General features: G+C 46.6%; 1 long non-coding RNA gene and 1 pseudogene across 1 annotated transcript; one reads left to right on the top strand and one right to left on the bottom strand.

Annotated features, from left to right (window-relative positions):
* Positions 1-4,034: 4,034 nt before the first annotated feature.
* LOC139046915 (uncharacterized) lies at positions 4,035-10,288 on the bottom strand. Its single transcript, XR_011506981.1, has 3 exons — positions 10,204-10,288; positions 9,282-9,442; positions 4,035-4,312 (listed from the first exon to the last, which is right to left on the bottom strand). It is a non-coding gene; the product is annotated as an uncharacterized lncRNA (long non-coding RNA).
* A 48,865-nt stretch (positions 10,289-59,153) lies between these two features.
* On the top strand, positions 59,154-59,333 carry LOC139047159 (U2 spliceosomal RNA; annotated as a pseudogene).
* Positions 59,334-63,450: the final 4,117 nt, after the last annotated feature.

Raw genomic sequence — 63,450 nt, 5'->3', positions numbered from 1 at the left:
TAAACACCATGAGAGCAATTTAGTGCGCGACGACGACGAGCGACGGCTTCGAGCGACAAAACGGGTCGTCGCTTGAACACATCGCTCGGTTCTAGAAATCTAGAATTCGTCGCTCGGCTCCCGGAAGTTGTACGAGCGACTAGTCAATAGGGCGGAGCCTGAACTGGAGGTACATCACTCAAATACTACCGATTGTCGCGCGGAAAGAGCAAACGATTGAAATTTTATACGTGCAAGGTTAAAAACCTACTGCGAGGCCTCCGAAAATATTTTATGCTACTTTTTACCGTAAAATACATCAACTTGAATTGCTAAATCACGCGTCATGCTAGTTTCGACGCGTATTTGCAGCTCTCATACCGGCAACACCGGGAAACGTCGCTCAAAATCGTCGCTCGCACGGAGTACGACTAGTAGGCGACGAGCGAAAGGGACAGCGACCTCCACGCATCGCTTGTCGCTGTCGCGCGCAAGATCGCTTATATGGGATTTTTTAATTTATTCTGCATAAAACTGATTTCCAAATGCGCTTTCAGTAAGTTCAAGATGACGCGCTCAACTGACCTCTACTGGCCTCTTGCACCATGCAGCTGAATGGCTGCGGCAAAGTTTTTAACCACTGGCTCTGCACGTAACTTCAGTGGTCGCGATTACCCATTGGCGAAAGATGCCGTCAAGCGCGCGGCTTACTTGTAACGAAAGCATGCCGCCATCAAAATGACGCCTTCTGTTATGTGACTCTTAATGCAACAGCGTTCCGTATGCACTACACTGCCAAACTGAGTACATTCAAACACACAAAACGCACGCTAAGCTCGCTCCGCATAAGTTCGGAATCATGGGTTGGTGAACAAACCGTGTTAAGCGTCCTCTCGCCTAGCGTCTTATTGAACATGCCATGGTTCTGGCAGCGTTTGCGATTTTCAAAGTTCTTACGGACAGCGGCAAGTAATAAAATCACATGCAGTTATCGCGACGACTGACTTTTTCGTTTGATATAGAGAGACACAGCGCACGATGCCTAGTCCGTCGTCAATCGCGTCGGCTAAGCGCCGCGACGACTTCCTGGCGATAGCATCATATACGCAGAATGTGCACCTAACTTAGAATTCAATTACCGTGGAGGATTTGTTATATCCAACGAATGACGAACGACTGTCGTGTTTCCGCTGTGACGCGAGATGGCTGACACACGGCCTCCCTTGGATGGCCTTCATTGCTGCTCGCTGGACCGATCACCTTTCTCCCGTGCTGTGCTGTTCCGCGATGTTGAGCGCGTGCGCAGTGGAGCCACTCCGAGTGAAAAAGTAGAGCGCTCGCTCCGCGTTCCATTCAACTGTGGCTGCCTGTTCTCTTAGGAGCAAAACGGTGTGTTCTTTGCTCGGCGTGCGTGAGTGATACATCGCCATGTTTGTGGCCAGCCTCCTATACAGTTGAAGCAGAAGATTGCGCTACCTTTTGTTCTCTATTGCCGCAAGACTAGAGCGAGCATTCTACTCTCTTTCAGAAGGGCAGAGTGAAAAGCACATTTCGTTCTCTCCTTGGTGACGGAGTGAACAATGAATTTCACTTCACTCGATATTTTGCGAGAGTAAAGCAACGCTTTGAAGAGTAAATCGGCCGCTTCACTCCTGCGATACCCTCCCTGGTTTTTAAAGTGTAGTTGGAATTGGCTGGCGCAGGACAGGGGTAATTGGAGATCTGCTTGTTGGCCTAGTTGGTGCTTGCTAAAAGACAAGATTTTGCCGCAGGTTAAAACACACACAAAAGGGAGACACATAAAGACAACACGGGCGTCCTTATGTGTCTTCCTTTTGTGTGTGTTTTAACTTGCGGCAAAAAACACGTAATCGGAGATCCCCGGGAGAGGCCTTGTCCTGCAGTGGACATAAAATGGGCTAATGATGATAATGCTCAGTGGAGTCAGAATCTCTTCTAATATCCAGGAAAAGTCCACCCATATATAATTTCATCTCGAAATTACTGAAAATTTTTCTTCGTTTATATTAACATGTGCCATTTCAGTAGATCTACGTTCACGGAAGACAGGCTGTTGGAATACAAGAGCGTGCCCTTCATCTACCAAGTTAGTCTGCACTTTAGGAATCGTTCCAGCACTTTCGATAAAAGAGGAAGTATGGATATCGGTCTGTAATTATTTAAATCAGCGTCGCAGCCTCCTCTATGCAATAGAATCACTTTGGCGATCTTCATAGGATCGGAAAAGATGCCATTCGATAAAGCACTGTTACAGACATGGCATAATGGTACACCTTATATATGCCCCCGTTGAGTGCTTCATTGAGTACAGCGAACGAGCATGCACGGTGGTTGGTATCCGAGAAAAAGTGCAATGATTTCCGAAAAAAAAATAATAGAAAGCGTTTTTATTGTGCAACCAATGCGTAGTCAAGTATTCATTGTCACTGTTTTCACGTTCCCCGCCAAGTGCTTACGCGACCGATACCACCGAGAGACGCAAACGGTGTAATGCATAACAAAAAAAATATGGTTGAGCGTGATTAGACTGAAAAATGTTAAGTCACAGGTGCGGGCTCCTAATTATGATTATATATACATATCCCCCATCTTAATTTCTTTATGAGTGTTTAAGATAGTGCAGATGCAACGCACTTGTCGAACTCTCGCAGAAGCGGCAAATTAGACGCTGTACTTATACATGAAATTCGAACAGTTGTGCTGGTTTTCATCCTGTGCAGCATTTATCTCCAGCAATGTTTCCGTTTATGCACCGCAGAGCTCAGAACTTTAATCGGGTGCAACGTTTGTGTTTATGCGCTACGTGCAACCTTTACGAACTTTGGCAAAATGCGAGCCCCATAGCAGGAGGGTGTACGCTGAGATGTCGATGCAGATGTATTTGATGCCTATCGAGGGAATAACGGTGAGAACAGACGCATGGCAGAGCGAAGTACAACACGTGTATGAATACAGTTAAGGGTTCTGTGCCCCCATCTTGGGTCACATGTGCAGTGGCACATAATCAATGGCCCAAAACGTGTAGCCCAATTGTAAGGAGATAGGAGGAGGAGAAGGAAAAGAAGAGAGGAAAGGTAGGGTGGTCAGCCATACGCACCTTCGGTTTGCCACCCTACACAGGGAAAGGGGTTTGAGGAATGAAAAGAAAGGAAAGGAAAGGGGGGAAGATGGTACTCTCAGTGTGGACACATGCAGTTGTCCATCACTTCACGCCTACAATCGGTCACTGAGGCCAGTCGACTTCATGAATCATACCCAATTATAAAAATAACAAGAAAATCAAAGCGTCGCTTTAAAAAAGAAGAAGAAAGATGGAGCTTTGCTTCAAAAGAAAAAAAGAAATTCTGCAAGGCTAGTCAAATCCACGACAAGAAATCTTATAGTCGTAGTCAAGACGACGTTGGACACCGCATCGCTGACCGCGCGAACCGCTGACCATATTTTTTCTTTGTCTGGGCTCTGATAGATTGTTCCTTTTCTCTCTATCTCTTTCATTATCATTGTAATGTTCTTTCCTGCTTTTTTTGGCGAATACCGGTAGTAATCAGCAGTGGAAACAGATTTTATGAAAGACAGGAGCCACTGCTCCGCTAGTACCCCGGAAGACTGCATTCGATCCGGGATGGATTTTGTATAACTACGTTGACGGATGCGACAATACCTACAGGAACGGTAACAATAAAGAAAAATGAAGTTTTCCGTTCTTTTTCTATCCTTGCTTGCGCGGGAAGAGATTATTCACACAAACATTCGCCAGCTCACAATTACTCCGGTACAACTTCCACATTAACATCGCGGACGCACAGGTTAGTCACCCAGTTAGCTGAATGCTGGAGAAATTAAAGTGTTTGCAGGAAACATGTTTTTAGAGCAATCTAAACGACAGAGAAAATTGTTGAATTAAACCTGCCGTTTCGCTTCCCTATACAGCTGAATCGGCCCTGTGTAGTGTGTCAGAATGCAAAGTCACTCATTTAATACAGATCCTCAGGTGTTCCTCCATGAAGCCCAAATAGTCGAGGTCCGCAGCAGCCTTCCCCTTTGGGCTTTTTCAAAGCACCTGCGTTGCTTTCAGTGATTAAACGTCGTCGAGTAAAATTGCAATAAATCAATGGGCTTGGAGGGCGTCGTAAGGCCAGCAATCATAATCCGTTGTCTTCAGACGATGTACCAATAGCTGACACGCGGTTGCGATGATTGTGCAAAGCGCGCTTAGCGACTCAGTCGCCACCTACTGCGCTGGCTGCAAAACGCGGCAAGCGCTTTGTTTTCGCTTTTTGTCGTTAGATGGCGCAAGGTTTCCATTCAGCTCCTGCAAAGACAGGAATGACAGCGTCAGCCACAAAAGTCGCGAGAAGGCGAGTAATCGCGCGAAAAAGAAAAGAAACACGGAGGAAAATATAGATAACGTCGACCACCCTAATCTATATCTTCTGGCAGTATCTTGCACATCACAACATATTCTGTAGTTATGGCATTGTGCGCGGTGTACTGTGGGCTAGAGGGACGGTATGTGCTATAGTATATAATATAGTGTAACATATTATATTATTTAGTATCGTTCGTATTTAGTATACTATAGTGTTTAGCGAAGTGTAGAGTACTATAGGTCACGCCGAATAAACACTTTTAGCACCATTTTGTTGCCGGATAAAGCGTTGTCTTTGCGAGACTCGGCCAAGCCCGGGCCTTATACAATCGGGCTTCGGTCACGCTTGGACTTGCAATCGCCGGCCGATTGCCCCTCCAGCAGATGTCGGTGCTTTGCATAGCTAGATGCAAGTCATTCCGTGTAAATCTAAAGTGACGAATAGGAAAAACTGGCTTTTAGTTATCTCAGCAAACAAAGTAAATAACGATTCAAGTTGTAATTCTTTTCTTTTCTACAACAAACAACGTTCGCTCAAGAATTAAAAAAAAGAATAATGATTCCAAGCACTTTGCATCTCAGCCACGAGCGCGAGCAGTCACCAACTTTTTAGTGCAGCCAATTAAAATTTGGAGTCGGATATCTTGGAGCACAGACACGCTAGAAGAATTCTTCCAACTGATAATGTGTAGAAACACGACTACCTCTAACTTTTCAACAAACATATCCTCTTACTGCAGTCCACAAACAGTTGATTATTCAATTTTAGTTAATTTGGCTACTGACAGCGCTACTTATCATCTCACTTTGTGTGCCCCTAGTCACAAAACTTATTTGCACAGGTGATTCTCGTGTGCGTCCCAGTGCATCATTTTAAGAAAATCATAAAGCTTAGTTTTGAACACCCGGTATAAGCCAGTGCAGCTTAAGGTTGTTAATAGCCAATGTGCTATTATTTTGTTGGTGTAAATTAAGTAGCCATTTGTGCTACCTTCATCAGATGATCAATGTTTTCAGAATTTCAGAGGCAGCTAGGAACAACCCTACGTGAGCTAATATGGTGTCACACTCTATGAAAGCTGGCAGACTCGCTGACAAAACTTGCTTGAGCGTCATCTGTGGCTTTGCACGTGATACAGAAGTCTATTCATGTCACCAATACTCAATGTGGCAGTCTCATGGTACCAGACACACACACACACTATAGCCATGCTGAGAAAACAGGTCCTTCAACACTCTACAGGATAACAGGGGATTTAGAGTCTCCCGCATCTGAAAAAATTACCGACGATTACGTTACTTCCTAATGCGAAATTTGAGCGCAGCAAATAAGCTGTTTCACCTTTTCGATAGATTGAGGCAAAGAAATCGAGCAACACATGTATGCGCTATCACAGAATTTTTTTTTATTTTTCACACGTATTCCTTTAACAAAGACTCCACTAACAGTTCTTGACAGTCATGAAGGAAGCTTTGTGGTCGGAGAAATAGACTGATATATGTTCGACTTGGTACACCAATGCTTGATTCTCAAAGACGAGATCTATACAAGTACCTCGCGAGGTTGTCACAGCCGTGGGACGCGTTACGAGCGAGAGGAACGGGATGTTCTCCCGCATAAGTGTTAGGAAATTGCTGTTTGTCTTTATGTCAACATTAAAGTCCCCCACTACTAACATCGGTGTGGATCGATGGACGGTTAATGCGAGTTGCAGGAAGTGCACGACGTCTTTCGTGAGTGCGGTAGCGGACTCACGAAAGCGGTATCAGTCGGTCGCTGCTAGCGCTGGGGGGATGAAAGGGGGGCGGAGCTGGTTACGAGGCCGATGATAACGCCGACGACAACGCGAAACCCAGGAACGGACGCCAAAGAGCCATTTGTGTAGCCAGCCCTCCTCCACAGTCTCTCCTCCTCCCTTCCATCATCCTCCCTCGCCCGGAGAGCCGACAGCGCGCATGCGCGGCGGCGGAGCAGATTCGTCGGCGAGCTGGTTACGAGGCCGACGACAACGCCGCCGACGACGGCGACGACGACGCGAAACCCAGGAACGGACGCCAAAGAGCCATTTGTGTAGCCAGCCCTCCTCCACAGTCTCTCCTCCTCCCTTCCATCATCCTCCCTCGCCCGGAGAGCCGACAGCGCGCATGCGCGGCGGCGGAGCAGCAGATTCGTCGGCGAGCTGGTTACGAGGCCGACGACAACGACGACGACAACGCCGACGACGACGACGACGACGACGCCGACGACGACGACGACGCGAAACCCAGGAACGGACGCCAAAGAGCTGCGCTCTAAAAGAAGGTAAATTTGTCGGCTTTTAGTGACAAGGTCATAATATCGCAATCAACTACTGCACTGAGCCGTCTCGTGCTTGAATTGTTCGTGACACTGCATGAATTCCAACTATGGTTTCGGCGATGTGAGTAGTCTCCTGCTTCATGCCTAAAATAGTGCTACACTTAGCCTACATTTTAAGCTAGCAGCATAAAATGTGATGTAATAATTATTTGTGTTGCTCAAAGAATTGAGGCACCATGTCATAAGTGTGGGGACGGCAACTACCTGAAAAAGCACAAGAGTGGGACACAAAATCTTTGTATCAGTACTCCCTTAAAGAATTCCTCCTAGCCGCATTGATTGATTTTAAAAGAGAGCAATAATTTTGATGAACAATTTGTTTTACACTGTTCACATCTTGTTTTGCCTCATTCAGAATACCAGAAACCATTGAGCCCGTCAATTCCTGTGTAAGCAGCTCCAACTTTCCCTAAGGTGGCACGAAGTAGGAAGTTCCGTAGCTGTAATTTCATCGACGAACTTTCTAGTCCCGGTTGTACGTAGAAGATTGCAACAAAATATTCCACGGTGGAAATCAAGACTTTCCAGTTAGCAGAAATGGTGGACCTACTAATCACACATTGCTCTAGGGCCCACAACAAGCTCTTTGTGGTAGGCCAGCAATAGTTCACTTGTGATTCCAACTGGAAAGTTTTGAAAGCACCACAGATCAGTTTTGTGTGTGCAGTGCGCGATGGTGCAGTTTTAGCAGCCATGATTTAGGCAAAACAAGTCTTTGAGGAGATTGGTTACTGGAAAGGTATATTCAAGACAGCATTGTGAATTCGCATTTGGTGACTTTTAAGCTTAGAATTCCGTTCAAGTCATAGCCTGTTCTTACTCTACACTGTTTGCTTTATTTAAAAATAAAGCCTACCTCATTTAGTGATGCTCTCAAAAAAGGCTAATTAGTCCTTGCACCTGTTTCATAAACATTTTAATCAGCTTTTTAACTGAGACAATTTTATCCTTTGTTGCATGGATAATTACGATGTCTAAGCTGTCTGTAAAGAAGTTGCATTTGGACCCACTGAGTGATGTTCATAGCAACCATACTGAATCACATTTGTATTTATGAAATAAAATGCCTTTTTCTATGCTTCCTTAAGCATCTATGAGCCATTATGCAACGTATAGAGACAGGACACAGCTTCTCTGCTTACTGTTTTATCTGCCCTTAAGTGCACTCTCGACACAGTTGCATTCAGTTCTGCTGCCATTGGCACTGCATGAAACCGTTTAGAGTGCAGTTTACCTGAGGTGATAGTGGTATTTAGTGTCTGTATTCGGTCATGGAAGTGGCATATGGGGTTTTTTCATATGGATACACGCATTTTCAGGCCAGTGCAAGTCTACTGGCACATAAGATGCACATGCATTGCAACCTAATCATGGCCTGTGGAACAACGGAAATAAAATCGTACATTTGTAGCAATATTTCAGACAGACATGCTTATTAAGTGCGCTGCTACAGCCGGCATGCATGGTATAGTGCGCTAATATTTATCCACTAGTATCACAAAACAATGGTCCTTTCTGACTCTGAAAATGTCCACCTATTTACATGCATGGTGCTCGAACTTTGAGAATGGCGGAACAATATGAGTGGACTGCAATGTATTATATGCGGTCAGTGTGTGCTTAGGCTGAACTCCAACACTTTAAGCTTTATCTTAGTTTCTTAAAAATGAAGGTGCGTAATGAAAACTTCCTTTTTCTGCCACATATGTGTAGCGGCAAGCGTCATACATACGTCCTCCAATAATGTTTTATTAACAGCTTTGGTACACTCTAAAGTAGGTGAGAGTAGACGCTATTTTATCACTAAAAATGCTTATACGGTCGAACGCGGATATAGCGAACCCATATATAACGAATTATTGTGTAGAACAAACAGCTGTAAAATGCCCTTGAATATCTTTGAATCAAATTCTTATTTTACACATTGTACTTTTTGTGGTGCCCCCGATTCGATAAATCGAGTTCAAGTGTACTTAGGCTTAGGCTGTACATGAGCTTAGGCAAAAACTGTCGTCTCGCAGTTAACAAGGAGCAGTTTACAAGGCGGAGAGGACAATACATAGTGTACAAATACACTTCTTTGTAAATATTGGAATAACTATTTCGGTACTGGTGCCGTGTATTCAGAAAAAAGTATTTTGTTGCACTGTATTGATAACTGCTTCAAATGATTATCACTTTGATGTTTGTGCAATATTACAGTGGCATGAAATCAAGGGCTTGACAACAGCTCATCTGGTTGCGAATTAAATTCGCACAAGGAAAACGTTGACCACAGTCGAATTGAAAATTTTACTCGTTGCCTTTCTTGTGCTTTTATGGTGACATGTAAAATAAGAATTCAACCATCCAGGATCGTAAACGTGGTAAGTAGAGCTAACCATAGCATCTCCGACGCTGAAACAAGCCTGGACATTGAATGATTACACCGTAGCTACAGCAGTGCTTGCCAAGGTGGCTACTAGACGTAAGTGGAGAGAGTATTAGCTGTTCTACCAGCTGTCTTATAGAGTTCTGAGTCTAGAGTACAGCTTACAAAAAACGGCTACTAGCCTTGTCTTAGCTAGAGCAAGCTGGAAGGTAGACGTCTACTAGCAACTGCAGGCTTCCAGGGTGCGAAAAACCTTTGTCCGTTCATAGGAATATGTAGACTTTTTCGCTTTTGCTGGCTCTTGGTCTTGTGGCGTACTTTTGGAGGCAATCTTCTTGCGCACCTGCGTGTGATATTAAAAGGACTGACAACGAATTCTCATGGCACCTATTTTTCTTCTTTACCTTTAGCGCAATGAAAAGCTCATCGGTCAGAGTGTCATGACGCGGAAAACGCCGTGGAACAGTTTTTATCAGAATTTTTCGAACTGCAGAGAGGATGTAGTCGTTCACTGAAAGCATGCCGGAAACAGTGATAGGTGAGAACGATAGCGATTATTCGCCGACATTGCAGGGAGGCAGACGATAAGTGCGGCCGTAGCTATGAGAAAGTGTTATTTTGGTTATCAGGCCGATCTTCCTGCCATTCTTGTTTTTAGAAGTGTTATTTCTACAATAGTAGCTACGTGGTTTAGTGGTTTCCTGTCCAACTTCTTTGGTCATTAACCAGTCATAACTGTTTTTTTTAGCCGAGCCAAGTTAAGTTCTCGTAAGCGAAAAACGTTTTTACACGTGACACGCAGTGGAGCTTGTTGCCGTAGCCACGTGCGTGCTAGTATTGTAGTGCTGGCACCCATTTACGGCACAACTAGTCGACGGCATTTTTGTATCTCACAGGGAGACCACACCACTGTGTGCACTGTGTGCGCAAATCCGCGCGCACACAACGTGTGAGCCGCAATGCATTGTAGGGACGCGCGTGAAACTAGTTGGCGTGGATATCCTTCATTACGTAGTGCGCATAAAACAAAGCGCAAGCATCCAATAACATACGAAATGCAATTTTAAGCAATAAGTATGATGTACTTAATAAGAGCCGACTTACGCACAACAATCCCATATTTACTACACGCCGAGTAGCGAGATTTCGCCGCCAGGCCGCGCCACTTCCTGGTTTCTGAGACTTTCTTTGCAAATCTGAAATTAAAATTCCTACTGAAATCGCGAACAGCGGGCTGGATTCTGTCACGATAAATCGAAAAATGAGATAATGCTGTGATTCGTGACATCTTCGTAATTGTGAGAGCATGACCGTGTTGTAAATGATCATTTCTCTAGTATTTCCGTACCCAAGCTGTAATGCGTGCATTTGAAATTTCGGCTGCCTTTTCTTGCTGTCACGTCACATAATTTTAAGTGTTTTCTCCTGCAGGAAAATCAGGTGCTGTTTTTACAAATGCGTACATTCGTTAGGGATTTCAACTTGAAAGAGTATGCACGCAAGGTTTTTAGATAAAACGTCTGGTGAGAAATTTTCATCCCAGCCAATTTGCATTTGTAAGCATTTTATTTTAGCACAAACTTGCTCTATTGAAAGAAAATAGGTCTTTCTTCGCAGTGTCTTATTATTGGTCCAGTTTTACTCTAATGTCATCTGATATATACGACTAAGAAGTGACATTTTTAAGGCAAGTACACATATAGTTCCTTCAATAGGCCCGCGCCGGGTCTGTTCATAGAGGCGCTGGTCCGGACAGAGTCCATGCTTCGAGTCATGGGCCCGCGATATAGGTTCGGGTTTCAAACGGCGGTCCGAGACCGGAGAATTATTCGCATGCAGTGTTGTACTGTTGACTACATCTGGAAATCTGTGGAGCGGCTTGTGCTGCTAAGACAGTTTTCAATGATCCCATTTTATCATCTTCATCATTGTCGTCGTTATCATCATCATCACAACCACCATCATCATAATCACTGGCGGCCGCCGCATCTCGATGGGGGTGAAGTGCAAAAACACCCGTGAACCGTTCATTCGGTGCATTTTGAAGAGCCCCATTTGGTCAAAATTAATCCGGAATGTTTCACTTCGGAGTGCCTCATGATGAAATCGGGGTTTTGGAACGTAAAGCTCCAGAAATTCTTAGAGTAGTTAGTAACAGTAGTAGTACGTAGTAGTTCGTAGTAAGTAGTAGCAGTATATAGCAGTAGACGCAGCACCGGCAGCTGCATCTGTAGCCCATTTTATGTCCGCTATAGGTTTTACCATAGAAAAGAAACATATTGCAATGTTGCGAATTATTAAGGTGGACGGTCACTCCATAAGCAGGCGACCATGCTTCAACTTTCATCGGTACTAAGCATGCAAAGAAAGAGAGCTTGGGAGGGAGAGGACAGAGATCATGATTGGAGGGAAGTAGATGATCATTGAGAATATCTGAACGAAAAAGATAAGACTATATGCATTGTGCTCGGTGCCACATAACGGCAAATCCAGAATCTGTTACTTGTGCTGGCAACATTGTCCAGATAAACAAAGATGGCTACGACATCCAGGTTCGTGGCGGCAATTTCGCTTCGTGCTGCGCTTACGTTTCTTGTTTCTGGCGTAGAGTTGAAGTGTTTCGTCGAAGCCGAAACGCTTCAACCCTTGCTGCCGATTAACTTATTCCGATCGGTCTCGAGGATTTCAGCGAAGAAATCACGGAAATAGTTGTGCTGCGCATGCAAATGTCCGGCCTGCACACTGAGCCGCATCAGATATATATTTTTTTTAAAGACAAATAGCCTCTCAAGCGAACCGGAGACAAAATGAAGTGTTTGCGTGTAGCAGGCCTCCGAAAGGTGCAATCACTTGTTCGCGGTGCTGTTGCACTACTACGTACGATACTGGGCTTTTAGACCCTCATAGGCAACTCCCCATTGCGAAACGTGTTGAAGTATATTCCATATAGCATCTCACGATGTATAGGCAGTAACGTTGGTCGTCGTTTCAGAAGCTAAATGCAGACATTTTGCACTGATAGAACGAGGCTAGAAACTGGAAAGTGGAAACTCGCAACCGTAAACCAAGGCAGAAATAAAAAGGACAACGTCCATTCGATGGGAGTGTGGCTAGCTACCTTGCATTGAGCTTTCTTTTTTTACAGAAAGAATGTGTTTCGTTCTTGATATTGAGTAAAATTAGTTACGATGCAAATCTGAAGGCACTTTTTACCTAAAAAAAGGCGCGCACTAGAATCGTGAAAATATGGCAAAGAAAGAAAGCAATGCTCTACTCGCCGAGAAGAGAGAAGTCATCGCGGGTGAAGTGTTCCGAACAAGCCGGTATAACATCAGTCACCTTTTCCCAATGCGGAAGTTTGTTACCTACGTCGCTCTCCGATGCGCGTCGTCTCCTTCTTTAGGGAAAATGTGACATGCGTTGCTGACTTTCTACCGCGATGACACGCATAATGGTAAACAACACAAGACTTTCGACATCCGTCTTCTTTTTTCTTCTCGTTTCCGGGCTTGTGCGTGGCGGCGTCACGACGGTTTGAGAACTACGAGGCATTCAGCGCATGCCAGGATAGGAGACCATTTTTTTTTTATTCAAGCTTGAACCTGGATTGGCTGATTCTCGGCGCGGCCGCTAGGTAGCGAGCGTTCACCTGAAGTCGCGAATAGCCTAAGTCCTACGCGCGCTATTTCCAAGGTGTATGTGCACATAGTAGCGAAGCTGCCAGGGAAGCCCATACGTCTACAATGGCGGCTTCGATGGATGGATGGACGGAGATGGATCGATGGATGGATGGATGGATGGATGGATGGATGGATGGATGGATGGATGGATGGATGGATGGATGCTATGAGCGTCGGCTTTGGAACGGGGGGGGGGGGGGGGGGGTTGCGCCACCAAGCTCTTGTTATTCTATTGCTTAACGTTCTACATATGCTTAATAACAAAAAAGAAAACTAAAAAAACACGATGAATTCCCATCCCCAATTTTCTGAACCCCTATTGTGAAATTTGGTTTTGTACACCTCCGTTGTTGGTCGTTTCCGTACTTCCACCAATCTTTCAGTCGCATCTTACTAATCTCTATTGAGGACACGTTTACTTTCCTCCTCATCTCGTTGAACCCAAGGGCTTCAAGGAGGCCAGAGGTGCCTAAATCGACCGCTGGGCTTGTGGAGGCACGGCAGCACCATTTACGTTTCGCGGGGCAAAATTGTCGGTGAAAAAAAAAAAAAAATCTACGCTTGCCGTTCGTGGCTTCTTGCACCAAGTAGTCTACTGCGCCAGCTCACATCACATCGCATATACAGATCACACAACAGTACAAATGAAGCGTAAGTAAGTGAGAATATTCACCATAACACCGCGTCACAACTTAGCGTAAGTACACCCATCTTTATTTATAGCCCTCATTAAGTAACGGCCCTCATTGCACTAGTGGGCCTTGAGCGTTTTGCATTAATTTGGATCGATGGATTCACCCAGATTTCGAACTATTATGTGCATGTATCGTTAGTACCAATACATGTCTGTTTTCGGCGTTAAGATAAAATCAAGAATACATTGAAATAATTCAGGAAAACCACACTTTTTCATCACTAACACAGCACGCGTGCCACCTGTAGATTTTCTCTGGTACTGAAGACAGAAGTAAAACATTGTGTTTAGTGAAAAAGTAGTTAAAAATAATGTTACTGATCAAACCTTACAAGATTAATACTGTATATATTGGCGCTACTTTTCATGGTTGCGCATAAGAGAATTTGGCAACTTTACAGTGTTAAATACGTTAATACAATCTCGGCATATCTGAACACGCATCGCAGTGAGCAAACTTCAGAAAACCTGCACGGTTTTGTACTCATACTTATTCGTGGACTGAAGCAAACAACCTGTGACTTCACATTTTCCTATTCTATGACATTGTCCGTACTTTTTGAAATGTTTTCATTGGTGACGTACTGGATGCATAATTTTCATCAGCTAGTGTTTTGCCCTGCCAGATGTAGTCGCGCTTTAATAGCCCGACCCTAATTTATGGCGATGCTTGGTTTGGGACCGCATTTCAGCCTCGCCTTCGCGAGCATGTGAATTCACCTTGCTATTTACGCTGAATACCATACGTACGCAGCATATTATAACTGCAAAGGAAGATACGATATTATATTGCGCACAGGTATAGTCATGAGCAGAAATGTATTTCTGATGCAGGAGTGTGAGCGCAGATGTTGCAGAATTCGTAGTTTTCCAGCTTGTGTGCAAGGCCTAAGAGGAGGCGTCGAAGAAGAGCGTCACCTCGACCCACGAGATGTATACCTGGCACAAGGACACACCAACTCCTTGTAACAAAAATAAAAATTGAACTATCTTTCAATGTGATTTAGGTTACCCAACAACGTTTAAGACGGTAGTTTCCGTACCTAGCTGCGACATCCCCTGGCGACGATGGCTCAGACAATGAGCTGTTAGGACAATAACGTTGATCTCATTTCTCTCTTTTAACCATGGTTAAGAATGCACTTCTGCAATTCTGTTGTCTTATGCATGAGGCAGGCACTCACCGTACTTGGGCTGATTTTATTTTCTCAGTGGGCAATCGTCATGAGACCTGGAGAAGATAAGCAAAACGCAATTGTTCTTTGCGTGCTTGTAGATCACTTAGTTTTTGGCTTGTTCCCGGGGCGAGTAATGTGTCGCGAACATTGCAGGCGCATTAGTCGATGGAACAATATATAAAACTGATGAAATACCAGCGGTAACACATGGGAGACCAGATAAAGAAGACAGCAGCACAAGCTGGAACTTACTACTCAAACAGTGGCACTTGAATGACGAAATACACCTTCAGGCAGGCCACGTGGCGCACACGCAAACAGCCATGGCAAGAGCCCACTTTTTTAAAATCTATCTATGATCAACAGTGGCGCCGCCAAGGAAATTCATCTCAGTGAGGCAGGGAGACCTATCGCTAACGCAAGTGGCTTTTTCTCCTAATTATGTAGAATGCCTCCAGAATCTCTCTTTCATTCCTTGTTTTCCCGCGGCCTGAGATGCTTGTGTTGCCAAACACAAGTGTGCACCCGAACTGTGTGCGATGGCTCGACCAACGAGCGCCTTCAGTTGCGGAAAGGGAAGCCTCGTGTTCTCTAACGCGATCGTTGGTACACCAGCCACTATGGTCGATTTAATCTTTTTCAGGCGATAAAGGAAGCTGGTAGACTGGGGCTCAATGAGGTCATTTATGCATTGGTCAATGGCAGAATTTGCCATTGACTTACGAGGACTCGTTCAGCTTGCGTGACGTCTTGTGCAAAATTTGTATCTGGCGCCTCTTGTACACGTTCTAGCTATTTTGAGCTTGTTTGTGCGACAAGATTGTTGGAACTGCCGTTGCTGCGCTGCTTTAAAATTAAGACGCGCATTAACACCTGAAAGGTATAACGGATGAAATAAATAAAAAATAAATATAACCTAAGCAGAGCGATAATCGAGTGCCATGCAGTGTTTGATGCCCAACACGAGACGTACAACGTTCTTTACGTGCTCACTGGATGGCGGCGCCTTTGCGAGCCTTGCCTTTGACCCCACAGTGCCTGCGACGCCCAATGAATTGCGGTAGAGATCGTAAACGCATCGCATAAATCACAGCCTCTGAGATTTGTACTATACACCTTAGTGGTTTTTGCAACACCCGCCCGATGGCGCAGTCATCCTGCCGGCCCTAAAGCCCCTCAATCTCCCAAAGTAGCGCCATTCACTTCTCTCCTCCTCCGCTCGGCGCGGCCTCGACGGTGGCGCCGCCGGCAGTGGGCCTGCCGTAGCAGACGACGGCTAACACGCTACGGGAGGAAATCCGCGGAAAAGTTCGTTCGAGTCCTGCGGAGCAGTTTTTTCAATCTAGATCTTGCTTTGTCAGTCGGTAACTGGCCTTAAGAATGTCGTGTCGGATTTGCGGAAGAAATAGAGAAAAGCACCATTATTCAAGGCGTATTTAAGGCGTAAAGCGCGCGCACGTTGAAAGTTCGTGTTGCTGAAACACGACACAAGCACGCGGTGTGCTCAGACACGCGAGTAATTACCAGAGTTTCAGGTTTTGACAGCGCGAAAGTATGTGCACGTGGTTTCGTAGGTTAATTTAAGTACCTGCAGGATGCTTTTGTTCGGCCGGCGCGTGAGAGATTCCGACTGTCTGCGGTCAGCAATGCCTGGCAGCAGGGCCGTTTCTGTTCCGCGCCTTTTACAGATGTACGTAGCTCATGCACAGGTTGTGGTGGCCATGAGCAACGTTTTCACACATAGGCGGTATAGATAATTTTAACAACTTACCAGCATATGAAATCGTTATTTATTTATTACAGTGCAAATGGTTAGAATTTGATAGAAAAGAAAGAAGGAACTTGATGGGACAACTGGAAAGAGGTTCAGAAAATAATTATCCCCCTCCCTCATTGGCACCAGCAACACTTTTGTTGAAGTGCTAATTTTATCTCTGTATACTACGTGCGTCTGTATTCTTTTGCGTTGTAAGTTTTCACAAGGAAGCAGTGTTGCGTTAACTGGAACAGTCAAGGCACACAAGACAGAAGAAAAGTTGATTCTTGGGTTTTACATCCCAACACCACGATCTCATAAGGCACGCCATAATGGGGGCTCTGGATTAATTTTTTTTGCAGCTGGGGTTCTTTAACGCACCCCCAATGCACTGGACACGGGCCCGTTTTGACACGGGCGTCAAAAGAAGAGGTTGGAGGAGCCGTGTCACTTAACAAAGCCGCGCGTTCTTTGCCACTTGCTCGAAGTCAGCCCGCCCGATCTTGTGAATCCACACTTTTCTTCGTTTTGCGTTGCGCCCGGCGGATGGTAAAACAAAAAGCTTTTTGCCGTCACTGGGTCTGTTGTGGCAACCGTAGGCGCAGCAGCACGGCATCGCAATTAAGCACTCGGCCCTAACACATTGTATAAAACTACCGCGCTCCTTCAAACCGCCTGCCGTACTTCGTCGCGGAGGCCCAAAAATGGGGGTCGCAGGCCCAAGATTGGGGGTCGCAGCGCGCTGGAAAGAAAAGATATACAAAAGTGCGGCGCCTGCTCTGCGCCGGAAAGAAAAAAATATACAAAAGCGCGGGGCCCGCTTTCACGTGACACAGATTGGCCAATGGGGGAGCGGAGGAGGCTGGGGCGACAGGAGGAGTGGAGGAGGAAGCGCCTGGGTGAGCGGGGTGGCGGAAAGATCTAAGAATGGCGCTACTTTTGGAAAATTGAGGGGTTTTAGCCGGCCCTAGCGTCCCAGTATGAGAAACGAACACGGAGTATGGAAGGGCGCGGAAAATGGCGCTACATTTAAACATAGAGACGTTTAACCCGCCCTAGCGCCCCTGTATATCCTCGGCCCATACAAGCGTTTATAAAGCTGTGCCGCCCAGTGGTTCAGGGGACTTCCAAAAGAGGTTTAGGAGTCCAGACAGTCGCTTTTCAATCCTACTCTCTTCCCAACTCAACTGCACTGGCTGCCGCACTAATTTGGCGGTATGTAGTTATTTATCGCTCGTACACCAAATGCACTTCTCCAGCTGTGGACAAGAAAGTGCGAACGGACAGTGGGCACGAATCTCTGTCAAGTAAAAAGATTTCCACTTTTTGTTCGGGCCTTCCTGCAACCCTATGGAAATAAAGAAAAATGAAAATTGAAATCTATACATAACTGTACCATACAACATGCAAGTCATGCACGGCCTCTCAGGCACGAGCCTCACGAGTATTGTTTCTTGGAAAGCGCAGTGTATTATGAAAAAGAAAAAGTGACCCGACTTGAGCTAATGTCCGCGGATACGCTTGCAATATTTAAAAACGTGTGCACAGGAGTCGGAGACCTTAATTTCGGCAATTTTTTTCCCGCCTCTGAATTCACTTACCCTGACAGCAGTTGCCGTTCCCTACTCCCCCGCGCAACGCCCTCACTTAGCGGAAAATTCCTGTGAACCTGTTCAATGTCTCCCAACTTTATACGTAACGACTACTTCGACGCCAACACACCAGTCTTCTTTCTTTCTCGTTATTTCCTGCGCTATAGCTGAATTACCTTCGGTTAGGTTCAGAAAGCGCTTAATTACGCTAGACTATTTGAACCCCATGTATAACATACCTATCCGTGCATCGATACCCCGAATCGCCTTGGAGAAGAAATAGGTGACCTGTACTCGAAGAATTGAAGTCGTTTTCACTAAATTAGGTTGTCGAGTTCCTGCCCTAAGAACCTATCGTCATAGAGCTTTGTCACGTGCCTCCACCCTTTTGTCCATTAAGTGGTGGCGGTGAAAAAAAAAACAGTTCTTCCTATTATGTTTTCGTTTATCATTGCTATGGAATATTACTTTAAAACCACAATTTTGCCATACCAGAGTTAATATTTCCATTCCCAATATTCTGTCTTTGGTAGCGTCCTCTATTGTACATTGTCCTATAGGGTTGTGTGCGCAGCCGTTGAGAAAGTTCTGCGACTCAAGACGAGTTCCTTGCTAAATTATCAGAATATTATGTAATGGTGAAATCTTTCCTTCTGATTATCTAAAAAGTGTTCAATATGATTTTAGTCTAGAAATTTCGAAATCTCTTTTCCACTGCCATCTGATTAGATTCCAGCAACACGTTCCTGTTTTTCTTAGTGCCTGATTAACTGGCACTCAAGAAAACGCAACGCAGCCGGCAGCAAAATAACGAAAAAATCAGCAATATCAATCTCACGATGACTCTCGATGGTAACTCGTTTAGCAAAGAATCGGTAGCGGCGCGACTATCACCTCCAAGGCCGGCGAAGAAGCAGAGGGCTTGCGCTACCCGCGCTACCTGTCTTGCGCCGCCGCCGCTCCACCTGCACGCCAGCCCTATTATTCGCCGGCTTTGGCGGTGATAGTCGTGCCGCTACAAATCAACGTAGTTACGCAACATGTCGCCACCGTCGAAACTAGTTATGCGTGAAGCGTGTGCTGCAGCGCGAGTCCTCTTTTCGCGCTTCCCTAGGGACACTCGGCCCCGTCTAGTGCCACCGCCGCGAAGCCCGTGCGCCGTATGCTGCGGGCGCAAGCATGCGAGTATGAGCCGAGGATGATAGCTCGATGTGCGTCATCATTCTGTGCTCCCAATGTTGGCGGTCACGTGATCAAGCGCGCGCCAAAGCGAGGGCAGAGTTGAGCCAGCGAAGGTATACGCGCGATTCTGCTCATATATAGCCCTGCAGCGGCTGGGCATGGTTGTTTAGCGCATGCTCCCCTATCTTGGAGTTAATCTACGGAAGGTGCAAATACTTGGCGAGCCGAGATGGCTGGTCGTATCACATGCGCTTGGGTCGCACAATCTCGTGTTACGGGGGAGCATTGAAACGGGAGGCAGCACGAACCCTTGGCTCCCGAGTGAGGTCGGTGCTTTTCATCACGCCAGAGAGAGAGAAAACATTTTGTCAAAATACAGCCCCTAGTCCGAAGCTTTGCCAGCGCTGTACAAGACATCGAATGTTCGCAGTCATCGAGTGGGATGTGTTCATGTTTGCTTGTGCACACTTAACACCATGATTTAATTCGTAAGAAATATGTGCTGGCGCGAAACTACGAGCTTTTTTTACTTCGTTCAGTTCCCTAACAAATGCTCCATTCTTCAAGCTAGACGGCGACCTTTTAATGCTCTCAATTTAAGACCCCGCAGCTCTATATATATACACTGTGCCGTCCATGTGCTCTCCTCGTACATCATATCACCTGCCGCTGAAACACAGCGAATATGCCTCCACTCAAGCCCTCAGTCTAAACCAATTACCGAGTGGTTGACCCCACACACTTTGCACTAAGGCCGAAGGTACATTACGATCTTCATCTACGAAGCGGAGAACGCTGAGAGCAAGCCCTTCCCTCGAAGAAAACATAAGCGCCATATCCAATAATCCCATATGAACGTATGGGGATCCTGTGCGAAAACCTGTATGTTAATTCCTAAACTAGAGGTAAATGTAGTTAGTCGAGCTATTTAATAAAGCACTAGTTTCATTATTCACAGTTTGGCTGCCTTCTTCACCGTCACTACTACGTGAGAATATCGTACTTTTGGCATGTAAAGCCCCGGAATTTAGTTTATAAGGGGAGCGACGCATGTTCATAGGGAATTATCGATGTGCGGCTTATGCGTTTATTTTTTTTTCTGGGGGGGGGGATTCTATAGGGCAGGACTGAGGGCCACTTCCTGCCCGCACTTCCTGCCAATAATTATCTCTCTCTTTCTTTCTTCTAAGGCGAAGTGTTCTAACCGAGAGCCGGTGCCTTCGCAACCTCTGCTGTAAATTCCTTTATCGAAGTGCGCGTTTTTGAAAGGAGTGTTCCAGAATCTTGCATCTGATTTGCCCGACAACTTAAAATTTAACCCTGTCACCGGCAGTCTGAACTGCCACTTGCTGAATCAATTTGCCGGCTTACAGACGCGCGAAGCTAATACAGCCACTGTTGGAATCTCAGTGCTGACACCCGTTATTGCAATCGCACCGCTGGCACGAGTTGTTGCAACTGGGTCGCAAGCCCCAAGGGTAGCGTTGGCCTGGCGGCCTGGGGCACAACTGGAAGCATCCGAAGGTCCGAGCAAAGCATGAGTCGACTGCTAACAGGACAACTTGTTTATTCTAGCATCGCAAAAGAGCGGCCGGTCAGGTCGACCGAAGTGGAAAGACGGGAGAGCACGTTACTCAACAGAAGAAATCGGAGCCTCTCTCCTGGCGTCCGGGGGCAGCTGCTTTTATACTCTCGGAGTTGAGGGCAAGAAGGAACGTCACACGACGAGGCCACGTGACAGCGGGGCACGGACACGCTGAGAGACATGTTGAGACGAGTGTAGTGACGCATCCGCCGAGCCGGCGCCGGTCAGACCTCCTCGCTTCACACTTGGGGACCTCCTCTCCCCGGCTGCCGCGCTTTGACAAGCGTGGGCACCACCATGCACACACACACACACACGCACACACGAATACACGTGGCATCGAAACATGCCTGGACGCGCTTGGCGGGGAAGCGTTGAGGCAGCGCTCAACGGGCCAAAATGTCCGCCGCTTTGAATGAAGCCCCGGCGTCCGTTGCATCCGCGCCGGCTATACCGCGCGTCGTAGGCGAAACGTAACACCACTTATCATTTCAATGTGGGCATAGATATTGAGCATAGCTTCACTAGAAATTGTGTTGGTCAGACAACTTTAGTTAGAAGGTCGTGCCACAGGTAACGTCATGCGGAGGAATGCATGCCGCATTACAGCTGCTTTGCGCGGTCGTTAAGTTGGGGCTGCGGGTTCTTATATACGTCGGAAGTGTGTTGATCCGTCTTTCAATACAATAGAGTTCTTCAGCAAAATAAAACGTTGTATGAAGAAAGTGCCGACAAGAGCATTGATGAGTTCCTGTGAATGTATGTACAGCCACGTGTCACGCCTTCTAACAACACGGTACCGTGGCTGGCGACTCGGCGCTCCTGGCTTTTTCCGCCTTTGTTCGAGGAAAGAACACAAATACGCCAGCTCTCGCCGCATTCCCTTTGCGAGGCAAACAGGAAGGTTTGACGACTTTGCCACGCAAGAGCACGTGGTAACTGCTTATGGATTTGTACTTGTACTGAGAGGAAAACACTGCGCCTAATACCTCTACGTCGTGGCGGTCTGGTAAGAAGCGCAGGGTTACTTGGACGACTCCTTTGTTCCGTTCCAAATTTATTCTTCATCTCTCGCATCGGCATTGACGCCGTATTCAAGAGACATGACTCGGTGCACTCCACGGTTGAAACAGAGAAACAGAACAATCAGGGGAAGCCAGAATGAAAAAAAAAAGCTGCACATGTGTAGATCGAACGCACTTAATTGTTGGAACGTACTTCTATGGACACTTTAGTGAAACGCCTAATTAAATCCTACAGAGCCTAATGAAGTGCGCACAAGTGTGCTTATTTTCATCAAGCAACATTTGTGCACCGCCCAGGCGACAACTGTAACGTCATGCAATCATTATGTTTCTGTACTATACCGTTCACAAGTTATGCCTAAATGTAAGCACGAAACAAGCCGGGTAACCGCTGTGGGTGGCCGATTCGCCAACCCAGCAACATCATCACGATGAAGACGGAGAACGAAGGCGATGCGTGATGCTTGAGGAAGGAAAATAATTTAAGAAGGTTTGTTGCACTAAATATTACAGTACACGTCTATACGCATTTCAGCACTCTGTGCCCTATTCGGCAAGTTGGCACGTACCTTCTTCTAGAAGCACGTTCCCAATGGTACAAGCCCAGTTGCCCAAGTATGAGGTACCTCAAATATGAGGTGCTTAAGGAAACTCAACGAAGCCAAAAATAGCAAGAGCGCATCGGAGAGGACGCGAACGGAAGAAAGCGGACGAAGCGCGTTTTGATGCGATTAGCAATGTTAGCATACTAACCCTGCTTTGGTGTGCTGTTATCTAACCGCCCATCCTACACATCCTTTTAAAAAGAAAATTCAGCGAAACCCGTCTCATGATGAATGTCGACGCTAATGCGTTTAGCAGTGAATCGATATAGCGACACATCGTATTGCAACCGTCAAAATGAGTTATGTGTGAGGTGTGTACTGTAGCAAAACACCTATTTCAAGCTTCCCTAAGAACACTCGGCTGGATTTAAATATTCTATGGTGAGACCAAGATGGAAGGTCATCTCGACTGACATGCTGCAGACACTTTGGACTGTAGGTGCTTTGACGTAGCCCTCCCAAACAATAAAAAAAAAGATGCGACTGTCTCACACAAAACAGCGAAAATAAACATGATGTACCAAAATTATCTGAACCAAATATATGCAAATTATGAAACGTACAGCTCCCTCAAGAAACAGTGATACATATTTATCTAATCTACACAATTCTTTCGGTGATGTCACGTAATTAACCTGATGTTGAAATACTGCAGTACATATTTCTTTTTTTTTTGAATTCCTACTTTAAATTCATACGTTTTTATACGACCGCACCCGTCCCCCCTAAACAGCACGTTATAACCGCCATGTTCCTGTCCAGGTCCACATAGTGGGTGAACCCTATTATTTGAGGAAGAAGCAGGCACGGAAAATAAGATCGTGGTCTTCACTGTGGGAGAATTCTGCTGTCGCAGTACATAAATCCAGAGCCGAAAGAATCGCAGCAGTCTGCTGTCTTTTACAGCGAAGCAGTGTACTATAGCTACCCTCCGGCAGAGGTCGATGTCCGTCCGTATACACGTCGGCTTGACACGAAAACGCTTACTTCTCCAGTTTATCGCGAATGCTTTGTAGCTCTTAATCTAATGTAGGTATCTTGGCGAAAATTATACTGAAATTGGCCGCTAAGACGACTCTATCATTACGCCGAGTTTCACTTACTTGTCATAGTTAGTTCACACTGAAGTTGTGAACGTTACAGAATTTCCATCTGCTGTCAAAGCTAGCCTATCAAACCTTCGTGCGACCGAAACTCAAGTGTGCTTGTTCAATTTGGCACCCCTCACAAACTTATCTTACTAAGGATTTAGAAAGGATCCAAAACCGCGCCGCCCGTTTTATATGCTCCCAGTACTCAAACGATATGAGCATCACCGCACTGAAAGAATCACTGAATGCGCCGTCAGTTGAATCTCGTCGTATCTTTTCCCGACTGTGCCTTATCCATGGTTGTTTTCTACCACGATCAATCACGACACGTCTTCCTGCAACCTTCAGCATCGAACTTCATGCCGCGTAAACCACAGCCACCCTATAGCACCAATCAGCTGCCGAAGTTATGCGATGAATAACTTATTCTTTCCCAATGATATAACACTGTGGAGCAACCTACCCGATAATATAGTCACGTACTGTAACCGTCAAGCTTTCCGCAATATACTGAACAATCGCATGTGGCAATCTAACTGAATATACTCGTCCTATGCCGTTTTAGAAAGCTCTTTTATGTCGCGCTTGTAATAATGTCATTGCTCTTGGATTGTTTACCTTCTGTACTACGTTTTTCTTTTCGTGTCCTTGAGTTGTTGTTGTTGTTGTTGTTGTTGTTGTTGTTGTTGTTGTTGTTGTTGTTGTTGTTGTTGTTGTTGAAGTGTATATTACACCTTGTACGCCCCCGCCCCCTTATGTAATGCCTTCGGGCCTTTAAGATGAAAAAAAAATGGTTAAATGAAATGAAATGAATACGTCTCCGTCTACGGAGAGAGTATGGAACGGTTGTAAATCTTCTTCTATGGAAACTATTCGAAACGAATTATAAGGCAAATGGCTGCTAAGAAGACTCTTACATTACTCCGAGTTTCATCTACTTTTCGTAATTACGTTGTTCACACTGAAGTTGTAAGCAATTGTCTGCCATGCGGCGGCACTTGCATGCATCACTACTTCATAAATGAATAAGAATAAATCACTCCACAGTCAAAAGATGTATTCGTTGTCCGTGTCCTTCAATAATAATAATAATAATAATAATAATAATACCTACATACATACATATATGGGTCAATTGAGGTAAAACACCCTACTGCTTCGCTGCTCGTCCTTCTTCACAGAGTGGAAGGGCTGATGAATTTTTCGTTATTTATTTAAAGATACTCATTTATTTCTCATTTTTGTAGTCAATCCGACTCTTGGGTATTACCATGTTGATAAGGAATAAATATTAACATCAACAATTGGCTACACCTCCGCCGGAGTTTTCAGCGCGCTGTAATCATCAGCGGTGAACCAATAGCAATTTACCCAGTTTTCTATCCTCTACAGCGATCTATGAGCAGTCATTACATGTAGGGGTTTCATTCGCGATTCATCGTTTGACAATGCCAAACGAAACTGAGGAGTGTTCTCTGGGGCTAGAGTACGCTTTCGGGCTGGTTGGTTCGTGGTTACGAGCAGTAAAGAGCCCTAAACAACATGACGAAGACAGAGACACAGACCACAGCGCTCTGGTCTGTGTCTCTCTCTTCGTCATCTTGTTTAGCGTTGTTGACTGCTCCGGGACTACTTTGTCTGTCCAAGGTCAGCGCTACGTAGGCCGATCTGCCAGAGCCGGACAGGTTTGTGCGCATATCAAGCGAGTTTAACCGGCAACCGACAACCCACGCCGTATACCGAGGAGGTATGCGGAGAAATCGCTGACTTGTGCGACCTTTGCGAGATCACAACGCGTTTACGAAGGTGTACCTCCTCTCGAGCGGTTGCATTCGAAATTTGTTCAAAGTCCGTAACCAAGTGCACACTCTATAAACTTCGGCTCCACATTACCCAAAATAATGACCCCCCCCCCCTTTTCCTACGTATATAAAGTCACTATCACATTCAGCCCACCAAGAACAGCAGACAAAGATTCTGCACGCACTTCGTAGTAAACGTTGTGCAACGCTTTTGAGAGCTAGTATCACTCACTTTCGTCAAATCCCTAATTAGGTGCCACTTTTTAAGCTTTGCCCGTGACCGATAAGATGACCTCCACTCCACAATTTTGTAGTCGTTAAAAAAGGTAGGCTCTTAACTAAAGCTCGGGTTTCCCAGTGCATCGTGAGGAGGAGGAGGAGGATGGGAGAAGGAAGAAGAGGAGGAGAAGCAATAGACCTTGCAAGGCCATTTCTGGAGAGGATCAACAGTCTTGCAAAGGCGAAGGCTGCAGCGCCAACCAAGCGAGTCCGTCTAAACTGCACTGATGAACATGTATATTTGGAGAGACGCCAAGGTGAAATATCTGATATGAAGCTAACTAGCCAAATGAATAAGGAATAGTTAAGAATAGGATAGCCTTGCAGCGTCCTGCTACCTCTGAGTAGGTAACTATTTTAACATTCGGGAAAATTTGCTCCACATTGAAAAAATCATTGACTTATTCAACGAACCTCTGCTTCTAGAAGTTTGTCACTTTGCTTTATATCTGCCGTCTACCAAGAACGTAATTTTTACCCCGAAAATTGTCGTTGTAATCAGAAATTACATTGGAGTCGTATACATGAAGAAAGAAAAGGTTACCGTTGAACCACTTTCATCTGTGGACGAAATGAAAATCCCTATATTCTCCTCATGTTTTTACATACTGTTATGAGAAGGACAGCTGTCACCATCTCTAGATCGCTAAATATATTCCTTTTACCTCCATTTGAATAAACAATAAAAAACAAGCAGTTAGAAAAAATATATCATTTTTAAAACTGACCAGCGTTCTTTCAATAAAACATTGCAGCTAAACTGGCAAACGTTAATCTGTCAGAAATATTTTTTTGCCTGCACGGATAAAGCCAAAGCTCTTTTCCCAAGTAACCCGTATCGCGTTTCATTATATCTTTATGCTATGCTTTCCGTTGAAGGGTCATCGTCCCTTTCATGAAGAAAACTGAAGAACAGGACCATATGAAGCAAGGCATTTCATCGCATTAAACCATACGACCATGTTTCCTATAAAGCGATCGCGGGGGTTCTGGGCTATGCTGTACAAGCTGGGCCCAGCGCGGTCGCTACGTCACTTAAACTAATAAGTAGGTTAGCACGCTTCAGCAGCGCGTGTCGTAGGCGCCCTACTAGTCGCCGGTGACCTCGGTGTAGATGACCGGCCTCTTAAGATTGTTGTATCACATCGGTAACGTCTCCCTAGGAGACAAAAATGTGCAAACCTTTTTCAAAGCTACAACAGTTCATTTGGAGTGGTGGTTAGACGAAGATGGGGATGTTAAGTAGATGAATTCTACGGTTGTCCGACGTGTACTTGGGCATAGAAAAATTGGTACAAAATATAAAAGAAAAAAAGAAAAAAAACGGTGTTAACTGGGTTGATCTCAGGGAGTGGCTATCACACGGTATTTACAGAAGGGTCCCACAGTCACACACAGTGGCATGTCACACAAAGAGACATGCACCGTCATACAGATGGTAATGTCCCACAGTCACAGTATGTCGCACGATCAGGTCTCTTCTGAGTAGTGCCTTCAGAGTCTCTCACACTGATGTAAGTCGAGAACAGTGTCAGGAAATCTTCATTTCAGAGAGTTGAAGACTGTCCAGCTTGCGCAGTTTGGACTGCTAAGACTTTGTGTAGTCTAAATTGCCACAAGTAAGGTTTTACGGCCGATGGTTTTCTTTTTTTTTACCAGACCATCGTGTACTCACTGACTGTATTGTATGGCCTATTTGAGTCATCTGATGGAATGATAACTAACCTGACTCCTCGGAGGGTAAGGATATGCCGTGGACTGACTCACTCAACGCTGAGCGGCCTTTGTCATACCTTAGGTCAGGGAACCACTAGTTTGAGCTTTAACTGTTCAAGAATCTCTTCGTCATTTCATCAGGCTAGCACTACAAAAACATAGCAATCATTCACTGGGACCAAATCTTATTCCATGGCCTGGACTAATGTTTAACGCAGTGCGCTTTCATAATCAGGCATTTCCCAGTAGCCTCAAGCTCCTCACCCGGAATAAAGTTTAACGGCGTTACAGTTGATGATACCCTTTGTAGTTCTGAGAATTCCAGGAATTTATACAAAAGAATCGGTGCATCTACTAGAGCTAAATTTTTACGCTTTTGCGCGTGAGTCGATTGAAAGATAGTAACATGTTCATGCTTACTGATTGACCTCCTGCGGACAGGTAGTTCCACTTTCAGTTTTTCCGTCCCAGTGCACAATGAAAGTTTAAATTATCGTTATCAAAATTATCAAAAGCAGCGAAGGAGTAGTCTCAATATTATATTCGTGCTGATCATTGATCGCTACCATAGGCGGTTGCAAAGACATTGACCATCGCTTCATCGTACTGATACGGATTTCAATTTCACTGGATCCCTAGTCACGTAAGCATGACTGGAAAAGAAGTACCTGAAGAATTCGAGACTGCTGTTCATTCCTTAAACATAATTAGTCACCTGAAATTCGTACGATGTAACACGAGAAACGTTCTAAGTGCTACGTAGGACTTCATCTGAAGATATGAGCTTCAACCAGCAAACCAAGAATTGCTGTATCGTAGAGACCGTGGTCTACGGTTATTTGTAAAGATGAAAGATGACCGTGAATTGGATACCTTTCAAAACTGTTCACGACTGGACGTGGGCTACTAACCTCGCCTTTTTTGCAGCTCTTGAGAAAGAAGGTATCTTTTAATTGCCCCTACTATGGCACTTAAGACGCTTCTCTTGAGCACGTTTTCATGAACTATGCGGAATATGATTATTAGAATGCAGTTGTGCGATGAGTTGAATCACTTGGACTAACGGTATTTTTCTGCGACCAAAATACGTAGTCCACGGTGATGCCTCGCTTACGATGTAGCTTTTGAGTCTGTATTTGTATTTCATTCTGTGTCAGGCGCAACTCCGATGCCGCCTATTGAAACACGTGCAAGAGGTAAAACGGCTTTTCGGAGATAACCTCTTGGCGAATTTTAATAAAATCTGTTGCACTTCAGAGAGAACGTTAAATACTAGAGACTGTTGGCATCGGAATTTTGATCTAAGGTATGACTTTTTCAAGGAATCTCCAAAATGTGTTAAACTTCAAAAAGAATAAAAGCACAATATTTACTAATTTTGGTACTGCACCACCAACATATAATGAAGTTCTGTGAACAGCATCCATTAGAGGATCTAAGGCGGACAGATTTAATGTATCAGTTGATAGCTTACGTGAATTCGTAAATCTTGTACAAGGGCATTGCAAAAGTCTTACTCCCATATTAAAGGGCTGTTTCAAAGCCATGTATGATACATCAGTTTTGTCCGCTTTAGATGTACTATTAAACGCAATTTACAGAATTGTGACATCTGTCCTGATTTTCGAGTTGCAAAGTCGTAAACTTCATAGTTTCGTTTTCTGAAAATTTGCGATATTCAACAATATTTACACAAAAAATTGACAGCCTAATTCAAAATTCGCAGCCAGTCACTGGATTTTAGCATTTTTTTAATGCAACGAACCTCACCAAATCTTGTGCAATAACTACCGAAAAAAACTATTTCTTTTTTCCCGTGTATTTAGGCTCGAGGCACCGAGTTAAAGCTTCCGCTAAGATATGCGCTAGGATAACCATGAGGGACCTTCTAGGAAGCAGGAAGCTAACTTCTTTTTATTTGCACATTCTTTCATAGATGACTTGCATTTTTTATTTGCTTGCAGGATCACTAGAAGAATATGACTTTCATGTGTGCAGGTATAATTGTTTTAATTAGACTTTCACATTGAGCGTGAATCTCTCGAATTACCGCGGGTCAATTGCACAATAGTCTTATTTAATTATTCATGTTCTCGAACATATAATTAGATGTGCTTATCAAATTTTAATGTAATGAGGGAGTAATTATGTAATTGGGCGGAATGCAAAAAATAATCTGAGTACGGTACCTTCAAGCGACGACAAACAACAATACCTTGGTTCTGTCCAGCTACGTGGCGTTTGCATATCTTTAATGTTTGGCTCAAGTTACTTGGGACAACCGGTATATAGCTCATAAGCGGTTTACTGACCTACGGTTACTGGCCCCGGATCATTGTAGCCTGCTTAGGGACAAGCAACGGACAAATAGATTAACAATTTTAGACAATTACTATCTGATGTTTATCTAGGCTACGTACCGGACATTCACCTATTAAAGGGTTAGGGGGAAACACCTTATTAGCATTCACGCACTCTCCAGCCTAAATTTGTCCTGAAATCGAGCAAGCTGATCTTTTATTCACGCATATATACGCATTAGATGCCGTACATTTTCTCTGTCAAAATTAGGATTATATGATCTAGTCATACTGGTTTGAGTACCGATAGTGTGTTTCCAGATAGATAGATAGATAGATAGATAGATAGATAGATAGATAGATAGATAGATAGATAGATAGATAGATAGATAGATAGATAGATAGATAGATAGATAGATAGATAGATAGATAGATAGATAGATAGATAGATAGATAGATAACACGGGCACACGATACCGTGGAACCTCTCTCGCCTCCGTGTCTCTGACACGCTGACACGGCCTTGTACCTGGCCTTTTCGCTCTCAGCGGTACTTTCCCATCAGTGCTCTCGGTGGTCTCGGCGGTGCCTGCCTCCTCCGCGCAGACGGTCCTGCAACGACAAGTCGACAACACACGCACGCACGCACGCACGCATGCGCGCCGCCGCAGGCGCCGCGTGGCCGACTGAAGGTACGGACACACTAGCGGCAAAACGCGCGCGGCGCGCCGCCGGCGGCGCGCCGCGTGCCGCGAAACCTGCCGCGGAACCGGTTTGGTCTGCCGCGCAGAGGATGGGTCCAGGACCCATTTTCGGCGGCTTGCCGCGTGCCGCGAACCAATGAGAGACATCCGGGCTTTCTCCTAAGCGCCACCTCTTGGCTACTGCCGAAGTTAACTTCCAGCGGCGGCGGCGGAACCACGATCGACGACCGAGCGCTCCGAGCCAGCCGCGACTGCTTTATGTGCATCCACGTGCTCGTGTGCATCCACGGTGAAAAATGAATTTGAACCGGCAGAATATGATGGATCAATTTCTAGAGACTGTTCGCCTGTTCCCCTTTCTATATGATAAAACCCATCCGGATTATAAATACAAGGACGCCAAAATGAACCGGTGGGTGATCATCGGCAAAACATTCGATCTGACTGGTGAGTTGTTTTCATTCTTTATCTGAGCTTCCGCTGAATGTTCACGTCGGCAGGAATGTGCGGGGGTGAGCACACTTGTTTAGAGTGCTCTAGCGGTGTGCTGCGGAGCAAAACATTCGCTTGCCCCTCGACGTCTCGGTAGCGCCAGCAGAGGTGCACCCAAAACCTTCGTCTGCGTGCCTTTTGCGCGCGCCGCCGTCGCAACAGCAGAGAACACACAATGATCAAAGCGCTCATCGTCGTCAGAACATCGTCGTCTGCATCTGCCATTGCAGGAATCAACGCGATCATCGCGGTAGATGACGAGGGACGAGGAGCTGGCCTGCTCCGAGCAAGGAAACAGCGCGCGACAACGGCGATGTCGCGCCTATGCTCGCGCAGTTCGAGACAAGGCGAGATCAGCGCTGTCACGTGACTCGGCGGCGGCCGCCGCGCACACAACCGATGTGGCCTCTCTGCCGCGCGGCGTTCTTGCCGCCGGCGGCGTGCCGCGCGCGTTTTGACGCTAGTGTGTCCGTACCTTGACGCGGATAGCCGGCGTAGGGGAACGAGGACACGACAAGTGTCCCCTCATCGCCAAGGCCCCCTGTCGAAAGCGGACGAGAGCCGCACGCAGCGAGCACGGCGGGAACAAACATGCACGGCTTGCAAGGCGCGGCGAGGCGCAGTCCGAGTTGCGCACCGGCGCGGGGCGCTCTTGGACAAACACCGCGCTTATTCATACGCGGGGCGAACACGCTTGAGCCGTGACTAAGCGGCTTTTCGACGTCGGCTGACGAAGGGGCTCGCAACTATTGTTTCTCGATTGTTGCTGTTCTTTTTTTCTTCTTCTTCTTCTTGCTTCTGCAGTAGGTGTTCTATTCGCTTCAGGCGAAGTGAACAGCCAGAATCACGCTTTCTGTTTGGAGTTATCATTCGCTCGTCCATTCACTCAGTCAGTCGGTCACTAGTCAGTTGGTCACTCAGCAGGAGTATAACGGATGTTGGAGAGCACTCGCAAAAGTCACGGCACGCCCGAAAGTAATAGGATAATGGGAGAAACGATGACAGCCGATGTGCCGAGAATACGTTGCAACCTTCGAGGGCAATAAATTTCACTTGACGTTGTCCGCCATGCGCACGGCTGCTGCAAGGTCACACTCGGCCGGAGTGAGGCGGGCCCAACAGCTGTCCGATGGCGCATCCACGTGTAGGTGTGTCGGCGTCACAACAGCCACGGAAATTTGAATATTCCTTTGTGAGAACGTAACGCGAAAAAGCTCAATGACAACGGTGCAAATGGGACAGATTTAGGCCTTACTCGTACCACGGCCGTAGCAAATTAATATTCTTTTTTTGTTGTTGTTCCAACACTCACAGCCGTGTAGTAGCCCGAAAGTGTGTTCCCTGTTTTCTTTTTCTGTTTTCTGTGTACTTGGGTTATTTCGACATCGTTATAATTTTATAAGTTTGGTTTCTTCTATGTATATTCCAGTTTGCATGACTTCTACTTTGTGTCCGCTGTCTTTTTTCGTTGCGCAAATGGCCGCCGGTGTGGAAATAGCGCACGCCTACTGTTTGTCATGTCTTTTCATATAACGATCAAAACTCGTATAAGGGCTGGTAGCGGAAGCTACAAGCAGCTACAATATCATTAGGTCAATGCACAAATGAACGAATCAATCATTCAATCACTAAATCAATCGATAATCGATCAATCAACAACGAAGCAAACAGCCTTGGCATGCAAAAGCCACCCTCCGAGCAAGTGCGCGCTTGCAGCCGAGCGAGACGCGACGAGGCGGCGCCCAGACACCCCCACGAAGCAACGCCAGTGCAGCTTTAAGGACAGCGTCCTTCGACCGAGACGCCTCCCAAGAGCGGCGCGGGCCCACGTCGGTGGCCATGCCTAGCGGATTCTCTCTCCCGTTGCCGCTGCAGAGCCGTGTCGAAACAAGGGCCGACCGGAAAAGGAAAGCGCCGCCGCCTGCGGACGAGATGCACACACATACTGCGAGCACGCGAGAACCTTTCGCTGCTGAGAGTGGGTCGGCGCGCACAGCTGCAGCCGTGGAAGACGTGGTGCGCCGGACGAGAGACGTGCCGTCGCGGGAGGGAGGAGAAGGAGGAGGAGGAGGAGGGTGGGACGCTCATTACTGAACGAACAGTCTGGAAACTAAACAGAGGCGTGTATTCAAGGTATGCGACGCCTGATAATCACAAGGACGAATGCGACTTTTCTTTTTTTTTTTTTTCCAACTGAGCGGCGTATAGGGCGATCCCGCGGCGGCATCTTGTGCGGCGGAGGCAACGTGTGATGGCGCGTTTCGGTAGCGAGAAACGCAGCCGCATCGTGCAGAAAGGAACCGGCGCAGCATACAGGGACATGCGTCGGATGTAGCGGAGAGTACGCGTGCTGAGCTCCGATATAGCGAAGAGCTTGAAAAGTACTCGGGTATAACGAATGAATTGCAGTGGGTCTAGAGGTTGGGGCGTTTGCCGAATCTTGGGTAGATTCGGGGCAGCGGCAAACCAGACCACTATAGGGCTTCCGAAAGATGTGACAAAGCCCTTCAGACAGCTTCGATGTTTTTGATGTAGGAGTTGCCCGGATTTGTATACATCCGCGAGATTTTTTTTTTGTAATGCGTGAGTATTCCGAGTATCTAAGGAGAAAAAAAGTGTTTGTGTGTGAAGTGTGGGAAGCCGGTCGCGTGGTAGAGGTAGAGGGGATGGGAGAGCTTGGAAGAGCGTGTATGTATGTATGTATGTATGTATGTATGTATGTATGTATGTATGTATGTATGTATGTATGTATGTATGTATGTATGTATGTATGTATGTATGTATGTATGTATGTGTGTGTATGTATGTATGTATGTATGTATGTGTGTGTATGTATGTATGTATGTATGTATTGTAACTGACGGTGGTCTGCTCCGGACCACCCTCATTTGCAGCAGTTCGCTCCTCGAATAGGCAGAACATCTGCCGATCGAATGAGCTCCCGAACAGCACTTCGCAATGGGGCGAACGTGGCTTAAATCGTGGATTCGGGGCCTCAAAGAGGTGCGACCGTAATGCTCACGTATTTCTCTCAAGTTTGCCGCTAATTCACGGCTCATTTTCTTTTTTTCATAAGGACGAAAACACAGATGTACGTACCAAGCTCCGATATAGTGAGGCACACCAAAAACTCCCGTATAACTGCATACTAGCACCGGATATAGTTAAGTTTTTGCAAAGTGTTGGGTAGATATCAGACACTAGCAAACTGGACCCTGAAACAGGACTTCCGATGGGGGCGAGGACTCGCTTACAGCTTCGCTGTCCTTGCTGCATGATTTGCTCAGATTTGCATACGTCTGGAAGGTATTTTCTTGTTGTTATTATTATTATGTACTTATTTTTGGTTGTACCTAAGGTGCTAATTGTACCTGCTGAGCTGTCCAACGTGTGGCAACGCTGTTGGTCCACATAAAGGGTGTCCTCACGCTCTGGAATGCTTCGAGCCGGGACCAAGGACTCGCGCCGACAGCGGAAACACGAGGACAAAGACGCGCGCGTCTTTGTCCTCGAATCCGTCTCGTACGTTTGAGCCGCCGCGGGCCAAAGACAAAGCCGCAGTGCGACCGCCTTCCCAGTAAACGAAGAAGGACGGACGGATGGGAGACCGCCCCGTTTGGCTCGAGGAGCGACTCTCAGGAGCCACCAGGGACGTCGTGAAGGCAACCATGCGGCGAGACCTGAAGGACAGCACTGGGCTAAATAGTTATGAGAGTCGTTTTCGCTCCGGCAACACGAGTACCTATCGTTTTGTTTTCGCAGAACAAGTAACCGATGGCACGAGAAACGGAATGGGCGCCAAGGGAAAGGAAACACGGTAAGGGAGACTGATGGCCGCGTACTGCGGTGCGTTTTGAAAAAACCTGCGGCGACACGGCGGAATGTCGGCCGAAGCAGAAAAGTGGGCATGGTTGGGAGAGGCATTCGTAATTTGATTACAACTGAGACATTTTTTTTTCCACAACCTTGCGCCAATAAATTAGACGTATGTTGCAACATATGCTTCCTTCGGTAAAACATTTATACGACAATATGCATAGATCACCGTAAGTATTCTGCAAATTCCGCTCGGAAACCTGTGAAGAGTGACAGGATATCTAAACTTCTAGATATTAGCCCCATGAGAGCGTCGAAGAGGCATCTCCAACTTCGTGATGTGCGTGAACGCTTGAAAGGGGCAGTTCACCTGCATGTCATGGTGTGATTAAACAAACTACTTTTTTATATATTAAGTTAATCTAGAATATTGGATTACACGTTCGGAATACTCTGTCTGTGAGTAATATCACCGTAAACAAAACAGCTTTGTGAGCGGGAGTGCAACGAATAACCGAAGTGTGGCGGGGATGCATATTTTCATGTCCCTGCACCACATCCTTGTGACGTCACAGATTATGATCTGATGACATCTGTCCGGGGCTATTGCGTTTTTTTTTTCTTAATTAGGAAGTTTTACGTGGCAAAACCACGATCTGATTATGAGGCACGCCGTAGTTTGGGACCCCGGGAATTTGGACCAGCTGGTGTTCCTTAACGTGCACCTAAATCTAAGTACACGGGTGCTTTCACATTTCGCCAGCTATTACTTTATGAGTATAGAATGATCACATTCCAGAAAGCTTCGCAAGCTTCAATGTTATGGTTTCTTAAAATCGACCGACCTGAGAAGACGCTTATATACGCCCCATGTATATGTAATATAATGTGTACATGAACTTTCTCTCGTCTAGTCTTTTTATTCTTTCCTTCAAAACCTCATTTCCTTTTCCCCGCGCAAGGTAGCCAATCCAGCATCTATCTGGTTAGCCTGCCTGCATTTCTCTCATTTCTCTCTCTCTCACTCACTCACTGCCATAACTGTCGTTAAATACCACGAGAAGATTAAGCACTGGAGCTTTTGTGAAATTTTCCGCGGTGAAGGCCATCCTATATACCCTAAAATGAGGCGAAGTCTGTGATCTCGTGCCAACGTTCTACGCATTGGGTTTTCACCACGAAAATCGCGATAGAGAAGGTTTAGCTTCCTTTTCTCGGCTCACAATGGGCATTTCCCGTTCAGAAGATTCAAGAACGGCTTTTCAGAAGAATACCAGTTTAAGTAAGCTTCGTATTTTTCTTTCTTGTCCCTTCTAATAAACCAGTCCACTACGAGGAGTAAAGAGAGTTATAAGGACGCTAATAATGGAATCCAAGGCTCACTATCTTATACGCTTCTTCAACACCGAAAATGTCTGCCTCACCAATAAGTGGAGGCCTCAGAAGCTAAAAAAAGAAAAAGGGCACCGAAATGAAAGAGGAGGCGGGGACGCCTCCATGAAGTTGTTGCACTCGTTTCTCGTGACGTCATGGATTTTGCCAGCTTCAGCTCGGGACTACTCAACAGTTTACTACAGGGATTGCACTGCCCGTCCTAGGACAACAAAGAACTCTACTTCGTGAGTTTCAAAAATATTTTTGCTGCCCTAGTACGGCGGAAACAGGCGAAAATATTTGGGAGACCATGACATCACAATGACCTACCGATGGCGCGATGGTACGAAATTCAAGTCGTAAAAATTTTGCTCTTCATTTCAGTACTAACAACGAGACTTTTTTCCGCCAATGAAACGAAAAAAAAGGAGAGATCTGAAAGCCTATCTCAGCAGTCTAAACTCCCTATTAGCGTTTATCTTTAGTAGACCTTAGTTAAGTCTGATAGACATTCCGCACCAGGAAAGAATTGAGAGAAATGGCAGAGGACGCGTAGGCGCCGCTTATTCACTTTTAGCGGATGACTCAGAGCACTGTACGCAAGAAACAGAAAGCGGGGCACCACGACAGATCGCTATCTCCTCACCACGCCTACGCGGTATTTGTGGCCTCGAAAGGTACGCGACTCAAACGCCCGCCACGCAAAGGAAACGCGCCACGAACGTCGACACTCCGCATTGTTATGGAGGGACTCCCTTCGTTTTCATGTCTTCGTCTTTGTTATACAATATCACAAAGACTAAGACATGAAAACTCCCATTTCGGTGGTGTGGCGCCGCCGCCAAAGGCAACTGCGTGAGTCGGACCCAGAAATGAAGGTTCGTATGACTCACGAGCTAGCGAAACCTATTTAAGTATATGGTGCACCGGAATTCGCCTCGGCGTCCTGTTCACCAGGCATTATCATGCGTTGCAAATTGCGGTGACGCCGATCCAAATTGTGGACAGTGTGAGGCGTCGGAAACACGTGTTGAGGACTTGTCCTGCGTACGTGTGGGAGCGGCAAAACACCTATATCTTCAATCCTGCACGCCGATAAGGATCGCTGTCTGACGGGTATATTTTTTTTTCTAGGTTTCTTGGGGCTTCACAAGAACACGACGATTATTAATTAACTTATGGGGTTTTACGTGCCAAAACCACTTTCTCATTATGAGGCACGCCGTAAGGGGGGGGGGACTCCGGAAATATTTCGACCACCTGGGGCTTTTTAACGTGCACCTAAACCTAAGTACCACGGGTGTTTTCGCATTTCGCCCCCATCGAAATGCGGCCGCGGTGAGCGGGATTCGATCCCGCGACCTCGTGCTCAGCAGCCCAACACCATAGCCACTGAGCAACCACGACGGGTCACGACGATTACAAGTGCAAGCTCAACCTTTTTTTTTTTTATTAGAAACCACTGGAATAGACACGGGGCTTCAGAAATGCCGCAATCACGTGGTGTATTTCTACCCATGCACCTCTAGTTCTCCTAATATCGTCGTCATAATTTGTTTGCATCCCCGTGCCTTCTCTCCAGAGCAAATTCGCAGGTCAGATCATTGATCGCCCTACACACTCACCAGGACGAGTGTCCAGATCACTTGCTTTTCTGAGGGCACTGCCTTAATTCATAACTTCTTTTTTTCACGCACGGCAGGGAATATTGCTTATTAACGCCGGAATAAGGGCATGTACACGTAGGGACACTTGCTCCGTAGCTGGCTTGTGGCGGAAGATGTAGTGATGTTTATGGAGAGGACAGATTTTATGTAGTCCTTGTTCTATAGTTTTGTCTGTTCATAAATACGAGTTTATTTTTGTGTAAAGTGAAGGAATCATTGGCAAACTTTGTTACAAGTATAAATATTGCTAGTCCCACGTGACACATCAATTACACAAATAAGAATAAAAAAACTATGACTGTCGCTTCTCCTCTAACCTCAACACCGCTGCCCAACCCCAACAGCCTCCCTAAATTCAATTCTGGGGGAAACCCCTCGGTCAGATGAACGTCGAGCTCTCTGCCTTTTGATATATAAATTCCTATTTCTGTTGTGAACTGCTTACCTGCAACTGCCCCTCTGCGCACGGAGGTTTGCTTCATTATAGCTATGTGCACGACCGGCTCGAAACAAGGTTGGATCTTTCTGCACGCGTGCTTGGTGAAGGATTTCGCAGACTTATATTGAACTTGTTAGACGGAAGCGTTTCTGGGTAAACCCGGAGATTCGGCTAAATATGCATGCGCTGTCTATCATTCCCACGCAGGCTGAACCGCGCGCCGTACTCTGAGCGTTTTCTCAGATCGCGACACTCCCATGCAGTGTATACGGACAGTATATTGCGCCACGACTTTCCTCGAGTAATATTTGGCAGGAAATTCGATGGCACCGACTCACGCGCGGTTCGCAGTCGCCAAGCGTGTATTAAGCTTGCAAAACACAAGAGGACGGAGGGAAGGAGGAGGGGGGGGGGGGGGAGTGAGGAGGAGACACAACGAGCCAGCGTGCGCACACACACAGAGAACGTGGGCCGGCGCAGTGGTCCCTGCCGCGGCGCCCTCCGTCATCCGTGCCACTCGACACGGGCTCCCTCACCGTAGGCGTCAAGCCACGGCCGTCGCGCGACTCCCGTCGTCCCACTCGCTCATTGAGAAATCCGCTGCCTCCGCCGCGTCGCTGGTGGCGCCCATGCCGATTCGAGTGCCGCCGCTGGCGGCCACCAATCACCGCCGCACGCATGCAGCGCGCGCGCTCACACACGCACACACACCTCTTCCGACCAGCTGGTTCGCCAGGAATGTCGCTGCGCTGCGGTTTCCAGCCCGTTTGCTCGCTCCGCCGCTTGCTTGCTTTACTCTCACGATATTATATGTATTCCTTCCGATCTTTCTTTTCTTTTTTTTTTTTCGGAGAGTAATGTCGTCGTTAAGGGGGTGCCCGACTCGATCGTGCTGGGGTTGTTTCTTTGTCTTCCTTTCTCTTCCTTCCTTCTTGTTTATTTGTTTTTTTTTTCTGCTAGTGATGTCGCCGCTTTCGGTTGTGTTGACCAGGGACAGGAATGCTGGAGAACCTCGCAACGCTTGTGGTGAAGTTTCTGTCGCAACGTGCGCCCGTTTAAAATCGTGATTTGGCGCGTGTTTGCTCTGCGGAAATAAATAAACCGCGAGTATGCGTACTTTGTCATTGGAAATGCTGCGAACATACCAGTCTGCCTTTGTGTTATCACTGTTTATTTTTATTGTTCTTTTTTTACTCATGACTGCAGTATTTACTACGGCACGTTTCCATTTCATTTCGATTTTTTTTTCGATTTTTTTGTTCAGGTTTTTGCAGCGTGCCAAAAGACGTGCCTTTATTTATTGCAGAACAGGGTGTCCTGACAGGCGTATTCTTCAATACGTTAATGCTCCTGTTATTCGGCGCCTGCCCATAATCGGGAAACGTTACGGGCCCTTTCCGCAACGAGAACCTCTTTCGCTAATTCACTTCCGCAACGACTCACGCCTGTGCAGCTGGGCCAGCGGGCCTATCGAAGCCCAACACAGCAATGGGAAGGACGACTTCCTTGCTGTTCACTTAATCATCTTGCGCTTTTTGCAGCATAGAAAAAGGAGGAACGCACGCACAGGCAAAATAGAGCGCGATCGCCTATCGCTGCGTTCCTTGTTTCTGTGTTGTACACTGATCGGCGTTCTTATACTGACAAATTAACAACGGTCACACGCTTAATGGCTAGTGCACATTCCCAGCAACAAACCACAATGACAAACCTTTCCAAAAATTCATTCGGGCGAACAGCTACAGATAAGTTGAGATGCATGGCAGCGGCGTTTCTAACCATGGCCCCTTCCTCAGTTTTCTTTACATTTTCTGTTGCCATGATTATCCATTCCGAACGGTTGTCCAGCCTCTTTTCACGCGTGACATATCCTCGTGGTCGTCGTCGTCGTCATCAGCCTATTTTTACGTCCACTGCAGGTCATAGGTCCCTGCCATCTTTAATTACCCCTGTCTTACGCTACCTGATTCGCAACTTGCGCCTGCAAATTTCTAAGTTCATCACCCCACCTACTTTTCTGCCGCCTTCGACTGCGCTTCCCTTCCCTTGGCGCCAATTCTGTAACTCTAATGGTCCACCGGTTATCTACCCTACGCATTACATGGCCTGCCTGGCTCCAATTTTTCTTAAGCTCGACTGGAATATCGGCTACTCGCTTTGTTCTCTGATCCGCACCGCTCTTTTCCTGTCTCTTAACGTTACGCCTAAATTTTTTCGTTTCATCGCTCCTTGCGCGGTCCTGGTTCTCGAGCTTCTTTGAGCGTGAAATATGTTATAGTACAAATAAAACACGCAGTTTCGCGCGAAAAACGAAACGTCCATTGCGATAGCAAATTAGTAGACAGCTAAACGAAGTAAGGGCAGTAGTTTTATCGACAGTATGAACTTGTAAGCATTCGATTACTAACTAAATTAACAAGCTTGGTGTGCGCGCACACACAAGCAAACACACAACTCCATCTCACTCGATGTCCGCGCGCACTCGCTGTCAAAGCGTTGCAGTGAGGAAGTGTGTCAGCAGCAGCGAGCTAATTGTCCGTCGTGCTGCCTCTCGCTTCAACGCGAACTCAACGGAGAGAACACAGCGCACACGAAGCTATCAGCACTCCGCGCACTCTTTCGCTATCGCAGATAGCTTTCAAGATAGCGGCCATGCGGTGGCGCCATACGCAGCTGCCGTACGGGTATAACATACCGCCTCCTCCTCCCCCCCCGACCCCGTTGCCTTGCGCGCGATATAGGACGGCGCTCTACCTCCCCTCTTTCCTCCCTTGCGCGCGCGAGATCGAGCCACCATCGCCGGCTCACTCTCGCACATACACAGCATACAGCGTGCAGCCACGATACTGTCGCACTTGGTTATTATACAGAACATCACGGCGATGGAGGAAAGGCACCTGGGCCGGTATTTTGTAGCGATGCCTTTTACGATTCTATGCTTTTTCAGGCTTTTCGCGCTTGGCCAGTGGTCAGAGCGACGGTCTGCCCACATTATCAACGGGATCAGGCGGCCGTGTGTGGTGGATGATATGAATAGCACAGAATAAGGCATAAGGCATCGCTACAAAATAGCGGCCCAGGAGTGTCCTTATGATTGCTGTCGCAATAAAAGTTTGTTGGGGCCGTATAACGTAAAACTATTCCAATATGCTTTTATTTCAATCTCTTGACGTCAAATTTGCGTAACCGCCGACGCAAGCATCGGGCGGTCACCCGCAGGGTCGCCTGAACAAACCAATCAAATGCTCCCCCCGTTCATATGAGGGCACCTTTCTTTCCATAAAAAACGAATAACATTGCTAACACTGAGCGGCTTGTCTTATCGAATTGGCTGACAAGACGCGAGAAGCACGCTGATGTGAAGAGGGATTCGATGGGGCCGAGCCACTGCGCTGAATATCGATAACTGGATGTAGAGGGTGGTGCCGGCGTCTGCGATTAGTCCGCTTTCTGTTACTTAGCTTGCGGTGGCTCGTCGACAATCGCGGCGGCATGCAACGGAAGCTTAAGAATGACGCTAAAACGGAGGGTCATCAAAGAAGAGTTGGCAGAACGAGGTCGTAAACGTGCCGAAGGTTCTCGAAAACGATACACGGCCACGCAAAAAGTTTCATTACACGTAAATAAACCCATGCTCACCGGCAGGGACTAGTAGCCAGTGCCGGAGCGATCGGCGGTTGCCATATTTTATTCCTTTCGGAACGGGGCAGCCTGCGGCTATTCAGACGAAAATTCACTTTTGTTCGTCATATTAATGCCTCTTTAAAGCGTACACGTCACTTCGACGCGGTAAGTTCTTGCGGTTTTGTGACGTCACGTGAGAGGCAGGTGAAGTGGGTGCAGCCCGAAAACCTTTGACCAATAGCCGACGGCTAATGGCGAAAAGGCGTCGAATCAGAAATAAATATCTGTGTTTTGTTCGGTCAAGTTATCCGTAATCAGTGTGTACACGTCATATCAGATGGGGAGCTATCGCGGTTGTGGTGATGTTGCGTGACAGACGGTTGAAATGGGGGTGGTCCAACAAAGTTTTTCACCAATCGCGGAGGGCTGACTGCAGAATTGGAATAGAAAAGTTTGGAACAGTTTTACGTTATAGCGCCCTTGAATACATATACAATGAGAAAAGGAAATATATGAGGCTTTCAGAGAACGAGAATACTATCAAAATATTACAAAGAGCCGCTCCACTCGGAAAAAATTAAATAGCTATGAGGAATTCGAAAGGCGCAAATCAATACTGCCCAACCATAAAGTGCCTCGTGTAAGAGTCCCAATAAGAACACACTAATGCACACTTTCTCTCCTAAGACTTGAAGACGGTCAGGGACATAATATGTTTTCTATCGGTTTTTATTATCTGTACTGATAGGCTACCAACGTGAATAAGGCATTTTTTTCTGTTTAGATACGGCGATTAGATGCTGAAAGAAGCATTTCCCATGCATATAGACAAAATAACCATCTCCTCACGATTGTTAATGTAACCACTTTGTTAAAACAGAGACAAGGGTGTAACATCGTGTGGCCTGTCGGTATGTTGATGCATTTTCTTGTATTTCTGTCATCTCGCGCTCTTCGAGATGAACTTCCCGGGCGCTTTGATCTTCCTTGACAGCAAAACGGTCTATATATAGGCCAGATTCGTCTGCGTTTTCTCGAAGGCTGCCAGATGATTAAAGCGTTTGTCTGTTCTCTCACTTCACACGTATAACACAGCAATGTTGAATGTTGATACTGGAAATTCAAGCTTCTTTTTTCTTTTTTTTTTTTGGAATGTGAAGGTGCCGACGTTCTGAGAATTCCTTGCTATTTCCAATGGCGGCGCGCCTTGTCGTGGTGGGTGTGCATGCGCGCAGATGCGTGAGTCGTCATCGGCGGTGTTTCTAGGGCGACCCTGGACGGCGATCGAGTAGGCGACAACGACACGAGAGAGAGAGAGAGAGAGAGCGGCAGGAGAGGAGGTGTCTCGATCACTGGGGGAAGGTTAAGGTTGGTCTGCGCGACTCAGCTGGGCCGTGTAGGCGTCTGCGCGCGGTGCGCTCCGAGCGAAAGAACGCCTCGAGACACGGCCTTTTCGGGATCTACTCTCTACACGCGCTTAGACGCCGCAAGTTGTCGTCATTCGCCGAAGCGCCGCCTTGTTTACCTACGATACCCGAAGGGCCCGATCGAGTGTGTGAGTCGCCTCGTGTTGGCGATCGTTATAACCGCGTTCGGATAAGCCGAAGATCCTGAAAGGCTGTAAACAAGCTTCCAGCGACGGCGATGAGCCCACATAACGGACTGTGGGCGGCTTACGGGTGGGGCCGGGAATTCCTACGGACGCGGCCTCCTCGTGAAGCAACCTTGAGCCGAGGCGTCCCTACTCCAGTACAGAACCGTACGCGCCGTGCACAGCTTCCTGCTGGCAACTATGGGGTGGCGACGTGGGCTTGTTGGTCGATCATCGTGCAATGGCACGTAGTTTAGCGCAGCAAAAAAAAAACAAGGGCGCAAGAAGAAACAGACCACAGGCAGCAGTGCTAGCTTTCGACAAGTTGGTGAAAGTTAGCGCTTGTGTCATGTGGTCCATTCGTTCGTTTGTCCTTGTTTCTAATGGCATTTGCAAAGGCTGTATGCGAAAGTGCCGATAGCAGTGGTACTCGACTAAGCAGCCTTCCTCTCACGGCACCTTAATTAAATTCTAATTTGACGCTAGAAAGGCCAAGCAGAATTTCGCCGCTGACGCCGGCGCTTGTTGGCTGTCTTGTGGTAGGACTTCTCAGATATTGAACACGTTGTGCAACGTTGTCCAGTTATTGACTAACACTGGGCGAACAAGGCAAGCCTCAGCGTGGAGACGAAGACTCCACAAGTCTTCATCAGGACTAGTCCTCTCCTCGAAACGTCGGCTTCAGGATAAGGCTTTACCCCTTCGCCCGCTGTTCACAAAATCAAATCTTCATTTTCCAGAGGCACATTTGTCTGTTGTTCAGTTATGTATAATAATTTTGTGGCTACACCGTTGTGCATCTATTTGTTAAGTAGTTATGTACTAGCTGTGCAATGGTTTCATGCCTGGTTACCATTAATTGCATTGCAAATACATTGCTGCATTGCAAATGTACGCAATGAGGTCGGTGCGGTAGGCCGATGCCCTATCTCAACAAGCATTTAGTTACTCCGCTTTCTGTATATGAAGAGAAACGGTTCCCAATTTTGAAAACTCTGGCGTCTAGCTTGTATGCATGGCATTTTCCAGTGCAGTTGTTGCTGGCACTCGCCATTCCGCAAGTCCAGTATACCGCCAGTATTCCGCCGTCAACGCAACACGCCGACAGAATAATACGCCGTAATAGGAAGGACTAACTATACGTTCTTTATCCGGGGTCAAGTTCCTGAGTCCTTGGCCGCTCGCAGACATTGAAAGACACGCTATCGAAGCTCTTCATGACTATCTGGTCGACTTCGTACACAATCATGTGAAGTTGCACCAACATTTTTTTTTTCTTCTAATAGGTGGAAGGCGTGCTGTGAATGTCTTACAGCATACTGGTCGAAACCGCACAACCAGGCCGCCCCGGTGCGATTGATCGATGATGACAATACATCTAGCGTTGGTAGCATGGTCTTATTCTGCGCTGTGTGCAAGGTTCCTTTCTTTATTCGTGTTTATTTTCATGTAATAACTGTTGTGTAATTAATGTAATATTCCAGAAATTCGCGCTGGGACTGGATGTTCGAGTGTTGCTGGTAAAATTCCCTCCGACTATACATATATAATAACGCATGCATATGTAATATAACAGGCTGAGTCCAGCTGAGTTGTATGTGATGTTCATCCACTATTTTCTTTTCTGCCTCTCTTGTTATTGCATTTTTGGTCATTTCTGAGACGATGGAGTTTATTTTTGATGTTTTGTATAGCCGGTGCTTCGGTGGCCAATTTTCCCGAAAATCTCATAACTTCAAAAAAAAGAAAAAGGCAAACAGCTAAGTGACCATGTGGTTAGATGGGAACGAACGCGCTTCCTGTTCGCGACATGATCCTGCCACGAATAAGGAATCAAATAAGCGAGTTCATCATCTCATGCCTTTCAACTGAGCCAGCTGTTCTCAGATTACCGACACTCGCGCGTCGTTGTGTGCTCGCGCAGCCAAGCGCACGCACGAGCAGCGCTATTGTTTCACACTGAAGAAATGCGCCATAGGTGTCCCACATATAATGAATTTTCGTGGGCGGGAACGTAGCACTACGTATCGGTCGTGTCTCGCGGGTTTGTACAGCTGTGCCCCATATTTCACCGACCTCCTGCCTCCCCTATGACCCCTAATTACTGACCGCGTATTCTTATCATGCGCGGCCCATTATTTTCCTATTTGCCCCTCCGCGAGCGCTTCCCAGTAGACCATCCTTGATTGAATGCCGCATTTGCTGATATTTCAGGTCGACTGTAATAGCGAGATAACCACGGCACGTGAGCTGTGTACAGACCACGCTCCTGGGTGCACTGGCGGTTCCGGCATCCTTTAATATCAGCCTCAATCGACCTGAACCAAAGGCGCATGGTGAATTGTAAGCTAACTACGAAAAAAAAAGAAGAAAACTCACAGTTTCGCCCGAAAGGCAAACCATCGGCTGCGATAGCAAATTAGTAGACAGCTATACGAAGTAAGGATAGTTTTATCGGCCCTGTAATGTTGTAAACACTCGCTTACTAACCAAATTAAGAAGCATGGTGTCACGCACACACAGTTAAACATGAACACATTGCGCTCGATGACCGCAATGTGTTCGTGGTAGGAAACACGGCGGCAGCAGCGCGAGATGACGTTCGCGTTGGCTGAGATTTCAACGCGAACTAAACGTGGAAAACACAGCGCCCACGAAGCTGCCGGCATTCGGCACATGCACTTTGTCCACGTCGCAGATCGCTTTCAAGATAGGGCGGCCGCACTGGAAGCAGCCGGCTGCTGGAGCAGAACGCCCGCCCTCCCTCTCCTATACCTCCCGTGCTTCGCGCGCGACAGAAGTCGGCGCGCTTCCACTCCGCCTTCCTCTCTAGCACGCGCGCAAGATTTAGCCGCGATTGTCGGCGGACTCTCGCAAGCTTCATTCGCACGTACAACGTACGGCACACAGCGACGGTGTTATCGTGTTTGGACTTTAGGCGAAACATCGCGGCGACGGCAGAAGTGCGCTTGGAGTGTCCATATAATTGCCGTCGCAATAAAATAAAAGCGAGTAAGTTCCCCAACAAACCCGCACTTAAACGCTCCTCGCAACAAGAGGGGAGCGATGCAAAGAAGGGAAACACTGCGAGGTTATACAGATGTAGTCATGGGGTAAAGCAGGGTGGGAACAGAAGGAGAGACAAGCACGAGAAACATTAAGCGCGCATACAATCCACAGGTTGCAGGCAGCGCTGTCAAAGTCTACCATGTGTTCGGACTACTGTGATTCAGTTACGCGCATCTCTGGTTTTCGGGCCGCCATTGCGATAGTCTCGGGATGGGCTCTAACAGTAGACGGTCGCCAGTATCGAGCGCTTGCACATTTTCCGCTGTTTGTCCGGCGTTCCTCGAATGAAGTTCATCACGGTGACCGATAGCGCTGCGTGCCGCTATGCGACAGGTGTGTCAACGGGGGCAGTACCGCACGTAAGGCACGTGATAAGTAAGTAAGCGACATTTAGTGCGGCGTTCCGTGCACCGACTGCTGTGAACTCGGTCAGTATACGTGACACGTGCCCATCGCTCGCACGCATTTCACACTTATCGAACCAGTTAAGTGCAGCAATTATCGTTCAGCAGTCAAGCAATATATTTAGAAGCATCGGCATTGGGGCACGTCGGAACTGGTCGAACATGCTGGTTTCTCTCGTGTTGTACGGCCCCTTCAAGATATCCAGAGGAATCGGTAGAGATCGCACCTGGCTAGTTGTTCGTATTTCGCCCTCATGAGCTGCAGCACCGTCGTAACGAGTTGCCTCGCTCGCCTAAGCCCGTGTAGCCGACAAGAGTCACATTTATTGAGTCACAGACGAGACGCCGGCCAACGGTGGGTGTGACAAACTTAAACGATCGTGTACGGCTGAACGCTCGAGCGCGCGCGCCAGGCCAAACGTGGCCGTGTTATAGACGACCCATGCCAGATGCTTACAACTGTATACGAACAAGATATCGCAGCATACGCCACACGTCTTGGTTTTCGCTTGCCTCGCAGTTCGCTCTCGTGGAAACCGGAATGAGGTAAAACTCAACATAGAAGTTGCAGCTCCTGTGAAGACATCTCCCCAATTAACGCCGCTTTGCAAAGTATAGTCTGCAATGCGTTCGTGATGCAGACGCAAAAAATATGTCGAATTGTGGTGAACCTGGCGTTTTCAGGGCCACATGTTACGCGCGAACACGCCATGTATATGGAGACACCGCGGTAGACAGCAGAGTTCACGCGAGGTTCGCGAGCAGTTTCCAAGCGGCGCCCTGCACTCGCAACGCACGCCTGTCTTCACGATGGTGGCGGAAACCCAATGTTGCCTGAGGCACACGCTTGCGCAAGTTATAGAAAAAATTAGATATCCGTCTACGCGCACGTCATACGGGAGCACTGACCCCGAGCATTCTCTTTCGGTGGTTCACTATAGTGTGTACAGTCCAGTGGGTCAAGCGCGCTCGCGGCACTTGCCTGGCCGCGTAAAATGAGATGATATTTCGCGCCTGTAGGTGTCGTCCGTGTCTGTGCGAGCTGTGCTATGTGCGGTTATAGAGGCCAACTGCAACGAAATTTCAGATCACGTAAAAACCCTAGACTCAGATAGCGTAGATACCGAGCAACCTCGGCGCAATATTTTACGCTTATTTATTTTCATTTTATTGTACCCTCAAGACAGAAGTATTGCAGAGGGGAATGGGTAAGAAACATACACATAAGTTAGTAACAAAGTAGCAAAAGGCGAGGCGATTAGTTATTACAGCAAAACTGATTAGTTAATTGTATCCGGGAGTGATGATGTCTGATATGGGCGAACGAAACTTTGAGTTGTCCTTGATTGGGACAAATGCGCCGGGAAGGTGGTTCCGTTCCTGAGAGGTCCTAGGAATAAATGATTCGTGACAGCTTCTGGGTGTGGCAGTGAATTATCCCGACCTACTGGTTACATGAATGCGAGAGAAAATGTAGGTAGGAGATTATATATGATTATTGCGCAGTTAGGAATTGTGGAAATATAGTTTATGAAATTTGGAGAACGAGTGGATGCCTCACAAAAGGCTCGCAACCGAAACTGAAATAAAAAAAAAGAACGCCGCCAATACCGCCCTCCGAAAGTGACGCATGACTCAGGTTGCGTGACTCCAGGGCACGACCTCGGAGATCAGGCAACGCGTGCGGCTGCCTGCCGCTCGCACAATAATCTCGGAGGCCACATGCTGGGACTTACGTCGTAGCCGCTTACCAGCAGGTGCACGCGCCGTCTGCTTGTGGTGTCTTAAAAGGCTGCTAATAGGAAAAACAGACAACTACCAGCCATGTGCCAAGATTCCTTCAGTAGCCTGCACTACTCAGTCGTTACAACACGTAATTTAGCCAAAGTGAAATTTTGTTGCAGTTGGCCTTTAAGCGCACACCGCAACAATGCGCACCTTAATTGCACGAAATATATGGCTACCGCACGTCCTTGTGCAAGAGACAGGTTCAGTGAGAGTGCGAGGTTTGTTTTCCGGCCAACACTGCAATCGGTCACAACGGAAATTAAAGCCCCTTGATAAGGGGCTTTAACGGAAATGACTCAGCAGTGCCCCCGTGCGGACACCCTTGAAGCTGCGGGAAGACAGCGCGTACCGGACTCGAACACGCGACTTTGACCATTCATGTGACTTGGTGCGGTGTTTAGGTTGCCAACGCTCGCGGCAGAAAATGAGCCGTCAATTGCTAACCGTTTTCTTTCAAAGGTAATCACCATTCGCACGCCGGAGGTCTGAAATCTGGTCATGAGTATTTCCTGCGCATAGGCTCCGTGAATAGCAGTGCGCCTGCAAGCCGCGTACATATTATGGATACATTCGAGGCATCCGACAGAAATTGCTGAAAATAAGCAATATAAAGCTTTCCTTCTTGAGTCTCAAAACGCGGCGATGAAAAAACGCGTTGCAAATGTGAAAGAAAAGAATATTTTCTTTATTGTAGTGATATTTCTTAAGCGGCTGTTTTTTCTACCATACTTGCTTCCTTACCGCTACTATATTTTTGAAGTTACATGAAGATATTGCCACGTTATAGTGACGGCGAAAGAGACGCACGCACAACTGCTACTCAAAAAACCAATTATTCTTTGAACGAACGTGTGCCCAGAAAATTAATACTCCAGCCCAACGATAGCGGCAAGTACAGTCGGCGATAATCGAAATCTGATCTGCGGGTCAAGCGCGTCGGCTTTTATAAATGAGTTTGCATGTGCGTACCATTTGCATGTGCAGCTTGCATGTACCACTCTAGGTTGTCATTTAACCTACCTGCCTTTGCTCTCTCTCAATCTATCTATCTATCTATCTATCTATCTATCTATCTATCTATCTATCTATCTATCTATCTATCTATCTATCTATCTATCTATCTATCTATCTATCTATCTATCTATCTATCTATCTATCTATCTATCTATCTATCTATCTATCTATCTATCTATCTATCTATCTATCTATCTTAAGGTTGTCATCGCCTAATACTTCTACACCAATTCGTCGAACAATATTTCTCTATAGAGGCACTACAGCGGCTAGCGACACACGTTCACCCAAATGCAGTGCCTATAGCTCGACTCAACAGCGTCCCGGAATAGGCGCAGTCTGCGAAGACAGCGCCGACGTCCGCCGGAGGCGCTACGGAGTGTCGGCGCCCGCTATTTTGCCTGTTCGCATGCACGCGACTCCAGGAAACAGGTGGTGCCGATTACGGCCTGCTTTTCCAGCCAGCTCGCGCCGGCTCGATCGTACGTGAGTAACGCGGAAATGAGTCAGGTGCGGCGCCCGGGCTGCGCTGGGGGTGCGGCACTCGAATCGGTCGGTGCGCACCGCCCCGATGCAGCGCGCACCCACGGACCTGCTTATTATTGAGAGGGATCCTTACCTACCTAGGGAGATCCTAATCTAAGCCCGTGGAAGCCGAGAAATCGCTTTTCTCTGGAATGACTGCACCGAACTCGATGAGGTTTGTCGCATTTAATGGAAAGAGAAAGAAAAAGGTTCAATATGACAAGCATGTTATTGATTTCTTACAACGTATTTTTTGTTTTTTCTCGAAGGCTGCTATAATTCTCATAGGTATAGCAAAGCATAAAGCTTGCGACTCTCTAACTAGGGACATCTTGGGAAAACGATATCGCACTTCCTAAGCGGACGTATGGGTATTACAGCGGCTAGCGTGATACAACGCGCTGAAGTATGCTACTCATTTAGGAGTAGGACTTTTGAACAAAAGTGCCTTATATTTGAAAACGGCTTACATATATTTCTGCCAGCGTACACGAGGCAAAAGGCGCCAGTGAGGCATCCGACATGGCATCGGACGTACAAACACAAAATACCACTTAAAATTACGCAATAAGGTAGGCATCTGTAACCTGCAAACACGAAATGAACTAGAATATCAAGGACTACTAATACTACTGATATTGCTACTATTACTAAACAATAATAATAATAATAATAATAATAATAATAATAATAATAATAATAATAATAATAATAATAATAATAATCACATTATAATTATAATTATTATTATTATTATTATTATTATTATTATTATTATTATTATTATTATTATTATTATTATTATTATTATTATTATTATTATTATTATTATTATTATTATTCACTACTAGAAGAAATGCATGGTAGGCGGGCCTGTCGAAGCCTGAATGGCATGTATGGCCAGGTCCGGCAGCGTCGGCAACAGCGATAAGGTCTAGGTATGGCTTCCCTAGTGCCGACAAAACATCGCGCAAACAGGGAAAAATAAAGCGTAGCATATGTTACTCCACGTAGAGCGAAAATTTTTCACGCTTGAATAGAAATACAGGTCACGGCAACCAAACCTCATCAAATAAACAAATACCCAAACAACAGACCAACGGAAACCTCAAATAGTAAATGACAATTTCTTCAAAACGTTTTTTTTGCTTAACCGAAAAAAAAAGAATTTGTCAAGCAGATCATTAAACATTTTTTTTTTCGGCAGAAAAACACATCGTCATGCCTCCCCATACATAGTTAATGAACGAGGAACTTTGAAACGCTTGTTGTCCTTCAAACGTCGCGGGGGTACATATTTCTCTCTGAATTTGTAATTTCAAAAATCACGAAGAACCACAGTTTGCTTGACTAAGAGCTGAGGTGAAGGAAAACCCAACGCCGAAAAGAACGAAAAGTGAATGCGGTGATTCCGTATCATAATATGATGTACGCGAGAGCGCCTACTACGGTATTGTTTACATATAGGTGCGAAGCCTTTTATAGTAAACGGCAACCAAGCGACATTCCTTTGTTTACCACATGGGCACATCAAGTGAAGCTGCCACGACATGCTGTTATCAAAAAGATAAACCGAGATATCTCACACCATCCTTGCATTGAAAAGGGGTACACGTACATGAAACACAGTGCTGATCATGCAAGTAACTGGGATGTTTATTGCTGTTGACGTGAAGGCATTGCTAAAGCATATTAACTGTGCGTTATTGACGTTTGCGTTAATACAATTTTTTTTTTGCAAACACAGTGCATTGCAAACACAATACAGCACACAGTGCATTACACTGTGTACGTTATTATGCAGGGCGCCCACAGCCTTGTTAAAATTAATATTGTTAAAGTGCTTTGTTAAAATTACCGTATTGTCTGCATATTAATAGATAGTGCATTTAGTCATCACTAGCGGAAGATCGTTCTTCGAACATATAAAACAACAGGGGTGATAAAATCGATTCCCGGAGAACACCGGCTGTAAGCCTTTGCTTGCTAGCGGTTTCCTTGTAGGCAATAATTATCTGCGACCTACCACACATCTAGTTTCGCAGAGCGTTGTGAGACGGGCCTTTGAATCCCGTCAAAATTAGTTTCGTCTGTAAAATGTTATGGTTCACTGTAAGAAAGGCTATGCCTATGTCTAGAAGTTGCGCACAGGTGAATAAGTTGCTTTCAAATGCGGTATATACTCCATCTGAAAATTTTTCTAATCGGGCTGCGGTACCTCAGTTCGCCACAAAACCAAACTGTCTGGGCAAGAAAATCGAAAACTTCGTTAAAAAAGACATCACCCATTCGTACAGAAATTTCTCGAGTATCTGGGAAAGTATCAGCAAAATTGAGATTGGTCTATAATTTTCAACCTTAGTTTTCCTGCCTCCATCATACAGCGGCTTAACGATAGCCGTTTTCACAATCTCGGTAAGTACTGCGGTTTCTAGAAAGCCATTATTTAGAAAAAAACAAGACGCCTGGAAGCACATCGAAGTTTCCTCTCAGTGTGCCTACTGATATGCCATTCATTCCTGGGGGTTTATTTTGCCTAAGGCTAAGAATAATCCTTTTTACGTCAGGCATTGATAAGCTGGGCGAAAAAGCTGACGCCGACACAGCTTCCTTCAACGGACACTGGTTTCGCTGCTGGGATAAAGCGTTTTCAAAAGCACGCGTCAAGAAATGGTTGAATGCGTTAAGTATCGCTGTTTTGTCCCGTGGAAATGAGTCAACATGATTAGAAACCACGTACTTCCTCTCCAAAGATTATTTATTAATGACCATGTTTTCACGGGAGTTTGCTCGATTAGTTGAATTTATTTAAAAAGATACTGTCCTTCCGCTGTTCGCAAAAGCCTCACTACCCTGTTTCTTACCATATTATATTTGCATTTTAATCCCTCATTTTTAGGCGCGCAGTTGAAGCGCTTGCAGAGCCAACCTCTAAACGATGTGCCACGCATAATACCAGCATTAAGCCAGCTAACATTATTTCTACACTTTTTCATTACAGCATATGTACTTAGGCGCGCAAAGTGTTTAAGTTAATTGCAGAACTTTTCACGTATCTCATCGGCTGCACTACCATCAATCGGCAAATACCAGTCGAAATCAGCGATGTGTTGGTCGTACATTTTTTTGTATCAGTGATTTGAATTTCCATTTTATTTCTTTCCGTGTTCCCAGCCGATTCATGCTCTTCAGCTGGAGGAGGTTTCGAAAGGGCGGCAGGCTACGAGAATAGGGGTCGGCTAACCTAACTAACTAGCTAACTTATAACGCAAGCAGCCAAGTGAATAGTAAGACGCACGCAACGCTGTGCGGTCTATGCGGGACGCTATACTGCTCGTATATTCAAGCACTCTTCTCTAGTCGGGCGATTTACGATGGATTACAAATCACAAGAAGGCAAAAGCGATAAGTAGTCGGAAGCATTAGTTGACGTGACGCATAGCGTACTTATGTTCAAGTCTCCAGCTATAAACAGAACGGCACAGCTGAACCCTGTTTGCCAAAAGTATTTCATCGAGCTCTGCGAAAGAATCGCCTCACAGTGTTACATGGTGGACGACATAACGCAAGGAGGATTAAACCGGCATTTGGAAGATTCATTTTTTTATGGCCAGGCATTCCGCATGAAGGCCGCACGTGGGCCAACAGCCCCACGTGCGACACATGTAACATCGACGAGACGCTCGCACACATTATCTGTGTCTGCCCGCGATTCAGTGCTGAGAGACAAGTGATGTGCAGAGTACTGGACCAGTTGGACAATCGTCCACTTTCAGAACTAAAAGCTTTAGGTCAATACTCCAAAAGAACATCTGCGTTCAAGGCCCTACTCGCGGTATTAAGGTTCTTGCGGTCTACGTGGCTTCACGACAGACTCTAAGTATGTCCCCCTACCGCTCTGTAGTGTACGAGCTTTATTCGTGCTTGTCTCCCTTTCTTTCTATCTCCCCCTTGTACTCTGTTTCTCTTTTTATCCCTCTCAACCCTTCCCCCTGCGCAGGGTAGCCAACCGGAACTACTTCTGGTTAACCTCCCTGCCTTTCTCTGCATTATTTTCTCTCTCTCTCTCTCTCTCTCTCTCTCTACTCCAGACGTAACGTACATGTCACGAACGAAAAACCGCTGTACATGCGTGGCCGGGTGACAAAATTGTGAACCATAACCAGACGGCGTAAACACGTCGACACAGACGTGCGGTGTGCTCATTTAAGTGAGAACAAAGGCCCCAGCGTAATTGCGTTACTTGGGGACAACTTTCTCTGGCAATGAACGGAAAGCTGTACGGTCGCGTGGCTGCTGCACATGTGTTACGGCGCCAAGTAGTCCGGCAGCGTTGGGCAGTGCTTTTGATGGCTCGGAACAGACGGTGAATCGACGCAGCTTCCACGTGGGACGGTTTCGCGTTGGCCCAGACGCGGAAGGGAAAAAGCCGCAAAATAAGTAAACCTTTACACTCAGTGGTGCGTTCCGTCTTATTTAACTGTTGCTAAAAAGGTGTTTATGTTTTCTCTTCCCGCTGATGTGGATTAAAACACGGGACTTTCTTCCCAAACGCTCTCACAGCCGCGCGCTTTGCCTCCGTAGCTTTCCCTTCATAGCCGCATAAAGTAGTCCGCGAGTATGGCTGATTCCGCTATCTCTTTAAATTCACCCCAATGCTTCCGGAGGCTTCTGATGTTTGCGCTGAGGAGAGTAAAATTATGTTGTGATCTCAGGCCAAACGTATATTGGAAGCTTCTAAAATAAAGAACCACACAGAAACTAGAGGTAATAATAATAATAATAATAATAATAATAATAATAATAATAATAATAATAATAATAATAATAATAATAATAATAATGAACCGCAGTGTTGGCTAGTGGATATGCGCCAAGTTCGATTTTTCGGTAGCAGCGACCGCATTTCGACGGCGGTGAAATGCAAAAAAAAAAAGCACCCGCGTGCCAAACATCGGGTGCACTGGGGAGTTACCCCACTACGGCGTGCCCCATAATCAGGTCGTGGTCTTGACACGTAAAATCCTAGCGTTTAGATTAAAGAATCATTCTTTCACTTTCTAAAAGAAATTACTTCGATTTGTTTTATTTTGATGTTTTTTTCCTTTTATTTCTTGACTTTCACAAGTTCATTCTCTGGAATGATTTTTGTTTTCTTTTTAATTAACTATAACCTACCGATGTTAAGTTCTTGCTTTCTTTATTTTTTCACTTCTTTTTTATTGCTTGTCCTTATCTACCCGCTTTTTGACCAATATCCCCCCGCAGTGGCTAGGTGCGAGGCGCCGACCGCTTCCAAGGCTCCATTCCTATCTCGGCCTAGTCAAGCTTGGCTACAGTAATCTGTGCAATCTAAGGCAGACAGTTTGCATGCCGGAAGAAATGAGTACTGCGTTATTTTATTTATTTTTTATTTTTTACCGCGCGGTCATTCACGCAAGGGAGATGCACCGCTCACTTACGGGTAACAGAAGGCGAGAGAGGGAATCATGTGCAAGGATCCGAATGAGCGGCTACTAACCTGAATTCTTCATATTTCTTTTTATTTCTGGCGGAGAGATAAAGAACCGCAACGGTGGGCATTCGTAACAAATCACTGCATCGATAATTCGTGCAGCGACGCGGAATAAAACGGAGGAACTTGTTGGCGCGGTCGGGCTGTGGGCGTATTTAAGGTATACGCGAATGCCTGAAAAAGGGGGACATCGCTCGACGTGCGATAGCATCTTTTAGCATTACAACTGGATGGAGAAAAAAAAAACGTGGCGTAAGAGAGCGAGACAGCCTGAACAAAATATAATAACTTCCTTTTGTTTTGTTGCCTCTATGACGCTGCCACCAAAGAACAACTTTAGAAAAGCTACTATTTCGACATAATTACGGCGCTACGAGGCTTGTCATTAGTTCATTTTTCTAGAGTTTAGAGAACTGGGACCTTTATTTAACGCAAAGGAAATATATAGTAGTGGAAAATATTGTGTCAGAACTCCTTTAATCCCTGACGTTGCGTGGTAAGACAAAGCACTGCAATTAATGAGCTCGTCGGCGTCACTGGTGCCTTACCATAATGTCGTATGTTCGACCTCCATAAAGGGTTCGTTACAGGCTAGACATTCTAGCACGGTACCGCTCTACCCTTGCTGTGGCACCGCAATTTGTAACAAAGAACACGAAACGCAGTTGATTCGCGCGTTTTAACGTCCCAGAGGCAACACGGGGGCTATACGAGATACGCTGTAGCGGAAGGACCTCCTGCGCTTCTCTAGCTTGCACTTATTCCAAGTGTAAGGTAAGCAGTATTGCACTTCGCCCTTTTTGCTTTCTTCTTTTTTTTTCACAGAATCTTTGAAGGTTACCCGTGGAACATAGCACAAATCTAATCCTTGAACCGCATTGCTTCAAGAAGCGGACATTATCTGCGCAATGAATCAAAATGCGTAATTCAAGATTCAATTGCGATTCAAGATGAGTCCAAGTACTTGGAGCCGCCATCTGAGGCAACCACAACGAAACTGCCGGACCATTCATTAATAAAGTTTCTTCCCTCTCTCCAAGAGGCGTATCCACTTTAATAATTAACTAAGGAATGAACAATAAAATTTATAACCAGTTACTTTATGCCGCATATTGCAAGCTTACGAACCCGCTGTAGTGGCGCAGTGACTTCGGCGCTGAGCTGTTATAAGGACGAGGTCGCGGAATCGGATCCCGCCCGTGGCTGTCGCATTTCGATGGCGGCGAAAAGCCAAAACTCGCCGTGTATACCCCGCATTGGGAGCCCGTTAAGAACCCCCGGTGGACGAAATGAAGCCGGAGTCCCCCACTACGGCGTGTCTCATAATCATATCGTGGTTTGGGCACATAAAACCCCAGAAGTTAATTGAAAGTAAGTTTATAAAGTACGGTAGACGGCGAAATCACAAGGCGTATTCGCTTCGGAAGAATTCCGAAGCCGGCACGGGTTTCAAGATATGCATCGCCAAGATTGCGTTGCCGTAAAAATGCACTGTTATTCGATTTACTTTTATAACAAAACGTCTTTTGTGCATCGAAGTACAAAAAAAATGGTTATACGGCATTGTATTTCCTTGCACATTAATGAAACGCATATCTCAATGCTTGTGTCGCCCTCGGAATGCCAAGTGGATATGCCTCTCAGACATACCTGCTCCAACTGGTAAATTTCAACATGTTCCGTGAAGGCATTAGTACAAAAAAAAATATCACCGTCCAAGCACTCCGTCGAGATGCTTAACCAGCGAAGCTTAAACGTGCGGCCCCGGTGTTTATCACTGGGTAAATCCCGGCGGTTCATCAAACGACGGCTCGGTAGGCCGCCAGATCCTCAGTACGCAGTTGGAGCTTGCGCTCGGCTGCACGAGCCTGTTCTTGTGCCCTGGCTGCAGCTTCGGCACGGCGCAGACGAGCTCGTTCTCCGTTCTCCTCACAGCGTTGCTGATCGAAAGCTGCCTGCTCATGAGGAGTACGTATGACGCGTGGCCTACACACTTCGTTGCCGGCGAGAAACAGCTGCGCGCGCGCTCGGCCAGCTCGGCTGCGACGGAGAGCAACGACGTCGCTACTGGCGCAGCTAATCCAACACCACCTAGATTTTCGCTCCGATCCATGACGTCATGTTGCCTAGCCTGACTGCCGTAGAATGTAATAGGGATGCTCCCGAGTAGGCAACAGTGATTTTGACGTCACCTCTTTTATCACGCTAGCCTTGTCAAAGGAAATTTCGGGCAAGGTAGGGTGACGTGATGGATCCGAGTAAATAGGTATTGTGCTGTCTAGGTGATGTTGGGCTAATTGCGCGCCTCTGTTCCTCACTGTTCTTTTTTTTTCGCTCATGCGCATGGGGTTGCGCCAGAGGAGTTTTCGGTGTACAGGCGATCGTCAAACGGACGTACGGACGGACCGATGAATCGGCTAGTCATATACTGCTTCGCTGTAGAATATTCAAATGGCACTTACTTGTCCCTACGTGGATGAATGCGAAAGCATGACGATCAATAAATTTTTTTTTAAAAGTCGATAGCCTGACGACCGCCGCACGATGCATATGCTATGTCAGTCGTTGAGTAACTAGTTCTTGGCGCACCTAGTTCTTGGTTCGACTCCCAACAAACGTTGCCGGTTCGAGTGCCTTAAATAACTACATATTAATCAGCTGTGGCTCAATTAACCTCGCCTCAATTAACACCCAAGGTCATGGGTCCGACTCCAACCAAAGGTCGAGGGTTCGTAGCCTTTTTGTATCATCGTGTGGTCACGCGATAATTTGCCAAATATTGGTAATTAGTCTGCTACGCGTTTTGAATTCTAGTGCAAATAATGCTCGGCCATTGGAATATAAACGAGCTCAAGGAGCGGGGCTGCGTGCATGCCACAGACGATAGTTTCTTTTTTTTTAATTGTGTCATTTCTAAATAAAAAAAAATTCAGTACCATTCCACTCTGTGAAGCTGGATGGCCAGCGAAGCTGTCTAAGTGGGCCCCTTAATGGCGGACTGTCCATTGCCGTGTGTCAGACGCAGTATGCACATAAAGTGAAGGTGAGGCGCGAATAGTCGCTCCTCCCCGATGTCGAGCCTCGGAAGATGATGAGGCACCGGGGGGTGGGGGTATACATACCCGTGTATTGTTGTAAAATGCGCCATGACACCTTTTACTAACAAATCCAGCCACGTAGAACAGACACGCAACTCATCGCACTCCAAGGGCACACACTGCTTCACCATCGCCAAAGCGATCGTGCGTTGGTCGACATCCAGCATAGCAGTAGTGGCTGTGAGGTCACTAAGGAACACACAAGCGCTCACGCACAAAACAGGCCACGCCACATTGGCTCTTCACAATCTCCCTCTGAAACCTAGCAGTTGCTTCGGTGAAATGTTCCGAGTTTGTGGAATCGGGGCTACATGGAGGGTTCGCATCTCTTTCCGCCTCGTGGTCCTGGCGGGCAGCACGGGACCGCCGCCACGGCAAAGCAGAAATAAAGGAAAGGGGATACGCAATGCATGGAACGCCGACAAAGAGAGGGCGGTGCGAACGTTGGCATGGCCGACGCGAGTCAAATTGTTGAATGCGTTCTTATCAGCTCAATATGTGATACGGGTTGTATTTGGACCTAAGATATCAAACTTATTTTTTCAAGTTCGCGGAGTGATTAAAGCCTCCTCCGCCTCCGCCGGGGGTCGGCCCGATATTGCACGATCTTCGGGATGGGCTCACGTATGGGGAGAAATTCTTGATCTACGCGGCTCTTGTCCAGGGACACACTTTTCATCAGAACCTAGCCATATACAGCTTCGCTGTAAATAGGAAAAGACTATGGTTTGTTACTTCAAAGAGTACTAACATAACTTAAAAAAAGAAAACTCGCATTTTCATTGTCTTAAATGAAAGTAGAACATGCTGTAAACCTCACAAAAATTCCATCAATGGCCAGAGCGTCCTAAATAATTTACCGTAATAATTATTTCTACGAACCGAGGACCGAATTCAGAAAGCTTTTCGTTCCTGAGTGCTTTATTCCATTGGCAGGCTGCCTTCGCTAATAATGTGTCCAGCAACAGCATCGGCTGGAATTATCGCTTACGAACTGCACTTAGCGTAAGAGCTTTCTTTGTGTGGGAATACGCGCCCAGTTTTCGTTTAGGTGCCCAACAGGTCGATGTGTCATATGACGTCACGATACACAAGATAGTTCTGTTCCCGCGATCGCGGAGGCTGTGTGACAGTCGAGTGCAGACAAAAGAATTGCAGGGAGCACACTTGCTTTCTTTCTATTGGTAGCGTCATCATACATATTCTTACTGCTAAACGGCATCACCAAATTTTTCTATGCGTCGTGAAGTCACAATAATGTCGATGACGCTACGTCCAGCATTTCGGAGCAACTTTACTTTCAAGCTAAACTACCTGATGCTTCCCAAAATTCATATTTGTTAAGTGGCATTTTCTTGCGTACGAGAAACCTGTGGTAGCGATTCCGCAACTTCCACATTCCGCGTCAGTACGTTTCCTTGGAGATGGAGGTGATTCAAACTGTCTGAAACGGCCACGAATTAGCTAAATAAATACTATGCATTAGCTAAAGACAGAAACAAATGAAAAATACGTATAAAAATGTAAAGCAGTGTCTACATATAAAGTCCTGACTGTCGTAAACTCAAGCAGCAGGGCTATCTCAGGTCGTACTGCGGCCCCATTTCCGAGTCCAACGGCCCTGAAAAAAAAAATAAAAAAAAGAAACGTTCGTGGTGTGAGTCGGAAGGCCACGGTTCGCGGTGCAAAGTTGGAATTTTTTGTTGTTGTTTTCACCACTGTCGTCGTTGTTGTTAATCACGACGTTGATTTCGTTACTGTCGTCATCGTCGCAGTGCTGCGGAGTTGCGCAGGTCATTCGTGGTCCGCTGCTTCACCCCCAGCAGTTCCCTGCCTCGAGACTCGCCTACTGTGCCCTTCATTATTGCTTAGCTTTGTCCAGAGCCCACCGCGTCACAAGCACGCGTGATTACACCTATTATCGACAAGCGAGTCTTCTCCTTCCCATCGAACGATCTCTGCTGATTATGACTCCGCGGTCAAAGCGGAAAGAAACGCGCCAACACGGACGTTATTTACGCTTAGGCAAACAAGCAAAGAGAGTGAGAGGGACAGGCGGGAAAAAGACAATGTTGCAAAGAAGGAGAGATGATGAAAGGGAGGTGGGAGCTCAAATGGCGGAGCAGCTCCTCGCGGGGAAGAAAAAAGACTTTCCTCTAAGAAAACCGAGCGTCTGGCTTAAAGTGGCCACGGTCGCAGCGACGCTCTCTCTGCAAGGGTTGCACGCTCGGAAATAGATGATTCAGATAGGGGGCCGCGCTTCGGTGCGACCGCAAAATAACTAGGGGGAAACACGCAATCTGCATTTGATTGTCACTCCCTGCTCACAGGCCGCTGCACTGCAGCAGGAAGGAAAACAACCGAGCACCCACCGCTTCGTGGGGCGGGTCGACGTCAATGACCGGGCCAGCGAGAACGCAACTTCAGGTGCTGATTTACGTGTGTGCATATATATATTCATATATCGTGCTGTGCGTGTCTGCATTAGCCACTGGAGGTCGAGAAGACAGAACACCGGAATAAGTGCGAACGCGAAGAATCGTTCCCTTAACGGTATACTCCAATCACGAGGCAAAACAAAAACAAACAAAAAAACGGGCACGAGAGGGTGCTCTCCTCACAAAGCCGCTCATGGTCGCCACCAAGTGGCGGTAGACGGAACTTCCGAACGAAACGTGGCGTTTTTCGGCCCTCTGATAACTCCGTGATGAAAGGATAACGTCGCGACTTCCAAAAAAAGAAAAGATGAAAAGGAAAAGACAGAACAGAAAACGCCCGGATGATGGTGCCGGGAAAGCACGCAATTGATGGTCCGCCTGCTCTTTGCAGGTGCAGCCGCTCGATGGTCCGCTCGATCCGAGGGCAGATTTGGGTGCGTTCTTCTTTTCCGATTCGATCGTTCGTACATAGCGGTGAGCGAGAGAGAGAGAGAGAGAGAGAGAGAAAACAGCCGCACGGGCACCTGAGTGATCATGAAGCTGGTCGCTCCGCTTCTGTTGGTTTCCATTAAAGGCATCCTCCTTTCCCTCTCTCCACATTAACTGGCTGTCGCGAGTGCAGAAGCACCGCCCAGCCCACCGCCGATGTGGTTCATTAAGTCGTTACTTGCAGGAAGCGCGGAGTAAGCAACGACACACATGCGGGCATGCCCACACGTGTCTATCTTTTTCTTTTTGTTTCTGAGGCTCGCGGTCTAGCGCTCATTTCCGCCTTGTAACCCTTACTTCATCAATCGCGCGTGAAGCTCTGCGCCACAGTGCAAAGAAGTCGTCGTCCATTTTCGCGACACTGGAGTTGCAACATTCGCGGTGTCCGAAATGCCGGCTCGTGAAGTCGGCGAAGTATATAAAGGGCGGAATTCCGACCGTCGCCGACGAATGGTTGGCCCTAGAATTTGGTTAAACACGTGATTAGGCTATAGACTACGTGCGGTAAGTGATTGCGCGGCGAATGCCCAAACCCGGACGCGTACAGGTCGCTCGTTTTAGCTCTCGCGGTATCTCGCAGCTGTAATCGTCGGCTAACTAGAGCGTAGCCGTTTATGAGCCCGTCAGACAAACAAAAAAAGAAAAAAGAAAAAAAAGAAAGAAAGTTGAGCTCAAAGCAAAGGGGAAGAGAATCGACAAAGCAGACCCCGTTGTAAATATGAAGGGGAAAAAAATGTAAGGATCCTCGATGGAGATGTTACATTGTGCGCAAATAGTTTCGCAAGGGCGCTGTTACTTATTCGCGACCCCATTGCTCACTAGAGAGGTGAGCAATGCTAATGGTTAGCACTCCAACTAGCCGTCTGTAGGAACTGAGGTCTACCGTCCGAAAACAATGTCTAATGTCCAAAGTGATCCGCCATCTATAGCTGCGTCTGTAGTGAATGCCCGTCATCTGTATTACCTAACATGCAGTGGGACAAAGAGACTATGGGCTCAGACGCACTCAAAGTTCGTTGTTTCCCAGGTCGCCGATGGTGCACCACTCCGCCACATCCAGGATCACCGCCAGGGAGCGTCACCTTCACAGAGACGATTCGGTGGATGGAGTAATCACATAACAAAATTATCGTCTTCTCCTTTAGCTATGACCTAACTAGCCGTAGGTCTACATGTGCGACGGCTGGTGGAGTCGCGAAAAAGGGCTTGCGTGCGTCTACTTAGTTTCACTCTTTCATTATGCTGTGCGATATAACACGTTCGAAATAAAATAACTGCAGGGACTTGGGGAAGTTCTTGCTGTGTGAGCGTGCTATTCACATCTGTTTCGCGCAGTGCGTAATAAATCGCGATGTTTGCATATCTCAAGAAAACTGCGATTTTGGGATTCCACGCGTGCTCAGGACATTGCCGTATACCACGTATGACTGGAAGAGGCGCTTACAAATGCTAATTCCCGTAGTGGAATGATCGGCAGACGCACGTGCGATTGTTGTGGACACAAGGGGACAGTCCAGCACACTTTGTGTATGCGTCCACGATTACATTTGCAGCTCCTCTCTTTCCGGACAGCGCTATAAATCGGCTGGAGTCCAGCGGGTTTTCAGAGGAAACGATTTCTATAGGACCGTGGTCAGAGCCAGATCCGTCGCTGGCGCAAATAAAGCAATTGGCGCCCTACTACAACGCTATAATGTGAGAACATTATACGGAACATCCTGAGGCACTCTGTCTTGTGGGTTATCGTCGAAAACCTCTGATAAAGAGTGGAAGGAGCGTGGGCGCGAACAGAAAAAAAAAACACTTTCTTCATAACGTC

This window comes from Dermacentor albipictus, chromosome 6 (assembly GCF_038994185.2).
Source record: "Dermacentor albipictus isolate Rhodes 1998 colony chromosome 6, USDA_Dalb.pri_finalv2, whole genome shotgun sequence".
Classification (NCBI taxonomy): domain Eukaryota; kingdom Metazoa; phylum Arthropoda; class Arachnida; order Ixodida; family Ixodidae; genus Dermacentor; species Dermacentor albipictus.
The sequence above is the reverse complement of the archived record's forward strand: the minus strand, read 5'-3'. Positions and strand labels throughout refer to the sequence as shown.